Source organism: Microtus oregoni, unplaced genomic scaffold, assembly GCF_018167655.1.
Source record: "Microtus oregoni isolate MIOR12 unplaced genomic scaffold, Mior012 000002F_ref0000024, whole genome shotgun sequence".
NCBI classification, from domain to species: domain Eukaryota; kingdom Metazoa; phylum Chordata; class Mammalia; order Rodentia; family Cricetidae; genus Microtus; species Microtus oregoni.
Window position 1 is genome coordinate 9,447,122 of NW_024543061.1, and position 72,089 is coordinate 9,519,210.

General features: G+C 37.2%; 3 gene segments (V, D, J or C); 2 read left to right on the forward strand and 1 right to left on the reverse strand.

Annotated features, from left to right (window-relative positions):
* The first annotated feature begins 5,192 nt into the window (after window positions 1-5,192).
* On the forward strand, window positions 5,193-5,726 carry LOC121432974. The segment is given in 2 exon segments: window positions 5,193-5,280; window positions 5,404-5,726. Coding segments are annotated over 2 exon segments (372 nt in total).
* An 18,341-nt stretch (window positions 5,727-24,067) lies between these two features.
* Window positions 24,068-24,563, reverse strand: LOC121432983. The segment is given in 2 exon segments: window positions 24,068-24,387; window positions 24,508-24,563. Coding segments are annotated over 2 exon segments (369 nt in total).
* An 18,115-nt stretch (window positions 24,564-42,678) lies between these two features.
* LOC121432988 lies at window positions 42,679-43,213 on the forward strand. The segment is given in 2 exon segments: window positions 42,679-42,737; window positions 42,909-43,213. Coding segments are annotated over 2 exon segments (354 nt in total).
* Window positions 43,214-72,089: the final 28,876 nt, after the last annotated feature.

The window sequence follows — 72,089 nt, forward strand, 5'->3', positions numbered from 1 at the left end:
AAAACATATAGTTATCCTCTTGCCTATGGGAAGTAGACAAAATGACCGGGGAGAAAAGTGGGATCTTGGGAGTGTAGTGGGATGGGGGTAAGGGGAGATGAGGAGAGAAAAGTGAGAAGGGGAGGATGTGGGTAACTTGGGGAAACTGGATGATTGGGATAAAGGAAGGCTGGATAGGGGAGCACGGAAGCACAATTCTTAGCTAAGGTAGCCACCTTAGGGCTGGCAAGAGACTTGAATCTAGAGTGGCTCCCAGGAGCCCAAGGCAATGTCCCCAGTTTGTTCCTTGGGCAGGTGAGGATAGGGAACCTGAAATGACCCTATCCTATAGCAATACTGACGATTATCTTGCATATCACCATAGAACCTTCATCTGGTGATGGATGGAGATAGAGACGGAGACCCACACTGGAGCTCTGGACTGAGCTCCTAAGATCCCAATGAGGAGCTGAAGGAGGGAGAAGACAACCAAGGAAGTCAAGACTGTGAGGGGTGCACCCACCCAGTGAGACAGTGGGGCTGATCACCAAGGCCAGCTGGACTATGACTGAAAAAGCATGGGATAAAACCGGACTCTCTGAACATGGGAAACAATGAGGGCTGATAAGAAGCCAAGTACAATGGCATGGGGTTTTGTTCCTACTTCATGTTCTGGCTGTGTTGGAGCCTAGCCAGTTTGGATGTTCACCTTCCTAAACATGGACGGAAGGGGGAGGACTTTGGACTTTCCACAGGGCAGGGAACCCTTACTACTCTTTGGACTGGAGAGGGAGGGGGAGAGGAGTAGGGGAAGGGGGAGAAGGGTGGGAGGAGTGGGAGGGAAATGGGAGGCTGGGAGGAGGAGGAAACTTTTTTTTTCCTTTTTCTCAATAAAATAATAATAATAATAATAATAATAATAATAATAATAATAATAATAATAATAATAATAAACTTTGTGATAACGTTTGAATGTCAAATTCAACAGCCTGAACCCTTTCAGGTAACTTTCTAGTACCCTTTGATATGGAGTCAATTTTGTCTATTATAATATCCACTTGTTCAGATAACCTCTGATTTTCAATAATTTTAATCCTTTCAACTAGTTGTTCATTATTAGTCGATAAAGATTCTATCGTTCTTAGGAGTGCCATATTCTTCCTTAATGATAGAATATGGAAAAGAAAACTGAACCCTAGTAACAAGTAAATTAAGGTATTCCCATAATCATATAAAACTTATATGATATAATCCATTGTATTAGTAAACAAAGCAGTAAAATTTGCAATGGAAACAAAAACTGCCATATTACCTATTATGCAGCAGGTGGCGCTGTTGCCAAGACGAGACTAGAACTGCTGCAAAGGTGACGAAAACGGGGTCCTGTTTCAGTGTCCACCTTAGTTGTTGTTAAAAACTTGAAATGTGAGTTTCTCAGCAAAGTTAATGTAATTAAATCAATTCCATACACACAACCAGAAATCCAGAATCCAGAAGTAGAGAAGAGCAACCTGAAAGCCGCTTATTCCTCCACGTGACAGATTCACCCTGAAGGGGCTGCAGCTTTTGGCACTCTGGTTTGCGCCACTTAAGCTCTGTGCTTGCAAGGGAGATTTAAAACGACTCAGAAAAGAGCAAACCAGGCGGACATAGACTACACGGGCCTGTGGAGTTTAAATCCATGCAGGGAGGCAGGGCACAGGCCTGGCTGAGGAAGGGCTTGTGCCAAACCTAGCTAGCGGCAGGCAGCCTGTTGGTGGGGGAAGGAGGAGTCCTAAAACCAAACATTCAGGCGCCAGATGAAGGCATAAGTCACAAACAATCCCACACCAGTTTGGAATTATGATTAATAAAATCTTTATTTATTTAAAGGGGAAAACTTACAGATCACCATCCCAAACAACAGCCCTCTGCACAATCAGGAAAGGAGCCTAGCCAAGGGAAGCAGAGCCTGAAGCCAGATAGAGAGGAGAGGGAAGTGGCCACTTTTTAAAGGGAGAGAGACCACGCCCCAATGGGCTGGTATCTCAGCAGCTATTGGCTGAAGGAGTGGAAGGAGCTCCAGCAACAGAATCTTACAAGATATGAAAGGAAGAGTTATCATCGATAGTCTACAAATCTTTCTACAAAAAAGAAACAGACAGAATATTGCTCCATTCATCTTATAATGCACATTTGCACAGATACACAAACCACATGATGACTCAATCACAAAAAAAAGAATTATAGACCAGTTTCCCTCATGCACATAGATGCAAAAGTACTCAGTAACATACTTGCAATATGAATCAAAAAAATTAAAAAGGCCATCAACCATAATCAAGTAGGTTCATTCCAGAAGAGCAGGAATAGTTCAGCATTTGATAATCAGTCAATGTTATTTATTACATAAGTCAACTGAAAGATAAAATCTACATAATCCTCTCTTAGATGCAAAAAAGGCCTTTGAAAAAGTCAAACACCTTCTTCATAATAAAAGTCCTGGAGAAATTAGTGGTACAAGAGACATGCCTATGCATAATAAAATTAATTTACAACAATCCTGTGACCAGAAAAAAAAAATAATGTGGAGAGAAACTTGAAGAGATTCTACTAAAATTAGAAACAGTTCATGGTTGTTCACTTTCTCCATACTATTCAATATAGTGCTTGAAGTTTTAGCTAGGGCAATGAAACAGAATCTGAAAGGTGACCAATAAAGAAAGACCGATATCACACACTGAACCATATTAACTAAGCTACATGAAATAGCCTACAATTTGTTATTGCAGTATGGAATAGTTTCAAAATGGTTTGTTTTGCCACAATATTACTAAATATAACTTCAAATTTACATATGCTCAGGGTTTTCCAAAGAGCAGGTATATTATCTAATTCTTCACTAAATACTTGTTCCAATCTACATACTCTTATCTGCTACAACTCAAATGTATACTGAAATATGTGTTTCAAAAGTAATAAATTCTCTATTCCATTAACTTATGCAGCTATATTTAATAAATTGTCATCAGTATTTCCTAAGAGTTAGAAAAATTAGATTTTTTTTTCTGATAAAATCCAGATCTCATGTAGTGTTTATTGGAATTCCTTCTACCTACTCCCAAGAGCTTGGACCATAGAAGTGCACCATCATGCCCATTCATTTCTGGGGTTCTAAGTCAAGGTTCATTTATTCCAATAGACAACATTTCAATGATTAATCAGATTCTCAGCCCAATATTCTCCTAATGACTAGGAGCCAGAATTAGATTGTGTTCTGCATATATTTATATCTGATAACTTATGAATAATTCTTCTCAATATTGATGATTATCCACAGGATTAAGTACTCCAAGTTTGGCTCATTAATTTTTCTTAGAAAATTACAACTTACCAAGAACTATTGTCCAGTTGTTGCTGGATTCTACTTGGACAAAAACCCAAGCTTTTTCTCATTTTAACAGTCACTCCAAGCAATTGGAGACAAAAATATATGCCTATCCAATCAAGATCACAAATCTTTAAACAAGATTTAATAATAGTGTAATCATGTAATAGTGGGGACAAAAGAAACTTCTAGTTTTTGATAAACTTGGTTCCCAGCATTTTCTGTAGTCACTTTCCACTCCTATGAATATTACATTTCTCACCCGCAGTTACTCAGTGCAGACTAAAGATTCTGACAATTCCTGTGTTAAAGTTGCTGAAAAGCATGTTCTAGGGCTCTGACCCTAAATGATGATCTTCTGAGATAGGCAGGTAAGTATCACACCTGTTCCTTTTCCATTGGCATTCACTGTAATCCAGTCCAGAGCTGGTGCAGCAGCTGGACTGAAAAACACCATAACTGGATTGGAAAGTTCTGCTTGGCATCTTAAAGTATTTCAAAATTTGATAAAAAAAAGTCTATAGAAAAAATGTGTCAGTATGTCTGAGAGAAACCATTTTATCTAGTGCAACTAATATCTAGTTTGAAATCTCTAGCTTGGATAATTATAAAATATTAAAATTCTGGCAAGGGGCTGGAGAGATTGCCTGCTCTTCCAAAGGTCCTGAGTTCAATTCCCAACAACCACATGGTGGCTCACAACCATCTGCAATGGGGTCTGGTGCCCTCTTCTGGCCTGCAGGCATATACACAGACAGAACATTGTATACATAATAAATAAATAAATATTTTTTTAAAAGTCTGGCAAGGTTTAACATTTCACTGGCTATTGTAAAGGACCCTAGCAGAAACATATATGGATCTAATCTACATAGGTAACAGAAAAAAAAACAAGATTTTCTAAGTAAATTTGGGAGTGTGGAGATCATGAAAGAAGGTAGAAGGGTAGATAGGAGGAAGGAATGGGAGTATAGAAAAATATTCAGTTCAATAAAAACAATAAAAAAGAAACATTTCTTCTGTCCAATTTTTCAATCTTGATGACTGAGAATGGTATAAATGTATGCAAATTATGCATTTCTCTCTGTATGTTCTTTTTCTTCTTTGAAAGGACTGTCCAAAAGTTCGTTGTATTGAGACACTAAAACATATCACCATTATATTTGGTGTTGTGAATAAAACTGCTTGTGAACAAATTGAGTGTGAACTTCATATTTTCAAAGCCTCTTGTCACTGTTATATTAAGGACTAAGGAAGAGAATACACTTTTCCATTGTGAAATGTTCAGCCCTAAAAAAAATATATATGCAAAATTATGTGTTCTCAACAGATTGTATCAGGAATATATATGTATATCCAAATATACATATGAATGAATTAATAATTAATAATTTAAAAGAGAGTGGAAGGGATCTATGGGAGGTTTTTGGGGGAAGGGAGAAATGGTGAGAATAAATCCAGTTTTACAAAAAGCAGGAAAGAAAAAATCAATAAGCTCCTTGGCATCAATAACATCTACTGTTACCTGTGAAAGGACAATTTATGATTTACATACTATAAAATTGTACATTCCTTGCCACAGAGGAACAAATAGCAAGGAAATTCAACATTGACTATGACAAATCAGAATCAGATGCAACTCGTAGACTGGTGCAGTTCTTGTGTAAAGAGGAGCATATTCCATACAAATAAACCTGTGCTGCCTTTCTCTTTTGAGACATAAGAGGACACAGGTCTATAATGGGTCACTTGGCCAGTCATTTGGCTTTGCCTAGCCTTTGCTGATTTGCATGTGCTTAGAACATAGTCTATAGCTTCAAGGACTTCTTCATAATCAGGTCATATCCTGTGCTAGTCTCAACCTCACACAGGTGGCATTACAGACATGAGGGCCCCAACTCAGCTGCTGGGATTCCTAATGATCTGCCTTATAGGTAAGGATGGCAACACTGGAAATTTATTCATCTGACTATGGGCAATGTTGATTGGTCTCTGCGAATTTCTTCATCTATTAAAATTAACTGTGTGGAAATTTGCATTAAATTTTCCAATCTCAGGTGCCAGATGTGACATCCAATTGACCCAGTCTCCAGCCTCCTTGTCTGCATCTCTGGGAGAAAGTGTTACTATCACATGCCAAGCAAATGACTATATATATGGTGCTTTAGCATGGTATCAGCAGAAACCAGGGAAATCTCTTAAGTTCCTGATCTATGATGCAAGTAGGTTGGCAGATGGTGTACAATCAAGGTTCGTGGGCAGTGGAGATGCTAGAGACTATTCTCTCAAGATCAGCAGTGTGCAGTCTGAAGATGCTGCCACTTATTACTGTCTACAGAGTAAGAGTTCACCTCCCACAGTGAATCAAGTCATTACATAAACCATCCAGCAAAGCAGAAGTGATACTCCAGGCCAGGCTTCCCTAATTGCTCTTTCTGGTGTTTCCAGATGTTGAGAGTGTTTCTCTTTGCCAGGAGTTAAAAGCCAATGTGATGTTTTTATATAAAGATCAGAGAAAATGTTCTGTGTCTTAAATCTCTGTCCTGTTCCCCAAGGGCAAACATTAAAAATAAGACAATGCATCTAATGACTTATATAAAAAAATACCTTTTTCAGAGAGTAGATTTTTGAAAGATATGAGATTCATCAAACATGGTTGACAACACACATACACATACAAACACATGTAGCTATTCTAGTAAACTTATTATCTAACTACAGCTTCCAAAATCCTGAATCCCTAAAGTAAGATCAACTATTAATAGGAACATTTTCTCAGAATCTCCTTACCACCCAGAATCCACCTTCTACTTGATAATTTGATCATGTCATTTTCAGTATGGTGCAGAAAATCAATAATATGGATATTAATGTTTTCTCATGAACTCAACCATCACCTCTATCCATACACTCCTGCCTGAATATCTCAATAATTATGTAACAATCTTTAAACATTTAATCCCTTGGATGCTTAATTAATAATTTGTATAGAAATTTGTAGAAAGAAAATAATTTTTTGAGAAATATGTTTTCAGATGTTGTGATAATGAAGCATTGATATGTGATTGGTGCGTAGTGTTTTTGGTTTCAGTTCTAAGAGATTCCTTGTTTGTTTTTTGTCCACAGAAGGAAACTGAAGAATGTTCAAAACAGAAACAAAGCAGAGTAAGTCAATAAATAAAATCAAGGAATAAAACAGTAAATGAAGAAATTATGTCAAGTTAGGATAGTAATAACAAACACTTGTTTTGGGCATATTAAGATAAATTTGAGTTTTCCAACAAAAATTTGAGCTATTCATTTAAAAATAAAGCTAATAAACTTTATCTTTTTGGATTGTCTCTTTGTACCACTAATAACTCACATCATAATGTAATAATACAATTTTATAATACTGACTTTTAATAAATATGTCTAATTATTAATTGTACAGAAACAATTGCTTTATCTTTGTGATTCCTAAAATTTCTAAAAACTATTATTATATTTATATTATCACAGAAGTATTATACTTTTTAATATAAAGGAAGTTGTATAGCTGGAGTGGTGTCTGTGATTAAGGGTACCCGATGGTCATTCAAGAGAACGAGGTTCATTCCAAGCTTTCCCATGGTGGACCACAACTCCAGACTCAGGTCATCTGATGCCTTCTTCTGGCCTACCTGCAATCTTTTACTGGACATAATTTCTTGGGAAATATTAATTAGCACTCAAGGTCTCTCACTACTGCATTGTTGCCAGTGCATCCAGTCTGAGTTCTTGTTGGTAACTCACATCTCGCAGAAAGGTAGATTTACCGAACTTGTAGTTTTAACCTTCTGCCCTTCAAAACCAGATGCTTGAAACATATAAAACTTGTTACAGTTATTTTTTTTTTTTAGTTTTGACTTTGGATAGTTTTGAGAGGTTATAGTTAGGCATTGATTTCTATTTTCTGTGTGAATTTGAAATCCTTGTACTCACACAGAGTAATTGTCAATCACTCTAACTTCATCCATTGGCTGAACATGACCTCTGTTCTCATAAAAACCAGGTAGATATGAAGATTCATTAACCACTACAGAAATATCCATATCACCCCAACTTGCTGCTATGCTAATTGTTGGGTTGGGGATAAAAGCTCAATAATTATGATCCATTTCTTTTACCTGCACTTTTATCATAAAAAGCATAACAAGAAATAAATCATAGAATTTAGAGGTTTGTGAGTCATGTGAATTAGGACCTCTCCTGTCACTCTAATTCTTAAGCTGCCCCCAGTTATGAGGAATAGTTGTTTGCTGCAAAGGCCTCCTGTGTCTTGAAATTGGAAAAGACATCTCTACATCTGCAGCATCTGGGACATGTCTCTTGTTCATGCTGGGCTTTTATCAGTTCTGATGGGATTCACAATATAGTATCTCCTATATAAACCTAAGCATAATCCCAGCCCCATCATGATACCTCTCCCCTTCTTCATGCAGGTGTCATGACATCTTTGTAATATACAGATTGATATAAATCAACAGGTTTTTTCTTCTTTTTATGATCCAAAGCCTGTCTGCTCTTGCTGTCCCTGTTTTACTAACATTTAGAAAATTTAAGGTTAGTAAGGCATTATGCAGTATATCTTTGGTAGTTCTCATTTACCCCTTCTGTTTAGCAAGCATCTTTTTATGCATCTACAATCTTATTTCTTGATGTTAGATCTCTCAACAGTTGTTTGTCCTGTAAGATTACATGGTATCCCTGAAAGGTAGCTGATGTTGTAACACAGAAAAATACTTCATTTTTTCTGAAAAATATAAGCAGGGGCATTATCAGTCTTAATTTATGCTGGTATGCCATTTACAGCAATTATTTCTAATAAATGCTTAATTAAAGAATCTGTACTTTCAGAATTTAAGGCAAATGTCCAAAGAAAAAGAGAATATATATCAATGATATGATGAATGTAATTAAAATTTTCAAAGTCTACTAAAAGAAATACATAAATTTGTAGTATGGAGGGGTGGGCTGAATCCCACCACCTGGCTAGCTTAACCCCTGAAATAACCACACAGAAACTGTATTTATTTAAACACTGCCTGGCCCATTAATTCTAGCCTCTTATGGGCCAGCACTCACATCTTGATTTAACCCATTTCTAATAATCTGTGTATCACCACGAGGTCGTGACTTACCAGGAAAGATTCTAGCCAGCATCATTCTCAGGCAGGAGCTTCATGGCATGTGCGACACTGCCCTTCTTCCCAGCATTCAGTTTGGTCTACTCCACCTATCTAAGTTCTGCCTTATCAAAAGGCTAAGGCAGTTTCTTTATTAAACCAATGAAAGCAAGACATAGACAGAAGGACCGTCTACACCATCCATTATCAAATTTCTTCATATACCTGTAGGATTAGCAGGTAAAGGAGCTTGGCTATAAAAAGAACAAGCAGCACAGCTTTTACATAATTTTCTTAGCTTGTTGCCAAGTAATAGAGCTTTTATTTCTTTAAGCCCCTACTCTTTAAAAAAAAACTGTTTTTTTATTGATTTTTATTGAGCTTTACGTTTGTCTCTGCTCCCCTCCCTGCCTCTCCCCTCCTCTTCAACCCTCTCCCATGCTCCCAATTTAGTCAGGAGATCTTATTTTTTTCTACTACCCATGTAGATTAGATCTATGTATGTCTCTCTTAAGGTTCCTCATTGTTGTCTAGATTCTCTGAGATTGCGATTTGTGGGCTGTTTTTCTTTGTTTTATGTTTAAAACCTACCTATGAGTGAGTACATGTGACAATTGTCTTTCTGTATCTAGGTTACCTCACTCAAAATGATATTTTCTAGCTCCATCCATTTTCCTGCAAAATTCAAGATGTTATTATTTATTTCTGCTGTGTAGTACTCCATCGTGTAAATATACCACATTTTCCTTATCCATTCTTAAGCCAAACAGCATTTAGGTGTTTTTTTCCAGTTTCTTGTTATGACAAGCAGTGCTGCTATTAACATAGTTGAGCAAATTTCTTTGTGGCTCAATTGGATGTATACCCAAAAGTGCTATTACTGGGTTAAAGAAGGTTGTTTCCTAATTTTTTTGAGAAATTGGCATACTGACATTCAAAGCAACTGTACAAGCTTCCATTCCCACCAGTAATGCAAAATTGATCCCTTTGCCACACAACCCCTCTAGCATAAATTGTCATCAGTGTTTTTGATCTTGGCCATTCTTACAGGTGTAACATGGAATCTTATGGTTGTTTTGATTTGTCTTTCTCTGATGACTAAGGATGTTGAACATTTCCTTAAGTGTTCTTTAGCCATTTTAGATTCTTCTGTTGAGAGTTCTCTGTTTAGGATTGTACTCCTTTTTTTTATTTGATCATTTGCTCTTTTGATGTCTAATATCTTGAGTTCTTTGTATATTTTGGAGATCAGACTTCTGTCTCTTAACATGGTGATTTTAGCTTTTTTTATTTCTAAATCTGTTTGATCTGATGAAGAAGGAAGATAGCCATCTTTGGTGTCCTGTGTTTCCTCACTTTTACTGTCCGTTGAAATCTGCTGGTCTAGCCTGTCACAAGGGTACCATGTCCCACCCACTACTAATCCTGCACTTCCCACCTAGGCAAGTGATCTCCTGATCTCTTGCTTCTTCTCTATCCATCTCTGTTAGTTCCTCTTCTGAAAAGGTAATTATTTCCTCTCCCTCCCTGCTTCCCCCTTTGCTGCTATTTCTCTCTCTCTCTCTCTCTCTCTCTCTCTCTCTCTCTCTCCCTTTCTCTCTGTCTTCCCTCCACTCCATAATCCCCTTAACTACTAAATAAACTCAATGCCCAGAATCTCCCCACAGGCCACCCAGCAGGGGAAATACAAGGCCTTCGTAACCCACTGCCATCCCTTGTGGGACTGGCCTTGGGTCACCTGGAGTTATGATTGACAACACTGTACTCTGAAACACCATTTCCATCAACCTGTGAAAGAATATTATCCTCCGCTTAACAGTATTGACTCTCCATTTTGATGAGCTCTCCTCAAAGCTCTCATAACTTGCTTCCATACTTTCAGGTTCACTTGAATATGAGGAGTTGTATGAAACCAGTGACAATGCTATTTAATTAATACCAAAAGCTCTGTAAGCCATTTAACCTTCCAATTCACTCTATTTCCTTTTAACAAGAAATTTAATAACTGCATGTACCACTGTTCCTACGATGGGAAGTTTCCCATGATGCTGCTAATCCTGGAGTCGCCTTACTCCGAGGGTATTTTCTTCCAATTTTCAAAGTGTTCAATTTCTCTGTTCTCCTTCATTGGGCCTGTTCTCCTCATTCAAGCCACACCTTGGGCACCAAAATATCACAGATGCCATGTATGTGCATTCATGAGAGTCTATTGAAAGAATGAACTTAGTTTTCCACAGCTAAAGGGGCATTTATACTTGATGGACAGAAATGCTTTCCTTTGCCCAGAGCATTTTTATTTTTCTCCATATTTACAATTAGGACAGTTGATTTCCATATGCTCAAAAGAGCCTGAATGCAGCTTCCAAAAATACAATGCCAAGTGTAAATTCTTGATTGATCATATCACACAGTTTTCGGAGTTTCCCCAAAAGAGGGTTTGCATAGGCCATTCATATCCTTGGGAAACCATCAGACAAGATTATTTTAAGGCAGCACAAGATATCTGCAAAACAAGGAATAGATCATGGCTAGATGCTAACTCCAGAGCAGGGCCAGGTGTGGCCCAGTGGAGTTTAGGGCTAGTTGTTAACTCTCTGTAACCAGGCCAGCAGGAATTCTGCCAAAATTGACTTAAGAGCAATATGTACTGCACAGGGGCACACCACCTCAAAAAAAACTTTCCTACGTCTGAAAAAAAGAATTCTTTTTCCTATTTGTGTTATTACACCAATACAAGGAAAATAGTGTTTGGGGTTTATTTCTGGTTAGTGTTATACCTACTGTGGTGATTCCCCCCATAGGTGCATCTATTTGCATGCTTATGAAATGGCACCATTTGAAAGTATTAGGTGTGGCCTTGTTGGAAGAAGTGTGTTATTGCAGATAATTTTTGAGGATTCAAAAACCCAGGCCAGACCTGGCATCTCTATCCTTCTGCATCTTGCTGATCCAGCAGTAGAACTCTCAGCTATCATGTCTGCCTTTGTGCAACCATGCTCTCCAACATGAAGATAATGAACTTAACTTTAAGAAAGCTCATCTAGGTGATTTTCTTTATACAAGCTGTCATGGTCATGGTGTCTCCAATAGCAATAGAATAGAATAAAGAAACCTACAGATATTTTGTGGAAATCTGTGCAGTATTTACTAGTACTGTGCACTAATTGGGGAAACTCCAAGTTCTGGGGCAACAGAGTTACAACAGTCAATTCCCCATTGAGAAATTCATTGTCATGTCTTCAAAAAGCCCCATTGTCAATGTCTCTTTCCTTTCTTTGCTTTCCCATAGACATGTTAAATGAACAACCCTCCAAAGAGATATAAAGTAGGAAAAGGAGGAAAACATGTTCATCGACACATATGGGTATACATGAATAGAGAACAAGACTAGAAAAGCACCAATGGAGATACCACACATACCTAACAGGTAAGTTCTGGCTTCCAGGGAAGCACAGGAGAATCACCCAACCTTTGATTGAATATCTCTTCATAAATTGACCAAGACTTTGGACATTAAGAATTTAGATTCTAATATTAACAATTTATACAATTTCTCCCAATGAAAATTGGATATAATTATGTTTGTAAAAAATAAGTTTTATCGTAAATCCAATTTCTTAGTCATATTAAATGCCTTCTTAAATTTCATGAAGAAGGAGAATACCATGTCTTGGCTATGCAACTGAGGATTGGGGGATCTAATTTTTCTCTTTTGATGGCTGAAAAGAATAACACTCTTTTTGATAATGGTGTATGTTTTTTGTTAAGTGGAGTCACAAGGATGCCACAGGATGCCAAAGGTTCTAACCAGAGAATTCATCGTGTTTGAGATCGGTCTTTAAAACAGTATATAAGTTTAGGAAGTACTGAGTGCCCTGGAAAATCTGCTAGATTATAAAGAAACAATTACTTTTCCTCACTCCACTGACCTCCTTACACAAAACCACAGGAATCTCTAAGAGGTAGCAAACCTATAATTGGTATTATCTTTGAAAGATAATTTCTATCTAATTATATTAAAATCATAAGGATGCAGATAGACAGTTTTATAATTTGCAGGACCTAGATTTGATTCCCAGCATATGTATGAGTGCTGGCAAATCTTTATCACACCATTCCAGTTTATCTTAGACATTTCCTTCTTCTAACCATTTAGATATTGCACTCATATGGTATACCAACAAATATGCAGCCAAACACCAGTACACATGAAATAAAAATAAATAAGTATTAAATATTTAAAAAATCCTAGGTGACTAGTATCCTGACAAACTGATCCTTGAGGAGAGATTATTATCACAATGTAATTAAGTCTTACTAACCTCATGGTCATCAGATAGGGTGTCAACAATTGTATCATATGCATGGAGAGGAAGAAGTTTCCTCCATTAACTGTTTGTTCACTTCTCTCTTTGCTAGAAGGGATTGTCTTAGTTTTCTTTTCTCTATCTCTTTCTTTATCACTTTTACTCTTTCTTTCTTTGTTTCAGCAGGGGAGTCTTTATCTGGCTCACACTTCCTCACCATAGTCCAAAACTGAAGGAAGTCAAATGGGGAACTCAAGCAGAACTGGAACCTGAAGGCAGGAGCTAATGTAGTGACCATGGAGGGTTGACTTATTCAGTATGGCTTGGTCAGTTTGCTTTACTTTCTGTGTTTATATTTTTTATATGAATAGAATTTTCCTTCCCTTTATTCCTCTCAGTTTCTCTCCATCTCCTGTTTCTTCCAGATCTACTTCATTTCAATATCTCATTGGAAAAGAACACATTTCTAGAAGATGGCAATAAAATAAAATATAATAAAACAGACATATTGGAATTGGACAGGACAATCCAACAGAAAGACAAGAGTTCCAAGAGGACCACAAGAATCAGAGCTCCACTTGTTTACACATTGAAGAGTCACATAAAAGAATTAAACTGAAAAATATAGCACATATATAGAGGACCCTATGCAGACACAGGTAGGCCCTTTGCTTGCTGCTTCAGTCTCTGTGAAGTCGTATCAACTTTGTTCCCTTTTAGAGGATTTGTTCTCCTGGTGTTCTCCTTCCATTTTGTCTTTCCCCACACCTTCTGCCTTCTCTTCTATAGTGTTGCCTGATCTTAGGGGGAGAAATTTGATGGAGACATCCCATGTATAGCTGTATGTTCCCAGGTCTCTAATCATCTCTGAATAATGTCTAGCTGTTGTACTCACTATTTGTTTTCACCTACTGCAAAAGCAAGCCTCTCTGAAGATAGCTGAATAATGCAGCAATCTATGAGTAGAGCAGACAATCATTATGAGTCCTATTGAGTTTTCTACAAATGCAGAGATGTATTTCAGAAAGATAGATAATCTTCAACACTTCAAAGACCTACAAAATATGACATTCAAAAATGTCTTAAGAACTTAAACTTTTCTCAACAATGAGACATGTCTGTTTCTGACAGCATCAATTACTTCAGGGAGGATGATGGGCATTGAAGAAACTCATCATGGAATTTGTCTTTTGTGTGACAAAGCTAGCCAGTTAGGCAAGAAACTGTTGTTGCCTGGATGGCTTGATGAGTAGCTGTATCAAACTGTCTTACAGGACCCACAGGAGAGTGTCTGCCAAACTTTCCAAGATAAGACCGGACTGTCCTTCAGCATTCCTGCTTCATAGAGGAAACTGCCAGACATTCTGCACTACACAGAAGAAAGCAACTGACAAAATTTGCCAAACAAGGTAGAAAAGATCTTCAAATTTCCTGATTCATTAAAATGTATGCCAGGCACTATGTCCCTATAGACTGGAGATGGATTTCCCAAAGTTACCAAAGAATGTTGGGTGACTGTTCAGGCAGTGATATGTCTCTTGTCAATTCTAGAGCGTTGGAAGTTGCTTACAATACATTTCCTGCTTATTTGGGTAATATTATATCCTTCTGGGGTCTTCAATGGATTTGAAGAATAGAAGGATAGATAAAGTTATAGTTTTCTTTAGTTACAATAAAAGATAAATTAGATGCAAAACCTTAGACTTACAAAAATAAGATAGGTGATAAAGTGTTTTCTTTGATATTGCCTAATATACATAGACTAAATTTTGTAACTATAATTGTCGCTTGATAAACGTTTTCTTATTTGTAATTTTATTATGTTAAAGTTAAAACTTTCCTTTCTAATTAAACAGAAATGGGGAGATGATGTGCGATGCTCTTCTGTATACTGTGAATATGCGTTGTTTTTATTGGTTTTTGAATAAAACTGTTTTGGCCAGTGGCTTAGCAGAGTAAAGTTGGGCAGAAAGTCCAAATAGAGATAGAGAAAGAGAGTAGGTGGAGTCAAGGAGTTGTTTTGTAGCTACCACAGAAGCAAGACATGAGGTAACAAGCCAGGAGACACAGGGTAAAATATAAACTAATAGAAATAGTTAATTTATAGTTAGAACTAGCCAAAAAGAGGCCCGAGCTACTGACCAAAAAATGTAATTGATTTTAATCCTCTGAGTAATTATTTGGGAAAAAGTGGACACTGAGAAATTGGTCCAATGGGACTGGAGGGCAGATAAGAGAATTTCATTAACACATTCCTCTCCAAAGAAAATAATCATTCCATTCCAGCCTATGGTTTATTTGAATACTCCAACATAGACAAAAATACCCAAGAAGATAAAATAGAGTGGGAATATTCAACCCATCCTGTCTAAAACTGACATTGTGTAGCAAAAAAAGTATTCTTAAAATAACATTTTATGTAAAATATCCTATTTACTATCTTATACATGTGGAAGGTCTAACATTCATATTATTGTAATATGTATCATTGGTAAAGAATATGTGCATTGAAAATGTAAAATTATATAAATTAGATCTATCAGAAACCATCTTCTTTGTGGATAACAAACAAAAGCTCCCAGAATTATCTCTTGAGTAAATTTTATGTAGAGAATGATGCTCTATTGTTGTATATCTGTCCTTTACATCACATTGATCCTGAATAAAATCCTTTTCTGATTCACTATGTTTGCTGCTTTAATACCTTAAATATTACCCCCAAATCTGGGAAAGGAGAAGAATAGACAGGAAGCTGGAAAATGAATGAGATTAGTGGAAGTAAATGAACAAGGATCAGGGAAAAATTTATTTAGTGCTGCTTTAAATATGAAACAAACTAACAAACAAAAAAATTTGTTTGAACCTAGGGAAGAGATAAAAATGTAGTATTTTACCAATGAAATTATGGAAGTAGATTGAGCCAATGGGGTGCAGGGAAGCAAAAAATGGGACATTTAAGTTTTGCATTTTCAATCTATATGTGTATTTTCACCATTTTTATGGGCTGTTCGGATTTTATTTGGGATAAGTGTTTATTTGGATGAAGTCCTGTTTTTACACCATTTCTATGTCTTCCTCTTCCCGCCTTAATTATCTCCATGGTCTTTCTATCATATCCTCTTAAATTCTCGATGTCTTCTTCAATTATTATTGTTACATACTCACAACTCCCCACCCACACAGAAAAGAGAAATGAATGAGTAAGAGAGAGATACAGAAAGAAAGGTGAAAGAGACATTTATTTACAGCTCCTGCTGAGTCCATTTTACATTGCTCATATTCACATGTGTTTCGAGGTGACCACTTGGGATTGGATACTCTCTAAATGATTCATTTCTAGAAACAACTGATTTTCTTTTTATTAGCAGCCATTAAATATTTTCCTCATCTACACTTACCTGTCAACTGGTTTTACCACTTTGTTGTTTTGTTGTTGTTTCTTTTTTTTTTTGGAAAAGGGAAAGATAGAAAAATAGTTTGAGGAAGATGAATTTGATTGGTATTAGGTTTGAAAATGAGCAACTACAACACTAACAAAGGAATGAAAGATAACACTAAACATGTTTGGAAAAGCTGTAGGGAAAAATGCTATTTTAAGTTTGCTGTGTGTGTGCGTGTGTGTGTGTTTTAGGTGTATCCATGTGTTTCTCTCTGTGTGTGTTATTTGTTTCAGTATATTTATGTGATGTTTAGATGAAGTTCTGAAACTTACAGATCACAGTGCTTACCACAAAGTGTCATAGTTCATCTAGAAAAAAAAAATTAGAGCAGGACATGGGAGACCTTTTTTGAATCTGACAATTAAGAGAAAGAAAGAGATTCCCAGAATGTTGTAACATACTATCCTATGGTTCCATGAGAGGTAGGAAAAAAAAATGGAAAATAGTCACAAGGGTTAAGTATTGTATGTGAATAAGCATAAACTTCATTATATCTTTCCCACAACCCATCCTGTGTAATATGCTTTCCCAGAGACCTGAGGAAATGAGAGCCAGCCATGTGTCTTAACCCTTGTCAAAACACTTATATGAGATCTTGCCACATCTTCTGAGTGCTCTCTTCTCCACAACCAGGTCATATTTAGAATTCTACATTATGGTTTTGATAGAACCAATAACATTTTAAGGTACCATATATGACTGACAAAAAGGTAAAATCAAATAAAATGCCCTGTTTCATTGTAATAATTACTTGTCTTTTATTATTAATTACCAGCTAGGCTTCAAACAAGACTGCTAAGGGAATTAAAAGCTCTTTTCTGATGAAGTCTCAACATCTTGTATCTTTGTTGGAATTGACATAGTTGTCTACAAGCACAAGAATGGTTCATGTATGTATGTATGTATATATATATATATTCAGATATATATATGAATACTATCTAGTTCAAAATAAAATTGAAATCACAAAATTTCAGAAAAAAATGGTTACTTACAGTATTTAATATTAATTTAGGTCATATTATCTCAGAAGGAAAAATCTCACATTTTCTTTCTTAGGAAAATATGTATGTATGTAAAAAGTGTGCATATGTATATAGTGTCATATATAAACAAGAGAAAATAAATAATAAATTAGGTTATGAACTTGGTCTGAATCCAGGTAATGGGCCTGAACTATGAAATAATGTTTAAAGATAACTGTCTAGTACTAATTCCATTACATTTTTTTTTTAATTTTTGGTGGTAGAATTATCCTTACAAATATATTTAGTAGCTAATGTGTAATATCTTATGTAAGGCTCCACCGCTTCCATTCCTAATGGATGCTCTAACTATAGCTGTTAATTTAGATAGGCAGATTTAGCGAATGGCTTCACATTGGTCTGTAACTTTTTTTTGAAATTTTATTTATGATGAATTTTACTAAAAATATTCTTAACAAAATTGTTTTTCTGGACTTATATTAGGTAAATAATAACAGAATTGTCTAAATTGTGATTGCTATGATAACTGTAGATAATGTAAATTACTTTTGAAAGAGAACTTCCTAATAAACTGTGGATTCTTCATCTTTTGTTACAACATGAATAAGACATTCTTCCCTTAAGAGAAAAGAGAACAACATCTTCATTTTTCTATAGCCAATCTACTCATTAAATTTCCCCAAACTCCCACATACTTAATGCAATTGCTTATTTTCTATCTGTTTTTAAATGTTTCTCTTTTGTTGATCTGAATCTTGCAGAAGATATTTCAAATGTCACACATATCATATTATAAATATGCCACCAATAATCAAAATTCTGACAATTCCATGACAGTAATCACAGTTGGCTTTTTATTGCTAAAACTCAGGAATAATACCAGAGTTCCTGGGGAAGTCTAAGCACAGCATGGTTAGGTAGGTTATACCTACATGGTAGAAAGCTTTGATTTCATAACAGCACAAGGGAATCCGATCTTTTAAATAAAATGTTAAAAATATTAATTACTAACTTGTAAGTCAATTCATAGATGTTACTCAGGCTCCTATCACATGTATTGAAACAATCATTACATGGATTTATATATATATTGGCTTTTGTTTTCCTGGATGAATCACATCTGATACTTACCTAGAACTTCAGATGCACAAACTTCTCTTCTTAGAGAAACATGAGAGACAGTGCTATGTATTTGTAGTTGGGGCTGAGCTGTTGCAGATTTATGTCAGCTTCAATCTTCTCTTCTACCAAAACTGCCAGAGATTTTCAAAGCATGGCTATATATGAAAGAAACTGTCAGCAGATGGGGATATCAAGAATAACAGTTAAAGCAACCCACTCTGACTCTTCTATCCGGAGGATCTGATGTTATGACTTGAATCACTGTGGGAGGAGCATCATAGATTTCTGGACAATAACACATTGCAACATATTTAGGAATCAGACTGCTGATATTGAGGGTAAATTTTGTCGCAGAATTACTGCCACTGAATGCTTATTGGAGCCACTGTTACAAATGGGACACATCATTAATCAGGAACTTAGGAACTTTTCCTGGTTTCCTCAGATGCCAACCTAAATAAATGTTAATATCCTGATGTTTCTGGCATGCATGGTGATTCTCTCCTAGAGATGCCAAGAAAAAGAATGGAGACTGGACCATCAGGATGTCTCATCTAGCTCCTTAGATTGGGAAAGTAAAAGAAAATATAGACAAAGTAAATGTTATTCTTCAGGATTTTCCTTAAAGTTGAAGCAGGACTAACATAGAAGCCAGAGCATCAGCATCACCCAGGAATTAAGAGGAAATCCCCACACCTATGTTGTGTCTTAACTGTTACCAACACATGTACGGGATGCAAGAAGTACTCGTGCATAATACCATGAGAGCAATGGTATGGGCATATAATGTTTGTTTGAAGACTTCTTCTCCAAAAGATTATTCTTTGAATTAACACTGAATAAAGAGCAGAAGAAAGATTTGGAGCATCTAGAAACCATAAGAGTTAAATGTGTATAAATACTTTCTTTCCAGAGTTGCTTATTCTCTTGTTTTTTCATCGCAGCAATAAAAAACTTAAGATATTGCCACATTTTAAAGTATATATATGGAATAAACAAGGGCAAATATGAGGCAGTTAAGTAAATATAAATTAAGAAAATGTGTCTTCTCTGCACTCTATTATTTTTGATTTTTTAAAATTTTTATTGCTTTATAAAAAATACCATTCAAAATTTCCACTTCCTCTCCTCCTCCCATTACCCTCCCGCAACCCCACTCACCCTCCCTCCCCCCCAGTCCTAAGAGAGGGCAGAGTACCCTGCCCTGTGGGAAGTGCAAGGCCCTCCCCATCCATCCAGGCCTAGGAAGGTGTGCATCCAAACATACTAGGATCCCAAAAAGCCAGTACATGCACTAGAGACAAATCACAGTGCCATTATCAATGGCTTCTCAGTCAGCCCTCATTGTCAGCCACACTCAGAGAGTCCGGTCTGAACACATGCTCATTCAGAGCCATTCCAGCTGGCTTTGGTGAGCTCCCACTAGAACAGGCACACTGTCTCAGTGGGTGGACGAACCTCTCACGAACCTGACATCCTTGCTCATCTTCTCCTTCCTACTGCTCTTCAACTGGACCATGGGAGCTCAGTCCAGTGCTCAGATGTGGGTCTCTGTCTCTATACCCATCCATCGACAGATGAAGGTTCTATGGTGATATTCAAGATATTCATTAGTGTGACTATGGGATAAGGAGAGTACAGGGACCTCTCCTCTACTGCCCAAGGACCTCTCTTGGGACATCCCCATGGCCACCTGGGAACCCAACTAGAGCCAAGTCTCTTGCCAACCCTAAAATGGTTCCCGTAATATAGATATCTTCTTCCCTGTTCCCATATCTGTGCATCCTCCATCTCAACCGTTCCACTCCCCAAAGCTCTCCCAAATCCTCCCCTTCTCCCTTCTCTCTCCCCCTTTCCCGTTTCCCCCACTCCACCCCCACCCCCATGATCCCAACTTTTGCCTGGCAATCTTGTCTTCTATCAATTTCCAGGAGGATCTATGTATGTTTTTCTTTGGTGAGCACCCACTAGAACAGGCGTCCCTAGGATTGCGAAGTATAGGCTCAATGTCCTTTGTTTATGGCTCAGCATAGGATTTTCTGTTTCCATCCATTTTCATGCAAAATTCAAGATGTCATTGTTTTTTTTTTGTTTTGTTTTTTTTTTTTTTTTTTTACCGCTGAGTAATACTCTTATGTGTATATGTGCCACACTTTCTTTATCCATTTTTTCCATTGAGGGGCATCTAGGTTGTTTCCAGGTTCTGGCTATTACAAATAATGCTGCTATGAACATAGTTGAACAAATGCTTTAGTAGTTTGATTGGGCATCTCTTGGGTATATTCCCAAGAGTGGTATTGCTGGATCTTGAGGTAGGTTGACTCCCAACTGTCTGAGAAACCATCACATTGATTTCCAAAGTGGTTGCACAAGTTTGCATTCCCACCCACAATGAATGAGTGTTCCCCTTACTCTACATCCTCTCCAACAAAGGCTATCATTGGTGTTTTTGACTTTAGCCATTCTGACAGGTGTAGTATGGTATCTCAAAGTTGTTTTGATTTGCATTTCCCTGATCGCTAAGGAAGTTAAACATGAGCTTCAGTATCTTTTGGCCATTTGAACTTCTGTTGAGAATTTTCTGTTCAGTTCAGTACGCTATTTTTTAATTGGGTTATTTAGAATTTTAATGTCTAGTTATTTCAGTTCTTTATATATTTTGGAGATCAGACCTTTGTCTGATGTGGGGTTGGTGAAGATATTCTCCCATTCATTAGGATGCCTTTTTGTCTTAATGACAGTGTCTTTTGCTTTACAGAAACTTCTCAGTTTCAGGAAGTCCCATTTATTCATTGTTGCTCTTATTGTCTGTGCTATTGGGGTTATACGTATGATGTGGTCTCCTGGGCCCATGTATTGCAGGTTACTTCCTAATTTCTTTTCTGTCATGTTCAGTGCGGTCAGATTTATATTGAGTTCTTTAATCCATTTGGACTTGAGTTTTGTGCATGGTGATAGATATGGATTTATTTTCATTCTTCTAAATGTTGACATCCAGTTATGGCAGCAAAATTTGTTAAAGATGTTTTCTTTCTTCCATTGTCTAATTTTAGTTTCTTTGTAAAAAATCAGGTGTTCACAGTTTGTGGATTAATGTCCGAGTCTTCGATTCAATTTCATTGGTCAACGTCTCTATTTTTATGTCAATACCAAACTGTTTTCATTACTGTAGCTCTGTAAAAGTGTTTGAAGTCAGGGATGGTAATGCCTCCAGAAGTTCCTTTATTGTATAGAATTGTTTTGGCTATCCTGGGTTTTTTTGTTTTTCCATATAAAGTTGTTTATTGTTATCTCAAGATCTCTGAAGAATTTTGTTGGGATTTTGGTGGTGATCGCATTGAATCTATAGATTGCCTTTGGTAGAATTGCCATTTTTACTATGTTGATCCTAAAAATCCAATAACATGAAAGATCCTTCCATTTTCTAGTATCCTCTTCAATTTCTTTCTTCAAAGCCTTAAAGTTCTTGTCAAACAGATCTTTCAATTCCTTGTTCAGTGTTACACCAAAGTACTTTATGTGCTTTGTGGCTATTGTGAAAGGTGATGTTTCTCTGATCTTGCTCTCTGCTTCTTTATTCTTTGTGTATATGAAGGCTACTGGTAATTTGAGTTAATCTTGTAACCTGCTACATCACTGAAGGTATTTATTTTACTGTAGGAGTTCTTTGATAGAGGTTTTTTGGGGTTACTTATGTACACTATCATATCACCTGTAAAGAATGAAGTTTGACTTCTTCCTTTCCAATTTGAATCCCCTTGATCTCCTTATGCTGTCTTATTGTTGTTGCTAGAACTTCAAGTACTTTATTGAGGAGATATGGAGAGAGTAGAAGCCTTGTCTTGTTCCTGATTTTAGTGGAATCGGTTTGAGTTTCTCTCCATTTAATTTGATGTTTTCTGTCAGCTTGCTGTGTATAGTTTTTATTATATTTAGGTATGATCCCTAATCCCTCCAAGACCTTTATCATAAAGGGGTGTTAATTTTTTTTCAAATGCTTTTTCAGCATCTAATGAAATGATCATATGTTTTATTTTATTTCAGTTGATTTATATGATGGATTACATTGATAGATTTTTGTATGTTGAACCAGCCCTACATCTCTGCAATGAAGCCTACTTGATCATAATTGATGACTTTTTGACGTGTTCTTGGATTCCGTTTGCCAGTATTTTATTGAGAATTTTGGCATTGGTGTTCATGAGTGAGATTGGTCTGTAATTTTCTTTTTTGTTTGAGTCTTTGTGTGCCTATTCCTCTATAGTATCTTCAGCACCTGAGATTCTTTCTTCTATCTCTTGTATTCTGTTGTTTATATTTGTCTCTGTAGTTCCTATTCGTTTACCCAGGTTTTCCATATCCAGCCATCCCTCGGTTTGTGCTTTCTTTATTATCTACATTCCAGTCTTCAAGTCTTTAACTGTTTCCTTTACCTGTTTGATTGCTTTTTGTTTGGTTTCTTTGGTATCTTTGAGAGATTTATTAATTTCTTCTAATGTTTTGTTTGTCTTTTCTTCCATTTCTTTAAGGGAGTTTTTCACTTCCTGTCTAAGGGTCTCCATCATTTTCATAATGTTATATTTAAAGTCAATTTCTTCTGGGTTAAGGTGTGCTTTTGAAACTGGTTGTTCATTATCTTTTTTAAAGATTTACATTCTTATAAATTAAATAACACAATGCTGCTATATCAACTAGAGTCATCTGAGAATAAGGTAAGGATATGGTGGCCACACCTTTCAAACTTTTGAAGTTTCCTACCAATGACATTTTTCCACATCTTTAAACAACCAATCAAAAACAACTTGTGAATCAGCATTATTTTTTTCCATTAATCTTCACATCAATTTTGAATTGGGTTAACTGACTACCTACTGATTTTCATACTAAAATATTATAGACTCAGCATTGTTATCTATAACAGACACCACAGTCTCTTTCTAACCAGAATTACAAATCTCAACATTTTTAGATCCTTACCACCTGCTATCCGGAATATCTTTCTGTGTAGTTGTTTTGTTCTCCTCACTGAATTCTGGATCACTCAGTTACAAGTGCTCTAGGAGAGCAGGCACAGCAGCTTCTGCCTTGGGGAAGATGTACTCTGATGAAGCATCAGAAAATCCCCTATATCAATTTCTTTGAAACAGCAAACTTCTTACATTAGTTATTTCCGCAAAGCTGTGACAAATACCTAATATATGGAATGTGAGAAATGGCATGGTCCCTATGCTTCGAATTTACTAAGGAGATGGCCTTTTCTATTTCCCATGTAGATTATATCCATATATGTCTCTCTTAGGGTTCTCTTTGTTGTCGAGGTTCTCTGGGATTGTGAAATATAGGCTAATTTTTATTTGTTTCATGTATAAAAGTCACTTATGAATGAGTACATATTATATTTGTCATTCTGGTTCTGAGTAAGAACCTATAATTCTGATGACAATACTGTATATTAAAACAGTTCTGAGGGATCTCTATAGAGTTTTTTATTTAGTTTTATAACTCTCAACGTATTGATTTTTAACACATGATACTTTCTTTTGAAAATGTACAGATGGGACTAAAGAGGAAGAAAGACATTTGGGGAAAGGAAACTCTATAGGCAGCTGTACCTTAATGTCACTGTGACTTTCTCAGTCTGATTGTCTTTGCAAAAATATACTAGCAGATGGAAACAATAAGATAGACAGCTGGTGACTCTGCTACATCCTTCAGGGGTTTATGTCATGGCTTGTATCACTGTGGGAGGAGTATTCCAATACTGTTGACAGTAATAAGTAGCAACATCTTCAAGCTGCAGGCTGCTAATGGTGAGAGTAAAATCTGTCCCAGATCCACTGCCACTGAACCTTGAAGGAACCCCAGATTCCAAACTGGCTGCATCGTATATGAGGAGTTTAGGAGAGCTGCCTGGTTTTTGCTGATACCAGGCTAACCCATTACTAATGCTTTCACTTGCCCTGCAAGTAATGCTGACTCTGTCTCCTAGAGATGCAGACAAGGATGGAGACTGGGTCATCTGGATGTCACATATTATGCCTGTGAGTGGAAACATACAAATAATATTCTTGGTTAGTTATGATAGAAATGACTTCTGTGAAGTTCCAGCTGCACTGATTACAAAAAGATAAACAAATTATCATAGTTGTCATTCCTTACCTGGGATCCAGAGCAGCAGGAACACCAAAAGCTGAGAAGGAGGATTCATGTCTATGCTGTATCGTGTTATTGACTGAATCTTAGACAGGTTATGACCAAGCTTTTAAGAAGATGTGAGTGAACAAATGCAAATCACCAGGGCCTTGTCAGAGCTGAGCACAGATGCAGGGATGTTTTATCTTAGTAACTCAGCTGGTTGAGGAGCAGGTGTCCCAAGCTAGACCAAAATGTTTCAGATTTTACTAAACACTGTTTTTGTTAATGTTATAGTTTATTACAAAAAGTGTTTTGATAATTTTTCAGCAGGCCAAAAGAGATTAACACAAGTATAAAATCCTTTATTCACATCACTTCTATACTAAATTGTTCCATTTTAAATAATGTGCTTACTCCTGCTAGCTGCTGCCATATTCCTCCTGTATTTGGCTTGGTGGGATTGTTATGTTAAAGGATATCACTGTATCTAATACACTGTGATTATTTCATAAAATATCTCCTCTCCTCCTTGTACAATTTACTTGCAGATAATAACAAAGATGATTTTTATAAGAGCAATGATGCTTGTTTAAATCTATGTTTTGATTAAACTTTCTGGGTCATCCTAAAAGATAGGGGTTATTAGGACAGTTAGTGAAGATGATTAATGATATGTTTTAGGTTTTTCTGCCAATTGCTCCAATAAGTGAACTGATTATGCCAGCTCCTCTAGAAATATACCCAACAATCTAACTACTCAATGATTTTAACAGTTCATCTTTTCTTGTTTTTAAAGAACTTTCCCATTCTGGAAGTTCAGGTGAACATTCTAGTTAAAGGGAGTAGGTGTGGTAGGGAACAGAGCTATCTCCCAAGGTCTTTTCCTTACAAGTACCTAGAAAAGTTTCTAATAAGATCTTCCGACTACTGGGTTTACATTTGTTCATTAGAGTGTCTATGTCAGCTCAGCCCAGTGCAACTACATCCTGGACAATCTTCATGACTATATAAATCTAGGATAATGTGCATGTACAAAGAGTAAGAGCAATGTTACATTCCACAGAGCAGAAGTCTAAGACAGACCCATAGACTTGAGGTGAGAAGTCAGGGAATAACTCGAGAAAGCATTGCCCTGAAGAAACTTGCTATATACAGAAACAGTGGAAATTAAGACCCATCACCAGGGTGGGCAAAGAACGGAATAAGACAAATCATTATCTGAAAGAGAAGAAATACTTTTGGAATGCTGGGGCACACATCAAGTTAGAAAGTACTAGATTGTTTTGGGGCATTGTGACATTGGATAGAAACAAAAAGTGACAAAAACCAATCTAAAACTTTTACTTTCCTACCTATATTTCTCCCTAGAGCACCAATGAACTAAAACATAGTTAAAGCATGAAAGCAGATTAGCAACTCTGAAAAATAAGAGCTGCAACCCAAGCATTTAACTAATCCAGTGAAGTAAAAAGGAATCTAGGCACAGTATGACAGTTATATAGTCAGTAGCTGGACTAGCAGAGATCACTTTTGGGGAGCCTGGGTTACAGTCACAGCACAGTGACATGTGGGGTACAGAACATTGTCAGGGATCCCAGATATTTGGTACTAGATCATAACCAATGTAACAGCAGAACTGTGGCCAAGTATCAGAACAGGGTGTCCTTTCCAGGCAAGGAACAGCAAGGGCAGCAAGCAAGTGATAAAGGTGGTCTTCCTTAAAGAATTGACAATAAATTTTTTGAAGTATTTTATTAATTTTTATTGAGAAGTACATTTTTTATTAAAAGTTCCCACCTCCCCTCCTCCCACTTCCCTTCCCTCCCCCCACCCCCTCTCTCCCTCCCTCTCCAGTCCAAGGAACAGTCAGGGTTCCCTACCTTCTGGGAAGTCCAAGGTCCTCCCCACTCCCCCCCCCCCGGTCCAGAAAGGTGAGCATACAAACAGACTAGGCTCCCACAAAGCCAGTCCATGCAGTAGAATCAAAACCCAGTGCCATTGTCCTTGGCTTCTCAATCAGCCTCAACCATCAGCCACATTCAGAGATTCCAGTTAGATCACATGCCCCATCAGTCCCAGTCAAACTGGACTTGGTAATCTCCCATTAGATCAGTCCCATTGTCTCAGTGGGTGGACACACCCCTCGTTGTCCTGACTTCCCTGCTCATGTTTTCCCTCCTTCTGCTCCTCATTTGGATCTTAGGAGCTCAGTCCAGTGCTCCAATGTGGGTCTCTATCTCCATCCAATGCCAGATGAATGTTCTATGGTGATATGCTAGATATTCATCAGTGTGGCTATAGGATAAGGTCAGTTCAGGCACCCTCTCCTCTGCTGCCCAAGAAACAAGCTGGGGACATCTCCTTGGAAACCTGGAAACCCCTTTAGAGTCAAGTCTCTTGCCAACCCTAAAATGGCTCCCTTAATTAAGATATTTACTTCCCTGTTCCTACATCCATCCCTCCTCCATCCCAACCATCCCATTCCCTCAAGCTCTCCCCATCCTCCCCTTTTCCCTTCCCTCTCCCCATCTCCCTTTATCCCCACCCCACCCCCACTCCCATGCTCTCAACCCCTGTCCAGCAATCTAGTCTAATTTCAATATCCAGGAGGATAACTATATGTTTTTCTTTGGATTCACCTTCTTATTTAGCTTCTCTAGGATCACGAACTATAGGCTCAATGCCCTTTGTTTATGGCTAGAATCCACTTACGAGTGAGTACATACCATATTCATCTTTTGGGGTCTGGGTTATCTCACTCAGTAAAGTATTTTCTATTTCCATCCATTTGTGTAGTAGTATGAGTGGCAGGCTCTGTCCCCGGCACCCAGGCTCCCCCACGGCTAGCTTTACCCCAAAATAATTACACAGAAACTGTATTCTTTTAAACACCGCTTAGCCCATTATATCTAGCCTTTTCTCAGCTAACTCTTGCACCTGGACTAGCCCATTTCTTATAATCTATGTAGCCCACGAGCTGGCTTACCAGGAATGATCTTAATATGTGTCTGCCTGGAGTGAGAGAATCATGGTGACTCACTGACTCAGCTTCTTTCTCCCAGCATTCTGTTCTGTTTACTCCACCCACCTATGTTTTAACCTATGAGGGCCAAGCAGTTTCTTTATTGCTTAACCAATGAAATTAACAGATTGATATATGACACTCCCCCATCACATTTGCATGAAAAATTCAAGATGTCATTGTTTTTTACCACCAAGTAGGACTCTAAAGTGTGTATGTGCCACACCTTGTTTATCCATTCTTCTATTCTGATGTGCACCTAGATTGTTTCCAGGTTCTGGCTATTATAAATATACAAATATTCTTGAGCCATACATTTTTATAATATGTTTTTGATTGCTGGCTACATAATCTCATATGGCAATCACTAGTCATGGGGGAGCTATAAAACCAGGTCTTTCAACAAAAACACAGTTTCTCCACCTCTGATATCAGTATCAGATATCATTTTCAGTGGAAAATCATTGGGAATTACCTGAATGATCTTTTATCTTTCTGTACACAGTCTGCTTTTTAAAATAATTTAGACCTAATGTTTATTTTTTTAAAAAGTGATTTCCCAAGTTTGCAAACGCAGAATTTTGGATAGAGATCAGCCACCCCAGAAACCTAAATATAGATGCTATTGACTCCTTGAAGAGCTGATTCAGTCTGAATAAATGAATATTCTTTTCCCATGTGGTACCAACTGAGATTCTCAAATTCATTACAACTAAACAGGAAGATTAAAGTGGCCATCTCTTTTGTAGAAACTATAAGAATGGCAAATTGCACAAATATTTTAATTAAATATTTAGGTAGTAAAATCCATATATGAAATCATACAGAAAATTTTAATAAACACAGCATCACTAGTAAATGTAAATTAATGGAGGCTCAGGAAAATGCACAGTCTGCCAATTTGTGCTTCCTAAATTTCTTATTGACTTCCCATCTCAGTCCTTCTGAAAAAGACATACCACGTTCCTAGGATTTTCCTCGAAGTTGAGTAGGGTTTTTTCTGCAACATCTTGGTCTTCCCACTGTTTTTTTTTTCATCTTGAACTATCATCAAACAGTGGAGAAGCACATGACCACCTGTTCTGATAAGATGTAGATGAGTACCCACCACTTGGGTGTTCTGGAAGACTTAGGCTTATGGTCCTCATACTGCAGATCCTGCAAGATTGGTGACAAGCTTCCATTGAGTGTCCTTGTCTTATAATACATAAAAGGCATTTTTTTGTCTCAGAATGAGGATCCTAAACATGGCATTATTAACCAGATTTCATTTCTTTCTATTAAATTTGCATTATTTTAGTGTGTATGTTCATATTATGTGCATATGTTAGCATGTGTTATGGGTTACCCTAGATATGAAGAATGTATATTTGTGTGGAGCTGGTCATTAAACTTATTATCTGACTTGAGTAGCAGGCAGATTTCACATATGCTTCAGATATGATGTGATTTTCATTAGAAAGTTATTTGGATTTACTCTGAAATTACCTTTACCATAATATAAACAAATGCATTAATATATGTTTTTTCTACTATACAAATTTTCAAGAATCCATTTCTTTATGGCATTTGGAAGTTGAATGTTGAGACTAAAGACAGCCAGATTATGGGTTTCATCACAAGTTTTCTTCTAATCAATTGTGTTAGTTAACAAGAGATATAGTAATAATTTTTCAAAAAAAATTATTTAAAACAATAGCAAAACGTGGGATCTCACATTGGATGACAGAATGCTACAATCCATTCCATGAGCTGACCTTTATCCAGAGTTTTTAGTAAGGTCTCTTCCCTTTGCCATTTTCTGGTTATAGAGGCTGTAAATTCTGAGATTTAAGGGAAGAAAAGAGAGAATACAGATCAACCTATCTGACTTTTTTTTTTACCATAACCTTATTCTGACCTCCTTGAATCAAGTTCACCTGTAATGTCTGTCGTCAGAATCACCAACATCCACCAATTTTGGCTTTCATGGGGCTTACATACATTATTTCTTATTACTGTGGAAGCAGTAATCACACAATTCATAATAGAAAGATATAACATTTGTAGACTGGAGGATAACAATAGTGGGAGTGAAATTTGAGCCAGATCAACTTCCACTGAACCTCAAGGAGGCCTCAGTTTACAGACTGTGTGTCTTATAGACTGGAGTTTAGAAGCATTCTCTGATTTCTGCAGTTTAGGGTTCCAGGCGAAAAAAAATATTAATTCCATGACTGATCTGGCAAATGAATCTGATTGTTTCTCACAAAGATATTGACAAAAGGATGAGAAAACAGAATGCCATATCTCACACCTCAGATTGGAAGCATACAGCAAATATACAATGGGTACATTGTGTAATTTTCTTTTGCAAAATGGCTTCCCTGAAAATCCATTCATCTTTGATCACGATGGGCTAGACTAATGCAGTACCATCATCTTTTGTGAAAAGAAAAGTGACCAGAACCCCAGGAAATAAGGAGGGGTATTGATCTCTATCTGAATTTTGGTTTTGGTTCAATCTATGAAAAAGGCTGTGGGCCAATAAGCTGTGTTCTGATAATATACAAATTATCAAGACGGCTGTATACACTTTGACATGACTCTACAATTGTCTTAGCTTTGACTTCGTAGTTCAGTGCAGGCTCCCATGTTTCCAGGTTTTCAAGATAGACCAGTGCAGCACACATTTACTTACAGGGGCCTTCATATCTGTGGGCAAAAGAACAACATTAGCATAGGATCTTGTGGCAGTAAATTTTTTATCACTCCCTGTTCCTGTAGGTGCTTTTGTATTTCCACTACATTTCCCTGAAGGTCAGTAACTATATTTGTGAAATAGTATCAAACATCTGAAGGAAACTTATACTTCCTGCCATTGGTTACTTTAGGAATTTTTGAATTTTTTTAATTAAAGAAAAGTTTCTGTTTTTTCCTGCTATGGCTGAAGTGAATTGGAGAAGTAAAACAATACTTACATGGAAAAAGCAGTTCAGTCACCTCTAGCTAAGCCGTCTTTATTTTTGAATTTATCAATGCTTTTCCCAGTTAGTAAAACCAATATAAAAGAATTTCTCACTACCATCTTAATAATATAATTTTCCCTGTACTATTTTGTAGTAGCAACTATCCATACCTGGTGTTCATTATAATCCCCTATCTACTGCTCACGCTCTGTGTCTCTGGGTTACAAAAACAATTATATTTACTTGTTGGGAATTGCACACATGTATACCATGTGTTATGGACCTATCTATCTCCATTCCTATATGAAACCACCACCCTGAATGTCATAAAGCATAATCTCATTCATAATTTCTTGTCTTTTTGTTAGGTTCATTTATTTCTGTTTTTTAAGCATGTATGTGTAAGTGTCAGTTTTATGGTAGGTAGTTGTGAGTGGAGGTGCCCAGAGGAGCAAGAGGAGTCAATTCTCAAGAACTAATTATTCAGTGAGTTGTGAGCTACCCATTGTGGTGCTTAGAAAAACTTGAGTCTTCTGATAGAGCAGTGTGTGCTTTTTACCATTGAACTATCTCTCCCTTTGTTCCTATCATGAAATTGCCCCTTTTAAACACTTATAGCTTTCACTATCTAGTTATTGCTGCATAGAGGTGATCCTTTGGAATTTAAGTAACCCATCAGTGACTATACCTCTGAAGGTAAATGACTAATATTCCCCTAATTGCCATCAACCGCAATAGTTCCTTTTCAATCGGTTGGACCTTATAAGAGTCTTCTGTTATCCAACTCTTCACAAGTTTCAGAATATATCTCAAACTAGTATTCAGAAAGATGTTTAGGGACAAAATGGTGAGAATAACCATGAAATGCTTTCTTCATATAACGGTGTAAACGAATGCAAACAGATTGTAAAAATATATACAGCTTTAATGGAGAAATAGACTTACAGAACCAACGTTCCCGCGGAGACCAGGAAAGCAGAAGCAAGCTCTGCAAGCACTCTCGCCAGATTTATAGGTAAACATCAGCCCGAGGCAAACACGCCCCCTAAGGGGTGGGACTTATCCCTACATCTTCTGGACAATACATGGATGTTTCCTCATGAAAGCATAACAGCTGTATTTACATACAACCCTCCCCATGAGATCAAGACTGTCCAAGCTCTCTATCCCCTCTTAGTAAGGGCTGTTGTCTTCAGAAACAGAAGTCCTTTCATAACAAGTGTTCATACAACTTTGAATGCTATGTGCTCAGCTTTTGCTTCCTGTGCACCTGCCACCCCTCTTAGAGGTCCTATATTAAGGAAGATATTTGAAGACCTGTGAACAGATTGTGCCACATACTTGATTATCAATGGTGTCTCTTTCTGAGGTTTAGCTCTCTACTACTGATTTTATGCTTATAAATGAACATCTTTGTTAATGGAATAATTTTTTTTAATTATTTTATTGCGAAAAGAAGAAAAAAAACATAAACAAAAAACAAGTTTCCACCTCCTCCCAGCCTCCCATTTCCCTTCCCCTCCTCCCACCCTTCTCCCCCTCCTCCCACCCTTCTCCCCCTCCCCCCACTCCTCTCCCCCCCTCCCTCTCCAGTCCACAGAGCAGTCCGGGTTCCCTGCCCTGTGGCAAGTCCTAGGTCCTCCCCCCTCCGTCCATATCTAGGAAGGTGAACATCCAAACTGGCTAGGCTCCCACAAAGCCAGCACATTAAGTAGGATCAAAACCCCCTGCCATTGTCCTTGGTGTCTCATCAGCCCTCATTGTTCGCCATGTTCAGAGAGTCCGGTTTTATCCCATGCTTTTTCGGTCACAGTCCAGCTGGCCTTGGTGAGCTCCCCGTAGATCAGCTCCACTGTCTCAGTGGGTGGATGCACGCCTCGTGGTCCCGAATTCTTTGCTCATGTTCTCCCTTCTTCTGCTCCTCCTTGGGACCTTGGGAGCTCAGTCCAGTGCTCCAGTGTGGGTCTCTGTCTCTATCTCTATCCATCACCAGATGAAGATTCTATGATGATATGCAAGATATTCGTCAGTATTGCTCTAGGATAGGGTCATTTCAGGTTCCCAATCCTCAGCTGCCCAAGGAACTAACTGGGAACCTCATCTTGGGCACTAGGGAGCCCCTCTAGGGTCAAGTCTCTTGCCCACCCTAAACTGGCTCCCTTAACTAAGAATTGTGGTTCCGTGCTCCCCTATCCACCTTTCCTTTATCCCAATTCTCCTGTTTCCCAGGTCCCCCCTCCTTCCCTTCTACCTTTTCTCTCCCCATCTCCCTTTACCCCCATCCCACCCCATCCCCAAGATCCCATTTTCTCCCCGGAAATTTGGTCTACTTCCCTTAGCCAAGAGGACAACTATATGTTTTTCCTTGGGTTCACCTTCTTACTTAGCTTCTTTAGGTTCACCTCTTGTAGACCCCGTGGTTCTTATTTATGGCTAGAAACCAATTATGAGTGAGTACATCCCATATTCATCTTTTTGGGTCTGGGACACCTCACTCAGGATAGTGTTTTCTATTTCCATCCATTTGCAAGCAAAATTCGAGAAGTCATAGTGTTAATGGAATAATTTTAATGCAATTATTGTAAAGTGATATCAATCACTGTGATTCTAAATTAGTTAAAAAATCTATGTTTCATATTTTTAAGTAACTATTGTATTATATGATCAATCTCCATGTCAAATTGATAGTGTCTGTGGAGCCCTCAATTTGACCACTCTTTATGCACCCTGGTTGGTCTGGAGAAAAGATAAACCCGTCAGTTCAGATTTTATGAAGAGCCAACCAGAACTTGTTCCCTTGATGCCATCAGATTCAGGGATCCATTTTTAAGCCTATTAGCTCCTGGGCATTCCCCATCGCATGTAGTGTTTGTGATTACTTCAGAGACAGTGAATACTAGAAGAGCCTGTCCATAGAAATCTACAGAAAGAGACATGGCTAGTAGGTGTTGTCCTGTCATGGGCTCTGCTTTACTTTTTTTTTTTTTTTTTTTTTTTTTTTGGTTTTTCGAGACAGGGTTTCTCTGTGGCTTTGGTCTGCTTTACTTTTTATAGGACTTTCTACATCACTGAAATGGTTTCTTACAGGAATAGATGCACACTACTTGGCAAACAGATGCTCCAGTGCTGTGTGTAGGGCTATAACTCTTTGACAGATTTACTGCCTCTTCCCAGCTGATAAATTCACATTGGTCCTATATGTCAAGCACATTGCTCTTCTTTTTCTCTGCATTCAGTCCAGTTTTCCCCACCCACATAAGTTCTGCCTTATCAACATGTCAAGGCAGGTTTTTTTTTTTATTCATTAATGGCAATCACAGCACACAAAAGAGATTCCCACATTATTTTGTCAGTCTCTAGGTTCAGTACTCAAGATGCTTACTTTCCAGCTTCTCTACGTTTGATCCAAAACTATTTCTTGAACTCATCCATTATCCAAACTCTCTCTTTTCATGATTGCCTTCCACTCAGGCTTTCTGCATTTTTACTGTGGGCCTTTATTTCATACCTGAATTCTTTCTTTCATCATTAATCTCTACTTGACAATCACTGTCTTACATATTACTTTTTCCCACATGCTGTGTTCGGAAAAGTAGCCCATGGCACCATTTTCTTCTGCCATTAGCCATTCTTGCTTATTAAGCATAATCCATCATGGTCATACCACGCTTTAAATTTAAATCACATAGTTATGTTTTCATTCTAATCATTCTAGGACCCATGCTCCTCTTGGACACATGATCATTATATTTCTTGTGGGTCTACCACATGAGGTATATCAAACCATCTACAATTTTAAATATTAGCATGCAGCATTTAGGTTATCTTTCTTTTTGCTGACTAGTACTTGATAAAGTGCAGAATGCCTGAAATTTTGATAACACCCAGGCTATCCATCTCAATTTTGAGAACACTTAAAGCAAGACTTTATATGAAAAATACATTCATTCTACATAACTTTCATGATTCTGGAGTCTATAAATAATAAAAATTATTGTGAATAAAGAACTGATAGGAACAAACAAAAAACAGAGAAGAGAGGGGACCATCTTTAGAAATCCTAAGCTTACTATATAACGGTTTATTTCCTTATCCTTTACACCTAACAATTAATTGTACATTAGTTCTCTGGTGAAAATAAGTTTCTCTCACATTTTCTTTTTGTTGTTATTCTTGTTGTTGATGCTATTTTGATTTTTGGTTTTGTCTAAATTCATAATGTGTCCCACCTCATCTAACCTTCACACAAATAATGAAAGACAGTTTTGGTCAAAGTCCAACCTGCTCACAAGGCAGTAATAATCAACAAGAATCAAATATATCAGCAGCCCACATTATGCTTTAAACCACTGACTTATGATTTGTTTTATTTTATTTTCAGTTTATGTGTATGACTATTTTGACTGTGTGTGCTAGTGCACCAAGTGCATGTCTGAGGCCAGTGGAAGTCAGACGAGGGTTTCAGATCTCTGGAACTAGAATTATAGGTAGTAGTCAGCCGCCTTTGGGTACTAGAAACCACTTCAGTTACTATGCAAAAGAAGCAATGACCTTTAACTACCCAACCATATTTCCAGCTCAATATTTTTTGGTATTCAAAAACCTCATATGATTTATTCTTATATTCCATATAGATTCTTTTTAAAATTATACATATGAAAAGGATAACATATTTTGTATTTATTCAATTTTCATGTTACTAAAAATATAACTGTTTCTTTGGATATTTTTTAACCATTCTTAGTCTCTCAGAGCAGTGAGAGGAAAAAGAACAGAAAACTTCACTTACAGGTCAGAGAAAGAACAAGCATAGGTTCTTCTGACACCTTTAAGCAGCAGTTTCAAGAGTGGCAGATCAGGATCCCATTTGCCCATAGTCAATAATATAGCTGACTCCAGTGGAGGTACTGGTCTCATCCAGCTCCCCAGCTTCTGAAGAATTATTTGAGAGCCTTTCAGGGACACACAGTTAAAACCAACAACAACAACAACAACACAATATAGTGTCCTATGGTCCAATTCACTTTCTTTTACTGAATATATCCTCTTGGCTACTGATCTTTTTTGTATATTTCAAGGGAGCATGGAGTTTTCAACAACTGTTCAATCTTCAGTTCACTGAGTCTTTTTTCTGCTCATTTGTTCTATGGTAATACAGTTTGTAGCAAAATGAGCTGGGTGGGTTATTACAACCAGAAAAAATAGACATTACTAGTCACACGAATATATTTGTTATACTGACTCATTAAAGAGATTTTTTTTTATATGTTAGGGTGGGGAAGGTTTCTTTAACCTGGAATTTTTCCCTTTTTTCTTCTGTTTAAAACTATTTTCAATCACTCTATTACATGTTACTTAGTTATTTAATATGAAATTTTATTGCTATGCATAAAATAAAATATGCTTTTAAAGATATAGGAAGAGAAGGAAATAAAAAGAATGTGCATGTTTAAGGTATTTAAGCCTCATAAAACATTCAAGTGTATGAATGTCTATGTAGTAGAGACAGGGTCTCTGCCTATGATAATGCTTAGGGTCCATACTGGACAGAAAATAGGAGGAGCTATATGAGTAATCTTGCAAACATCAGGCCCATATGTATATAGCCAAAGAAGAGCTACGAATGAACCTCTATATTCTTACATGGGAAACAGGGATCAGGTCAATCATGAATACAATAATGTTGCAGATCAGTCATGAATACAGTTACATCTACTACATAGAGATGACAATTTAGTGTTTGTAGGTTGTACTCTTTATATATCAAAACTGTGTATGTTTTCTTGTTTCTTTGTGGTATCTCTTCTAATTCATAAGAAAAAGACTGTGGAAATGGAACAAAAAAGAAGACACTCTGACACCAACATTATTGCCAGGTATCCATAAAGTGGAGCCAATGATGGATCTTTCAGGTCTTTTAGGTCTAAGGCTATGACATAATGCAAAGTTCTTGTATTATTTGGAGCTATACTGAGGAAAACATTGCAGAAACTGATACTCAAAACAATGCACTATTCACAGGTCACTGGGCAAACACTTTCCTACTCCTAGAGAAAAACACATTTTTGCCAGAAAAATATGTGCTTTGGTTCTGAGACTTTCAGAAACATAAATAAATATTGAATTACTGAGTCAAATCAACCCTGACGGATGCCAGACACCACACAATTGGAATGTGTTGGAAAAACAGCTCACTCTCCTGTGACTTCTTATTATACAGGTCACAGACTATAATAATCAATCTGTCAGGACATAAGATAGCCATGATGGTTCCAGTTCAGCTTTTGGGACTGCTGATGCTCTGGCTTCCAGGTAAGAACGACAACATAATATTCTTAGCTTTGTATCTGGTATTTCAGAAAAGTTCTAATTTAATGTTATAAACTGTGTGTTTGATGTATATTTCTAATCTCAGACATGAGATGTGACATCAATATGACCAAGACACCATCAACCTTGTCCGCACCAGTGGGAGACAGAGTCACCCTCAACTGCAAGGCTAATCAGAGCATTAGTCATTGTTTAGCCTGGTATCAGCAAAAACTGGGAGAAGCTCTTAAACTCCTGATGTATTCTGCAAGCAGATTACATTTTGGAATCCCATCAAGGTTCAGGCACAGGAAGAGGGCACAGATTTCACTCTCAGCATCAGCAGCCTGCAGCCGAATATTTTGTCATTTATTACTGTCAATAATATAACAGCTTTTCCACAATGATACAAGTTACAACATAAATGACCCATTAACTCAGAAATTAGAGACAAAATTTTCTAATGCTGTTCTTCCTGGTTCCTCCAACTGTTGACAGAATGTTTCATATATATGTGAGCTGTGAAAGACTCTGAAAGATTTTGGCAGAAGAGGCCCAGGAGACTGCTTTATACCACAAACTTTTCTCATATACCTCAGCAGCAAAGAAGATAATTGAGTCACTTGAGATTTCATAAACTATAGAGGTCATTGTGCCTAAGCCATATAATTGACAGCCTAAGGTCTATTTGTATAGCAAAAATAAAGTATTATTGTAGATGTTTCAAACACAGGTTGGATTAAAAAGGGTAATTGCAGTATACAGTAGAGCTATTGATTGTTTATGAGGAGGTGGAAAGTGGTCATAAGGGGGGTTGATACTTAAGACAGAGAACAGTATGGTGTTTATTTAGAAACCAGATCTCAACTGATCATGAATAATGGTCTAAGCATGTGGTCCCAAGCATTTTTTTTTAATAACACAGTGTTATTGTTCTGTTTCTCCCATCTGCTTGTAACTTTACTCTGCTTCTTTTGTAGTTCTCATTTTATCGATGTGCATGTAAGTGGTAAAGGATTTAACAACTTATCTTATATATCTTACAGGTAGATCCCTAATTGATTAGTTATATGAGTAACTACAGATGATAAAACAGTTATTTGTCAAGTTGAGTATAGAAGTCTCAAGCAGTATTTTGATAGAGATAATCATTAGAAATAGAAAATAAAAGACTGGGGAGATTTATCAGTGCACATTAATGCATATTAATACAAGAATTGGGACTTGATATCAAATTTCTAAGACCTATACATAGGCCTGTAACATTGTTGTTGTGTGCCCAATATGAATGTAGTTTACTGGCTATATGTGGCCCTGGATCCTGAATCAAGAGAGAATTTGTCTCAAGAGAACAAGGTAGAGAGTGATAGATTTAAAAAAAAAAACAACCTGACATTCTCCTATTATCTCTGTGCATGGACTGATGAAGACACACTCATGTACACTTTCACATATACATACACACATATTCAAAAGAAAGGAAAGAAAAAATAATACTATTGCTTGGAGGTTGTCTTCCCTATCAATGCCAGTATTTTGACTACCAACATCTTATGTAGTCTTTTGCAGAGGACACCTGCAGTCATGACTTTTACATTTGTTCTGTCCTATTTCCATTATATTTTCTCACCCCTGGTTTTGGAGGTTTCTTTAGATGTCTCACTTTGACCTAAGCTCCCAGTTTCTTTTTTTTTTTACCATCATTCTGATTATTTATGTGTTTCTCTATTCACTTCTGTTCAATAAAAATGAGGCTTACTGATAAAAGTAGACAAGAAACAAATAAAATCAACTACCTGGAATGTTGTATATTTACATGTACATATTCCTTTCCATTTTTAGGGAGTCTTCCAGTTTTATAAAATGCTATCATATTAAAATATAAAATGTATGTTTTAATCAATTGCAATCTGTCATTAGAAATATATTTGATCCATACTAACCTGATTTCTTCATACATCATGTCTTGTGTCCTATGTCCAAAGTATATATTTTGTTTATTAATATTGTCTTACTATCAAAATCTCTTTGGAATGTAATAGCAATATCAATGTGTTGTATTACTTTGAAGGTCTCTATTTTCAAATCATGTTACATAGAAGACAAATCTGTCAGGAGCATATATCACAGAATGTCAGAATGTGATGATCTGTGGACCTTCTGGCAACTTCCTTTTAAAGCATATCAGGAACTCATTCTTCCTACTCTTAGTATCATTTGAGCAAGGAGAAACATAAAGTACAGAGTTAAGACCACTTGCTATTTTATAACTCATTGGCGTATCTATTCCAAGTAAGACCATTTCTTCCAGTCTTAGAATTTCAACTTTATTCTTAGTTTTTTGTCTATGGTGCATTTCCTTCAAACTTTCCCACCTCTATGTTTGTCAGTACATTGGTGTCATCACTGTGCAAATCTTTTTTAGGCAGCTGCTATTAGGCCTCATGTACGTAGACCCCCAGATGTTTCTAGAAAGCACATCCCAAAACAAACTGTCTGTTCATATGACTTTTATATTACCATTTTGTCTATTTCAATTATCCCTGAGCCATATGTGCAGACATTTTATTGCAGATGTGTCAGTTGGGACTGAACACTACATGATCTCCTGATCTGCATTTTGATAAGTAATTTCTGTAATGGTCTGTATGTGTTACAAATTAAGTTGCGTATTATATAAGGAACACTATATGGAGTAAAGACATTGTGTTTATAGACTTGGGAATATGACAAAAAATAGGAGATGTATCTGAGAAAGAGAAAGTAAAGTACATGCAGTATTTGGAAGAGGTAAAAGAACTGGCAAAGTCATGTGAATATATTATAACTTAAAAGGATGAAAGAATTATTTTACTTTTTTTTTTTTTTTTTTGGTTTTTCGAGACAGGGTTTCTCTGTGGTTTTGGAGCCTGTCCTGGAACTAGCTCTTGTAGACCAGGCTGGTCTCGAACTCACAGAGATCCGCCTGCCTCTGCCTCCCGAGTGCTGGGATTAAAGGCGTGCGCCACCACCGCCCGGCGAAAGAATTATTTTAAAAATCCAAACTAATTCTTACATCTGATTCAAGATAAAAATAATAAGAAAAATTATCACTAAAATAATTAAAGAGATTCATTTTTAAATGAAAAAAATTCATATTGATTGTAGATAATTTGTCTCTCATCTGGGAATCCAAATATAGCAACTCTGGTAGATGAGACATCTATAAAGAACATGGTCAGTTGGAGATGAAATGATGCCAACAGTCAGCAGAGACCGCTTTCAATTTTTCTTCAAATGACAGTAGTGCACCTAGAAGCAAACAGTAAACCCAACAGAATGGAAGTTTCCCTCTTAATCCTTGATACTTAGAATTGAGTGTCACTGAAAGCCAGGATGACATATGGTTTAACCAGATGATACAAAGTGCTGTACCTCTTTAGAGTCATCTATGTATCTATCCTGGAATAACATAGAATGAAGATGCTATGAAAACTACTACAATTCAAATTCCATTTTCTATAAACGTCATCAACCTTCAATCAACAACACTCTGTGTCTTGTTTTCCTCCGTGGAATTTCATGGGTCTGCACTTAACGTGGTGTTTTATTAAGTGTTTCATCTGAGTAACGTTTTCCACCATAAGGGGCCTAAACACTGCATTTTCAACAGAAACTTTTAATTCACATTATAAGTATTTGCCTTTCACTACATTGTGGTGTGGTGTAACCCACCCAGCAGGTCCAGTTATTCCAGGGTCTGAAGGGGCACTACCTGAAAGAACATGGGTGAGAAAGGGAAAGAAGACCAAGCAAGCAAAACAGAATTCTGTTCTCAATTTGTCAAGGTCTTCCTTTATTGAAGCAAGCTTTAGTCTTAAATACTCCTCAGTGAGGAACTCAGGCAGGGGGAACTGGGGAAGGGTGAAGGGAGAAGGCAGAAGGGGGAAGGGGTTTGGCAGCTAGGCATGGCAGCTAAGGAGGACAGTTACAAGGTCAGTGGCTAAAACACCTGCTGTTAGTGACAAGCAGCAAGCGAGGAAGATATTCTGTGGTTTTTTCCAGAGCTTGAGTCTCCAAGGTTAGCACATATTGTTTTGGTTAACTTTAAGTTTTCTTTTTTTAAAAAAAAATATTTATTTATTAAGGATTTCTGCCTCCTCTCTGCAACCGCTTCCCATTTCCCTCCCCCTCCCCCGATCAAGTCCCCCTCCCTTGTCTGCTAGAAGAGCAATCAGGGTTCCCTGACCTGTGGAAGCCCAAGGACCGCCCACCTCTATCCAGGTCTAGTAAGGTGAGCATCCAAACTGCCTAGGCTCCCCCAAAGCCAAGGCCAGCTGGCCTAGGTCTGAAAAAGCATGGGATAAATCTGGACTAGCTGAACATAGCGGACAATGAGGAATACTGAGAACTCAAGAACAATCGCAGTGGGTTTTTGATCCTACTGCACGTACTGGCTTTGGGGGAGCCTAACTTCAAGTTTTCTGTCTCAAAGTTTTTACTTCAAGGCCCTGTGAGATGTGAGAAAGGAGAAGCCTGAAATGGCTCCTGGCAGTGTGGCAACAGAATTTTTCCCTTTACATTGAGCCATGACATCTTAAACTCACACGAAGTTACTTGATCAAAAAAAGAAACAGCAACATCCCTAGGGTATCATTCTTTTAAAACTGTGTAATATATTTTAAATTGTAATATTAAGGAATTATATTAAAATGTTAAGTACTTTGTTGCTATAATTAAGTCCTATAATTTAATCTGGTTGTAACCTCACTATCAGAAAGGGACTACAGAATATGTAAGAATATGAACTTATTGAGCACAAAAGAACACAAGCCCTTTAAAATATTTTCCAGTTGTGTTCAACAATTACTCACTAGTGTATTATATTTCATGATGCCATGGACTATATGGATGTGTGTGACTTTGTGCACATTATTCTTCCTTATGTCTCTAACTAATTAGAGGAAATAACAATTCCATTCTTTAGTTTTCAACAAAAGATTTTCTTCAAAGTTCACTAGTATTCAGTATTGATCACTGTTAATGCTCCTTTACTACTCCATTGCAAAATGGACGATACACAACAATGAACACTCTCTTTATTTTGGACATATTACCAGAACAGAGCACTACTAACTCATTTTCTATCCAGATATCACCATCCTTAGAAGTAAAATAACTGTCACACTAAAAAATGAGAAGTCTCGAAGTTCTTGATCCACGTGGCTCCCAGAAAGATCTCCATGGCTTTGCTTACATTCTATAGAGTTCTCATGACACTGATCATAGACACAATTAGTCCAGTGAACCTGGATATCCAGCAAGTCCAGGGTCTTCAGAAGAGATGAAAAAGCCTCTACCAGGGCTACCATCTAGAAACTGTCTTTCCTGGTTTAGCATGATCCTTTTTCTCTGTCAATTTGTTGTATTCATAATATCAGATCTGTTTGAAGGGAAATGAGTTAAGATCGGATGTGTGAACAAGGTCTCAGCTGAGGAGCTTCAAGGAAAATAGAGAAGTGTATAATTTGTCTAAATGATCTCTGAGCACATTTAAACAATCATCCTCAATACCTCATTATCATGGGGAAAATATGCCTAGAACTGCTAACTAGCACTTTCCTAGCTTAGAGGACCAAATTAAGTGAAACTTCACAGAAACACTCTGGCAATACTCATAATCAGAACTCTCTACCACAAGAAAGGAAAAAAATACAGAAATATGCTTCCTTTTCAATGTACCCATAGATAAGCATACACAATTTTGAATTACACAGGATTACTTTAAATATAGGACTACATTCATGTAAAGCCAAGAACTGCCTAGGCCATATCTTGTTATTTGCATATATCAACCTCAGAAACCACAAATGTCTTACAGCTGCTTTAAAGTAATGTGCTTTTCTGAAGACTAGCAATCAGCCTAAGATTGAGAGTGGAAAAGACAATGGATTTTTGGGTGAAGATTTTCAGCTTCATGCTGATCACTGTCACAGGTAAGACAGGCTCTAGTTCAGAACGCAGCATTATTTTCCCTGGAGAAGTTTAAGTCTAAGATAAACTACTTGTCATTTTGTTTTTTCTAAATGTTGGATAGCGTCAAATAATTTGTGTATCTCTATGCCTACTAAGCTCTATCTCTCTTTTCTTCTTTTTCCTGATAATAGCATCCTGGGCACAAGTTGTGCTCACCCAGTCTCCAGAATCCATGGCTGCATCTCAAGGGGAGAAGGTCACCATCTCCTGCCTCTCAAGTGTAAGCACCAGTTACTTGCACTGGTACCAACAGAAGCCAAAAGCTTCTCCTAAACTCCTGATTTATGAAGTAACCAACCTGGCTTCTGGAGTTCCAGCTCGCTTTAGTGGCAGTAGGTCTGGGAGTTCTTACTCTCTCACAATCAGCAGCGTAGAGGCTGAAGATGCTGCCACTTACTACTGTCAGCAGGGAACTAGTTTCCCACTCACACAGTGATACAGACAGGAACAAAAACCCTTTATCTGTGTTCATCTGCTTCCTCCTAGAGATGAAATATGTTCATGGATTTTAATGATGTGTGGCAGAATCTCTCAGATTTTCTTCAATGGAGTTTTTTTTATATATATCATATGTATGTGCATCCACAAATGCGCACGCAAGCTCACACGTGCGCACACACACACACACACCTTTTTTTTATTTTTAACATTTTTTATGTTGAAACTTTTCATGCAAATATGGTAGAAACAGTATCAATCATACACTCAGGGATGAATAAATCTCAACTGTACTTTAAACTCAAACCTTTGCAGCACTGGTTTAGAAAAAGTTGGTTGACAGACCTATCAGGCAGTCTGCTAGACATGTGAACCAGGTGTACTTTCCACTTCATTATCAACCATCCTGTGAAAATATACATATTTAAGCCAGGTCTCCAAGCTGCATGAATTACAATAGGCTGTCAGTTTGATAATCCCAAAGTAAACAGCAATTGGAAACTCCCAGAAGTTGTAGTGAAGTTCATCTCTCTGACTCCATCTTAACTCTTGACCATGATCAAAATTAGAGACACATTATAGGGACTGCTTAGTTTTCTACCTTAAGAAAGACAGTGTTAATTAGCACTCTCCCTGAAACTTTATGGTGTCCAGTGTGATGTGAACTTATGTGAGCCCAAGGAACAAAAGAGAACTTTCAGACTAGAAATTCCAGTGTCCTATAGATAATTAATTAGTACCAATTTTTCATTTATCCCAAGTCTCCATAATACATATTAGGGGTGTGAGATCCTTCTGTTTCTCACAAGTTTCAAAAGTTCCAAGGTCTAGCTGCTATTTATCTGAACTTATCTCCTCTGCATAGTTCAGACTCCTTAGAGAAGCACCTATTTTAATCAAAATCAAGAATAAACAAATCAAGGGCAAAGACTGGAGTGACTCATTAAAATAATGGATTGTATTCTTGCTATTGTAATGCAAAGAAATCACTGTAAGACTGTGCTACTTAGTCTTGTCTGCTCTACTTACATATCAAATAAACAATTGACATGCCCACAAAGAGGAAGTTAAAGCTAATAACTCTGAAAGAAGGAACTAGATTCTTTAAAAGGAAGAAAAAAATCAGACTTCGAAAGAGTTCTCAAAACACTACATAAAACAAATTAGATGAAATTATTCTGATTGCATGTAATCTCAATATCCCAGGATTGTTCTTTAATAAAAAATGTCATTTCTTTAGTGTGTTTCTCTGTGTGTGTGTGTGTGTGTCTATGTGTGTGTATGTGCATACTAAAAGGACATTTTGGTAGTTGATTTCATGAGTTCTAGTAATCAAACTCTGGTTATCATGTTTGGTAGCAAATGCATTGACCATGTGAGACATGACATACACAGGTAATGTTATTTTGCGATAGAATATTTATTGGCAAAATATTGTTTACTTTGTGGTAATTAACTTTTATATTCATATTCTAAGGAAAACAATTCTCCCTGTTTCATCTTGTTGCATTGAAGGCCATTAGGTTTCACTGCAAATGACAAGGTTTTGTTTTACTCACTTTCTATTCTGCTCTTGTTTGTCCTTATACTCATGAATGTCTTTACTCTAACTCAAAGACCCCATTCAACTATCTGAAACCCCTTTGACAATAATACTACTAGGATAAATTTTCAGTCCTTCTTCATAATAGCCTGGAAAGGCTGCCCATTCTCTTTTCAAGTGCTGACCAGGAAACACTCCAGCATAAAATTTAGGTTTGCAGTAATATCTTGGCATACTCTTGCCTCACAGATCATGAAAGTATCCATTTTCAGAAATGAAGCTTTTCACAGGGGAGACCAACTGCCCCCTGCTATAGACATCATGGACTATAGCTACTTTATTACAATCAAAAGAAACACTTATGTCATTTCACTTTTAAGATTAGACTTTAAAGGCACTCCATAGTATTTTATACATAGCTATACCATCTATGGGATTTACATATTGTTCTGCTCCCTAGGGAGGACCTCTTTCTGTAAGTCCAGGACAAAAGTAACCAGTCTTCTTCCTACCTTGACTACACGGGACTCTTCATAATGAATTCCAAGAATGAGGTTTCCTGCTTAGCTCTTGGAGCTGATTTTTCTATGGATTACTGATATGGAGAGAAACTATGATGAAGAAGAATGTAGAGGAATGGGCTTTCCTGGGGCCTTGCTGATTCAAATGCATGTTCTTTCCACATATGAGACTATTAGGTCTTGTTCTTCAGGAATGGGCCTGTGAAGTTTAGAGGGAGAAAGGAAGAGAAACCATGCACTTGTGTCAACTCTGACAAGTACCAAAATGGACAGTCTAAGTAATTTCTATCTAAGGAGGCTCCAAGTTCTCTTTACATATGTCTTTCATGTTGAACATTTTAGATTATGAAAGAGAGTCATGAATAGGATAAGTATGAAATAAATAATGAAGAAAACTTATTTTAAAGTATCATTAAGTTTGTACGTGACCTTTTCTCTCTGTTATTTAAGGGGCCACTAGGAATATGTGATCACTGAGTCTTCACTCTCCATTCCTGTCACTCTTGAACAATCAGCTTTCTTCTCCTGCAGGTGTAGCAAGAGTCTGTGACACAGTGACTGGAATGCTGACTTGCAATGATTTCCACACAGGTGAGCCAAGTTTCCACAGCTCCTGATCTATTTGGTTTCTAAACAATTGAATAGAATCCCAGACATTCCACAATTGTGGGAAAGGAACAAATTTCACACTAAAAATGAGTATAACAAAGTCTGAGAATATGGATAGGTGTTTATTACTGTCAGAAATACATAGAGTATTCTCCCACAGTCATACAATCTTAAACAAAACTTCCCTTCTGGGAGTGTCAATGCAGCCTCATTAATTCCCTGTTTTGAGTTCAGCATGATATAACTTGTGTAGAAAGGTGAATATATTCTTAAGAGCCACTTTTCCCCTCTGAGTTTCACCTATTACAATAGTAAGCCTCAAATAAATGGGTTTTTCCCCACAAAATTCTTACTCATGAGTGGCACAAACTCCTCTACAGCCAGGAGATTTCAGAGGGAAATAGAGGTTGGAAAAAATACAGCAAACTATGTCAATTGTAGGTAAATCCACATCTTGAACAGCAATGTTTATATGTACATATCTCTGCATTAAATATTTACTCTCATTCCAGGACTACAGAAGACTCATGTAGAACTTTGCATATATTTGTTACTTTGCAATGTGACAACCTTGAATTAAGGGTTGTTTTTTAGAATTTTTTTATTATTGAAAAAAATTTCTGCCTCCTCACCGCCTCCCATTTCCCTCCCCCTCCCCCTACTCCTCTCCCCTTTCCCCACTCCTTTCCCCCTCCCTCTCCAGTCCCAAGAGCAGTCAGGGTTCCCTGCCCTATGGGAAGTCCAAGTTCCTTCCCCCTCCATCCAGGTCTATGAAGGTGAACAACCAAACAGGCTAGGCTCCCACAAAGCCAGTACATGCAGTAGGATCAAAACAGAGTGCCATTGTCCTTGGCTTCTCATCAGCCCTCATTGTCCACCATGTTCAGAGAGTCCGATTTTATCCCATGCTTTTTCAGTCACAGTCCAGCTGGCCTTGGTGAGCTCCCAATAGATCAGCCCCACCGTCTCAATGGGTGGGTGAACTCCTCGCCATCCTGACTTCCTTGCTCATGTTCTCCCTCCTTCTGCTCCTCATTGGGACCTTGGGAGCTTAGTCCGGTGCTCCAATTTGGGTCTCTGTCTCTATCTCCATCCATCACCAGATGAAGTATCTATGGTGATATGCAAAATATTCATCAGTATGCTTATAGGATAGGGCCATTTCAGGTTCCCTCTCCTCAGCTGCCCAAGGAACTAGCTGGGGACATCTCCCTGGACACCCGGGAGCCTCTCTAGAGTCAAGTCTCTTGCCAACCCTAAGATGGCTCCCTTAATTAAGATATATACTTCCCTGCTCCCACATCCACCCTTCCTTGATCTCAAACCATCCCATACCCCATGCTCTCCCCATCCTCCCCTTCTCACTTTTCTCTCCCAATTTCCCCTTACCCCCATCCCACCCCACCCCAAATTAACGTGTGCAACCACTTTGGAAATCCGTGTGGTGGTTTCTCAGGAAATTTGAGATCAACCTACCCCAAGACCCAGGAATACCACTCTTGGGAATATATCCAAGAGGTGTCCTATCATATTACAAAAGCATTTGTTCAACTATGTTCATAGCAGCATTATCTGTAATAGCCAGAACCTGGAAACAACCTAGATGCCCTTCAATGGAAGAATGGATGAAGAAAGTCTGGAATATATACATATTAGAGTACCACTCAGCGGTAAAAAAACAGTGACACTTGAATTTTGCATGCAAATGGATGGAAATAGAAAACACTATCCTGAGTGAGGTAATCCAGACCCAAAAAGATGAACATTGGATGTACTCACTCATGATTGGTTTCTAGCCATAAACAAAAGACATTGAGCCTATAATTTGTGATCCTAGAGAAGCTAAATAAGAAGGTGAACCCAAAGAAAAATATATACTTATCCTCCTGGATATTATCATTAAATTTTATACTTTAATTTTTCTAAATATCCAAATATACAAACTGATTTTTAAACTATAAAACAGAAGGAAATTATGCTATTTACATGAAACTGTGTGCATCAGAAGATAGTCATACTAATTAAATTAAATGGACATTGGAGGTCATCATAGATAAAAAAAAAAAAAACTCGACTAGTATGTCCATGTATGAAAATTTGGGAAAATACCTCTTAATGCTGTTGATCTCTTAGTGACAAATTTTATACTTCCTTGTGTTCCTTAGACCTGAGTGTTTTTATAGAGTTAGATTTAAAATATCTCATATAAAGACTGCTTCTAAGATTTGTTGATAATACTCACGAATACTTATTTTTGGAGCAACAAATATCAGAAAACCTTCCTAGTTCTTGTCCATGATTTTATGAATAAAATACATTAAATACTAGTAGGAGAGTCAATGTATGTTTTGTACTTCTGCATATTAAAAAGGGATCCAATCAGTTATGCCATATATTTTTCAAAGATTGTCAATAACTGGGTGTGACTTTGTCTTAGAAAGCCAGGTCCTGTGTTCCCAAAGACACATCACTAATCCAGAATTTAACATTCCTTTACTTTTTGTCCAGTGTTGAAAAGTCCAAGATACTTTACATCATCTTTCTCAAAAAGCTGCTCCTTAGTTAATACTTAGCTTTTTTAAAAAACAGGACCACATGTTTGTAAATTGCATATTTTTATCTAGGGAGAACCATCTATGCAAGATAGATTAAAGCTCAGTAGTAGTCTTGGCTTGACTATCAATAGTTCTTTAGTTCAAATACTAAAATTGAGGCATGCTCTTTTGTTCCTGCGACTGCTGATATTCTGGATGACAGATAAGAAAATCAAAGAGACAACAGAAGAAGATAAACTATTTTGTCACAGTGAAGAGCTACTTATTGGTTTATTGTTTATTAGTAGGTCTTAGTCTCAACCTAAATTCATATCAGTTGTTATTGTGACTCTCAATTCACAAATTTCAAACAATGAAGACCTGACCAAGACCTTATCCTTACTTAACAAATATATTCTTGCTTGGTTAATGGGGCAAGTGAAATGCCACTTATTCAAAACTTAAGTCAGCTGAATTGTCATCTCCTTATTTAGGACCTGAGAAATAGGTCTTACTATATTCTAGGTGTGAACTCTAAGTCCCAGTGGTCAGTGGTGATATATGAAAGATACATGATTTGGTTGGTTTTTATTTTTTGGCAATTTGTAAGAAGATAAAGACATATTGGCCTCCAGAACCCTGAAAATTTTCTCCAATAATTCAGGTAAATTGATGTCCCATTTTTGTAACACTCTCTAGAAGATGTAAGTATAAAGTATGTGAACACTAGTAGTTTAATTCCTTAAATTTAAGTTGCATAGTAACATAGTGGGGTGTATTAGCTTATATTTTGAGAAACAACAGGAACTTCCTCATAAATTTGCACTAGGAAAGAGAAAGGTGGAGAGCTGTGTTTTCAGACAACTGCCACTTTATCAAAGAATTACATTAGATTGTTTACCCTGATCAACCCAAAGAAGCATAATGATATCTATCACTACCAACGCTGCATCAGGTGACTAACAGAGGTAGAGACACAGTAAACTCAGAGAATGGACTTGGCACATGGTCTACTCTTCTGACACTGTGTTTAACACCAAATAATTTAGGATCATTTACATAGGCTACTATGTCAAAGAAGGACTTGTAGATGAACTATTTAAATACTGCTGTCAGACATTTATCCTGTGCCAATATCTACTCCAAATGCTTTGTTTATTTATCTTTGTAATTGACCCATTTATTGAAGATGTCAGGACAATTGGACATATATTTACCATTTTTTCTATATCTCTGAAAAGAGAGCAATATGTTGATGATGATTGTGTGCAGTTGTGTCCGCAACAGTGTTATTATTGGTGAGTAAACACCTTTTCATATGTTTGCCAAATAAAGCCTTCTGTCCTTCATTTACTGCTTTCAGATAAATTTATTTCTTTATTGTGCGTTACCATGCTTAAGTGAACATTCCTGCCATGGTACAAAGGTTACAGAGAACAAATTGATTTAATTGATGTTGTAGATTGAGGAATTCAGACTTAGTTGTTAGGCATGTGACTTTACCACCTGAGCCATGCTGATGGCCTTATCATAGGAAATTATCGATTATTTTGACTAACTTGGCATACATGTACAATGAACATGGGCAATAATATATTTATTATCAATACATTATGTAAATTGTTACAGGAAATTTTTATATTTATTTTCTTAGGGAGATGATTTCTCCCTTTCATCCTTTCTTAGATTGTGCCATTAGGTTTAACTGTAAAGTGTAAGGATTTGTTACATTTACTTTTATTTGTCTTGCTTGCCCTCACAGAATTTAATTTTCCTAAATATCCTTCAAAGGTTCTTCTTCAACTATCTCACATCCCCAACATTATTAAGTAACACCCTTGAACATTAGTACTACTGGGTGAGATGTTAAATCCTTCTCCAGAAGAGCCTGAAGGAATACAAAAAAAATTGCCCACCCTCTTCTCAAGGGCTCTCCAGAGCACACACCAGCATGAATTTAAGGTTTGTGGTGCTATCTAGGCATGCCTGGGCTTTGTAGATCATGAATATTTCTGTTTACAGGCATGCAGTCTTCACAGTGGAGTCTAACTGCCCACTGCTATAGGTAGAATGGACTCTATGCATTTTATTACAAACATAGGAGACACTTTATGTCGCTTCCCTTTTCAGAGTGGAATTTTCCATCCCCTTGATACTTTTCGAACAGCTGTGCCAGCCATGTGATATGCATATTGCTCCCTAGGGTGAACCATTCCTCTCAAGTCTAAGACAAAAGCTAACCCTTGACTACTCAGGACATTTTATATCTAGTTCTAAGAATGAGGTGCACTGCTCAGCTGCTAGAGCAAATTGTGTCATGAATCCCTGTTAAGAGTAAAACAATGAAGAACAGTAGTGTGCAGAGTTGGGTATTTTGAGGGCTAGGCTGATGCATATGTTCTGTTCATGTATGAGATTGCCAGTCTTGTTCTCCATGAATGTGCTTGAGAGGCTTAGAGGGTACAGGGAGAACTCATTCTCTCATGGCAGCTCTAATAATTACCAAAGGGGATGTTCCAGATAATTTCTAGAGAACATCCATCTTCTCTTTACATATATATTTTTATGATGAACATTTTTAGAATATGAATGAAAGTCATGAACACAATATGTAGGAAATAAATAAATAAAGTAAAAATCTTTGGAAAATAGCATTCTGCTTGTGTGTTAACTTTCATTTCTCTTATTTCAGGACACAGTGGTGATATTGTGATGATCAAGGCTTCATTCTCTGTACCTGGCACTCTTAGAGAATGATAGTCTGTCTTCTGCATGTCTAATAAAAGGTTCCTATATTGCGATAAGAACAGTTACTTGAATTATCTCCTACAGAAACCAGGTCAGTCTCTTCATCTTCTGGTCTACATGGTTTTCAAATGATTTTCTGAAGTCCCAGACAGGTTCATTGGCAGTAGTTCAGTGACAGACTTTATAGTCAAGGTCACTAGAGCAAAGATTTAGGATGTGGGTTTTTATTTATGTTGGCCCAATGATACAGTGCTGAAGAAAATACTCCCATCTTGGGAAGTCCCTGCTACCACATGTATTCCTTATCTGGAGAAATTCTCTAACTTTGTATGAAAACCAAGACACAAACACAAAAATCAGATGTAATACTTAGAATAGTCTAAAGCTGAGACCTTAGAATATGGTGAGAGTGGGGTACTATTTTCTACTTTACTTTCCACCCATCTCCTCTGACATTTTGGAATAAGTAACATGAAAAGGAAAACAGTTGAAACATGGAGTGGGAAATGGTGAGCCTCATAAGACCCAGGTGTGAGGCACAGTGTAGCTTCTTAAGCCTTACTGAGTTTGGTGAGGCCTAGTGTAACTTACTGAGCCTAGTTTGAGTTTGGAGACCTGTCTTTGGCCTTGACTTCCACTTATGAGTGACTCTGAACATCCCAACCTAGATATACCTCTGCTCAGCCATGAGTAGTGTAACATAATATTTTTGGTCCTTGTTTCTTTCTCCACCTCAACCCACCCCAAGCTTCTCCACCCCCATCATAACCCTATATTTGTTCCTGCCTGATAACATTAAGTGAGATCCTGCCTTGACATACTCCAAACTCAGTGTGCGTGTTTCTCCCTGTAGGCAGGAAAGAGGTCTAGGTCATTCAACATTCACCATCCAACTCAACCCCAGGGAGAGTCCAGTGGGTCTGGTGCTTGTCTCTCCCCCCACCACCTTCTGCCAGGGAACTCAGCAAGGAAAAGCAGCACTGAATGAAAATGAGCTTTTCATCATTAATGGATGATTTTTATCATCAACTGTAGTCACATAATAAAGTTTGAAGCTAAACTGTGTTCCCCAAACTTATTATTTAAAGTTCTTATTTCTGTTTTTTTTTTAATTTATTTATTTATTAAGGATTTCTGCCTCCTCCCCGCCACCGCCTCCCAATTCCCTCCCCCTCCCACGAACAAGTCCCTCTCCCTCATCAGCTCGAAGAGCAATCAGGGTTCCCTGACCTGTGGGAAGCCCAAGGACCGCCCACCTCTATCCAGGTCTAGTAAGGTGAGCATTCAAACTGCCTAGGCTCCCCTTCTTTACTGAAATAATTTTTGCTGTTTGGCTGGTACATTGTCAGTATGTCTGCAGCAGAAAACATTTGATACTGCTAAGATAGTTTCTGCCTCCTTCTCCTCAACCCTTCTTTTAATATATTTCCTTCTCCAGTATAGCAGGAAAGGAACAAACAGGGAGACTTCCACCCTTAAGGAAGTGACCTAGGGGCACTACTCACTTTTGTTCTTCTGATCCAGTGAGGTAAATGTACATGAAAATTCAAAACTATGCATTAGATTAGTGTCACAGTGTCAGTCATACCATGGGATGAAGATAGGAAACCTCAAGAATCCTAAAGATGAAGATTTAATATAAAACAAAAGTCTGGAATAGTGAGAATACATGGGAAAATATATCTTGTGTGATTGTCTTTGCAGAGAGTGAATAGGAGAGTGAACATAAATGTTAAGAGAGACTAAACATCCTGGTTTCCTCCCTTTGGCATGAGAATAGCTCTGATTTTTGCCATGATGGCATCACACTCCTGAAATGAATTAAAATAAATAATAGATAGACAATAGATGATAGATAGAAAGATAGATGATAGATAGATGATAGATAGATAGATAGATAGATAGATGATATATAGAAGATAGATAGATAGATAGATACATACATACATACATACATACATACATACAACTGGAGATGACCAGTCAAAATAAAAGGGTCAAATTACCAGTAATAAGAGAATAGCAGCATAACTGTGGTTGTAAAGGCAAAAGAGAAAATAAACAGAGTTCAAAAATAGGAAGAGACAGGAAGCTAAGAATTTGAGGTATGGATATCTGAGTGATCAAGGAAATCTGAAGAGGTAATTAAAATCAAAATCAAGAGAATCTAAATCAAATAATAAACAAGACACACTTTTACTGAATGCAAATAATGGAAATTTGACTTAGAAATATTATAAGATAAAGGAGGAACCAAGTTGAAGGAAAATATCAACATAGAAAGTGTAGATTTTATATATCCAAGAAAGAAATCAAAGGAGAAACAAATACTGAGGTTTGAGAACAGAGGAAAACACCCTATGGAGTCAGCTACACTGGAGCCTTAGAAGATTCTGCGTAGTTCCCTTGACAGGCAAACTCTTTTAAAGTGAGACATTGGTGCAATCATATTATTTAATAATGGATCGCAAGGAATTGGAACTTCCAAAGAAAGACAATGCTGGGGGAAGAAAAAGAGTGAATACCTATTCCCAGACAGAGAAAGAAGAAAGTTCATATGATTACAAAAAATTACCAGGTGATTAAGCAAAGGACATAAAAGTTATGGGTTAATTGTGGTAAGGACTAACCTTGACTGGGATTCTTCAGTTTTTGCTTACCTCTCGTCCTCTATACATTATCCTTCTGTGAGCATTTGTGTCTGTGTGTCACTACACTTTTTTATTGTTAGGTCAAATGCAGGCTCCCCAAAATGGCAATGCTGCTGACAATATTCTGAATGATGGAATAGGAAAATGCCACACAGTGCTCTGACCAGGCAAACAGAAAATTGTTCTCAGATAAACAGAAACCTAAACTCAGTATTCCTCAGAAATCTTGTGAACTTGGTTTCAGCTACCTTGGTCAGGGACATCTAACTCGCAATTAACCAAAACTAAAAGTCAACAGCAATACGAAATCCAGAAAGCCCACAAACCCATGGAAATTACACAATGTTCACCTGAATCATCAATAGGTAAAGGAAGAAATAAAGAGAGAAATTAAAGACTTCCTAAAATTGAATGAAAATGACCACACAACAAACCAAAATTTATGGGACACAATGAAAGCAGTGTTAAGAGGAAAGTTCATAGTACTAAATGCCTACATAAAAAAGCTGGAAAAATCCTACACTACTGAACTGACAGAATATTTGAAAATGTTGGAACAAAAAAAAAAAGCAAACACATCCAAGAGAATTAGATGGCAGTTAATCATGCTTGTAGCTTTATATTAATTGGTTTTACAATATGACAGTATTTTACAAAGCACGAAAATCTTACAGTACACTTTTAAAAAAAAAGTACTTTTAGAGCTGATTCTATTTTAATTCTTTAGTATTCTTTTTAAGAATCATGTGTGTGAGTCATATTACGTGTACTATGTGTACTACTATGTGTACCCAATGCCTGAAAAAGCCAGAAGACGATGTCATATTTTTGGGAACAGAAGGACCAGGCAGTTGTATGTTTCCCAGTCTAGATGCTGAAAACTTAACCAGCTCTCTGCAGGAGCAGGAGCAACAGCAGGATCTTCTTCAGAGTTAAACAGTTATCTTAACCCACAAGGATACTTCTTTGTAGAAGACATCACAACAGAGTTCCAACTTCTGTTTATTTTGCAATCAAAACCATTAATATAAAGTGTCGGTATGAGTTTCTTGAGAGCATAATGGTGGTCATCAAAGCAGGTTCCCAAGGTAGGAAGAATGAAGAATATTTGTCAAAGTTAATTTATTACATGTAGACATCAGGAAACAGAAAGTATCTGCATAGCTACTGCGCAGTGTGTTAACTATTGACAGTTATTTCTTATATTTGATCTCAGTAATTTAGAAGGTTAGACATTTTTTACCACTGAGAACTAAGAATAGATCAACAGAAATTATGTAACCAATAAAAAGAACAGTACCTCAGAAATGATAAATTTATGTACATAATATCAACTCCGTCATTGAAAAAGAACAAAATACAAGAGTGAAAAGAGGGGAAATTGGTGCAAGTGAAATCATTTTCATTTCAAATATAGCACAGAGGTAAGTCATACAAAAAACTCAAGGGTAAGTCTTTCAGATTCCCAAGCCATATCAGAAATTGTGACCAGAATCACAGGGGAGAAACAAAAAAAAAAGAGTTTGAAAATGGTTGAAGCAAATGAGATAGAATAGGGGGAAAATGATTTAGTACAACTTACATGACAGATAACTGAAGAAGAAGCAATCTCTTGTGGCAGGTTACAAAGAACAGTCCAGTGGGAGGATGATAGAAATAACAATGACTGGAGATGGAGAAGGAGAGAGGCCTTTGGAGCTTTGAGTCCTTTGACTTTTGAGGTCAACTGGATTATTTAGACCCTGTTAAAAATAAAAGAGGAAAAGAAAGCAGAGAAAGTCAAGAACTGGTAAGAGACCCAATTCAATAAGATTTAACTGCTCCAAACATAAAGGTACTTACCAGGTAAGTAGAACTGTGAGGATCTATGAATCAAATGGAAAAATCTAAAGTATATGGAATAAGTATTATAAGAAGTAAGCAGAGACATATGCAGTAATACAAAAGTATTAAAGAATTTCAGAATTTTCATTAGAAGTATATAGAAATGAACAATAATGAAAAGTGGGACATCATTAATTCTTTAACACTGAAGATCATTTAGATTGGTTCTCCTTCACACAAATATCATCAAACTGTCCACATTCAAAAAATAACACACTTTTTTCTCAAAAGCAATGCAATATTTCTAAGATGCAATATATTTCATTTACAAAAAGAAAGTCCTAAAATGTTTGAAAGTCTGAAAACACTCATATTATCTTCTTGTCATTTTTATCTGAAGGTCAGGGATTTTGTGAATAGGTGGGTGCACATGTGTGGTTGTGCCTGCAAGTATTGAAGTCACAGATAAACCCTGACTAATGATCATCAGAACAATTTAGCTAATTTTGTTTTGTCTTACATTTAGAGACAGGGACTTTCACTTGCCTGGAGCTTGCTGAGTAAGCTAGATGGACTCTCTAGAGAGATCCCTGGATTGACCTGTCTCTGCCTTTCCCAGGGCTGGGATCACAGTCACTTGCCATAGTTCTTTGAAAAATTTGACATGTATTCTTGGAATAAAACTCGAGTCTTCAAGTTGAATGGCCAGTAATTTATGACTTGAGCTTCTCAAATTTCATCTTTGATGAAAGTGGAATGTACCTCTAAATCTTAACAAAAGGAGGCCTGAAAAACTCATAAATAAGACAGAAAGATATACAGATTTATTATTAAATGGGACAGAAGAAAATATTAGAAAGGAAACTGTAAAATATTGTAATACAGAAGAATATGCAAACACAAAACATTAAAACCAAATGGGATGCAGACAAAAACAAATGACTGCTATAAAATTTATATTAATATAGTGCAAAGTTTTTAGGTGAGATTCAGATTTGGAGACCCTCCTTCTAGAAAAACAGACCTTCAACTTGATAAAAACCTGAGATACTACCCTCATTGCAAGATTTCCTCCCTCATAAGAGACCAATCTAAGGGAAAAGGTCATGGCAGAAAAGTCTACTTGTAGTAGTACAATTAGAGAACAAATTAAGCAGAACTAAAATCTTATCAAGTGTCCACAAAATGGAACAGGATTCCACTCATTTCAATAATGTTGGGTGTAAATGTGATGGGACCTGATTATTACAGCAGTGATTATGAGATAGACCCTTTGCAACAATTATCAGCCTGGCTACCTTAATGAAGATAATAAATACAGAGGGTAAATCAATAGTGCACCAAAAAGTTAATACTAGTCACACATAATGATATGAAATTTAATTGAATTATGAATTAAAAGCTCTAGTTGGGGTGGGGTGGGATAAGGGTAAGGGGAAATGGTGAGAGAAAAGTGAGAAGGGGAGGATGGGGAGAGCTTGGGGAAATGGGATGGTTGGGATAAAGGAAGCTTGAATATGGGAGCAGGGAAGTATATATCTTAATTAAGGGAGCCATTTTAGGGTTGGCAAGAGACTTGACTCTAGAGGGGTTCCCAGGTGTCCAGGGAGATGTCCCCAGCTAGTTCCTTGGGCAGCAAATGAGGAACAGAAGGAGGGAGAACATGAGCAAGGAAGTCAGAATCACGAGGGGTGCACCCACCCACTGAGACAGTGGGGCTGATCTATTGGGAGCTCATCAAGGCCACCTGAACTGGGAATAAAAAAGCATGGGATAAAACCGGACTCTCTGAGCCATGGCAGACAATAAGGGCTAATGGGAATCCAAAGACAATGGCACTCTGTTTTGACCCTACTGCATGTACTGGCTTTGCGGGAACCTAGCCTGTTTGGATGCTCACCTTCGTAGACCTGTATGGAGTGGAGAGGACCTTGGACTTCCCACAGGGAAGGGAACCTTGACTGCTCTTTGGAATGGAGTGGGAGGGAGAGGGAAATGGGAGGCAGGGAGGAGGCAGAAATTTTTTCAATTGAAAAAAAGAAACAATGCCTTAAAGTTCTTGTCAAATAGATCTTTCACTTCCTTGGTTAGATTTACTCCAAGATATTTTATGCTGTTTGTGGCTATCGTGAATGGTGAAGCTTCTCTGATTTCCCTCTCTGCTTCCATATCCTTTGCGTATAAAGGGCGACTGATTTTTTGGAGTTGGTCTTGTATCCTGCCACATTACCAAAGCTGTTTATCAGCTGTAAAAGTCCATTGGTGGAGTTTTGGGGGTTGCTTATGTACACTATCATATCATCTGCAAATAAGGAAAGTTTAACTTCTTCCTTTCCAATTCGAATCCCCTTGATCCCATTATGTTGTCTTATTGCTATTGCTAGAATTTCAAGCACTATATTGAAGAGGTATGGTGAGAGTGGACATCCTTGTCGTGTTCCTGAGTTTAGCGGGATGGCTTTGAGTTTCTCTCCATTTAAATTGATGTTAGCTGTCGGCTTGCTGTATATAGCTTTTATTATATTTAGGTATGACCCTTGTATCCCTAATCTCTCCAATATTTTTATCATAAATGGATGTTGAATTGTGTCAAATGCTTTTTCAGCATCTAATGAAATGATCATATGGTTTTTTTCTTTCAGTTTATTTATATGCTGAATTACATTGATAGATTTTCGTATGTTGAACCAGACCTGCCTCTCTGGGATGAAGCCTACTTGATCATAATGGATAATTTTTCGGATGTGTTCTTGGATTCGTTTTGCCAGTATTTTGTTGAGGATTTTTGCGTCGATGTTCATGAGTGAGATTGGCCTATAATTCTCTTTCCTGGTTGAGTCTTTGTGTGGTTTTGGTATCAGAGTAACTGTAGCTTCATAAAAGGAATTTGGTAATCACCCTTCTGTTTCTATATTGTGGAATACATTAAGGAGTATAGGTATTAGCTCTTCTTGGAAGTTCTGGTAGAATTCCACATTGAAACCATCTGGTCCTGGGCTTTTTTTAATCTTGTGCAACCACTGTGGAAATCAGTGTTTCAGTCTCAGGAAATTCGGGATCAACCTACCCCTGGACCCAGCAATACCACTCTTGGGAATATACCCAAAAGATGCCCTATCATATGACAAAAGCTATATGTTCATAGCAGTATTATTTGTAATAGCCAGATCCTGGAAACAGCCTAGATGCCCTTCAATGGAAGAATGGATGAAGAAAGTATGGAATATATACACATTAGAGTACTACGCTACGGTAAAAAACAATGACTTCTCGAATTTTGCATGCAAATGGATGGAAATAGAAAACACTATCCTGAGTGAGGTATCCCAGACCCAAAAAGATGAACATGGGATGTACTCACTCATAATTGGTTTCTAGACATAAATAAGGGTCACAGAGTCTACAATTGGTGAACCTAAAGAAACTAAATAAGAAGGTGAACCCAAGGAAAAACATATAGTTATCCTCTTGGCTATGGGAAGTAGACAAAATTGCCAGGGATGAAAATTGGGATCTTGGGTATGGGGTGGGATGGGGGTAAGGGGAGATGGGGAGAGAAAAGTTAGAAGGGAAGGAGGGGGGAGACTAGGGGAAACAGGAGGATTGGGATAAAGGAAGGTTGGACAGGGGAGCACAGAGCCACAATTCTTAGTTAAGGGAGCCACTTTAGGGTTGGCAAGAGACTTGACCCTAGAGTGGCTCCCAGGAGCCCGTGGTGATGTCCCAAGTTAGTCCCTTGGGAGGCTGAGGATAGGCAACCTGAAATGACCCTATCCTATAGCAATACTGATGAATATCTTGCATACCACCACAGAACCTTCATCTGGTGATGGATGGAGATAGAAACAGAGACCCACACTGGAGCACTGGACTGAGAACCCAAGGTCCCAATGAGGAGCAGTAGGAGGGAGAACATGAGCAATGAAGTCGGGACCACGTGGGGTGCACCCACCCACTGAGACACTGGGGCTGATCTATTGAGAGCTCACCAAGGCCAGCTGTACTGGGACTGAAAAAGCATGGGATAAAACGGGACTCTCTGAACATGGCGAACAATGAGGGCTGATGAGAAGCCAAGGACAATGGCACGGGGTTTTGACCCTACTTCATGTTCTGGCTTTGTGGGAGCCTAGCCAGTTTGGTTGTTCACCTTCCTAGACATGGACAGAGGGGGCGGACCTTGGACTTTCCACAGGGCAGGGAACCTTGAGTGCTCTATGGACTGGAGAGGGAGGGGGATAGGAGTTTGGGGGAGGGGGAGAATGATGGGAGGAGTGGGAGGGAAATTGGAAGCTGGGAGGAGGCAGATACTTTTCCTTTTCTCAATAAAAAAAAAGAAACAAACAAAATAAAACAAAAAAAGAAAAAAAACAAAGCAGTGTAAATTTGAAATGTCTTGGAATTACATCCATTCACATTAACATGTATGTTTTGTTGTCCAAATAATTACTATAATTAAACAATCATTTGAGAACTCCTGGGTGTATCTTCTAACATTCCTAGGAAACAGAACCTCACACTAAACTCTATTGCTAACTGGAAGCAAGATTCCGGCAGCACAGATGATGATGAGGAGGAGGAGGTGATGATGATGATAATAATACCATTCATGCTGTGAGTGCTAGACTTTTCTATCTGTGGGGCAAATAAGGAAGCATATACTTTCTGATGGTAAACTTTCTTTTTTACTTCATCTAAAACCATCTCTTTCTGACAATCTCTCTGTCTCCATCAGTTCCATTCTTTAATACAAATATATGTTTCTCTTTACTTACATACATCTCTTTCCAGCACAGCTTCAATATCTATACACCATTATATCTACTTTTGCATACCTCCACATCGCTATCTACACATGTCTCTCTTCTATATGCTTTTTCATACACACACATTTACTCAACTACTGCTCCATCTTTTAAATACTCTCTTTGCACATAACCTCCTGAAAAGCTACATCTCACTCTCCACACAACTCTCTTTACTCATATCTCTCCCCTACACACTCTTCTCACACGTGCATACACACATCTCTCTTCTACATCTTTTCTGTAAAGCTACACAAGGTCTATCTTCTACACAGCTACTCATCCTCTCTCTCAACTTTCTCTGCAAGCACATAACTTACACACATAGTTCTACACAACTCTTTGCATAGCTTTCTCTAAATGGCTCTTTCTGCACATACCTCCTTTAGCCATCATACTCTAGACAATAATGAATTAGATATATAGGATCTGTCCCATTCTAATAACACATGATAAGTCAGACTGTTTCTCTCAGGCTAAAGAGCTTGCAGTGACTGGGCAAAGTGAGTAAAACATACACATAACTTGCAGTGGTTAGGATTTCCCAAGAAGAGAGTTACATTGAAATTCAGGATTTAAAAAATAAACAGTTGGTTTATGATTGAGGTTAGGAATATATGCAGAAAGTCAATTGCTGTAGAGAGTTTAAGTCTTAATATTATCAGCCTGACTTTGGTTCAACAGATACCTGGGAACTTGTCCATATATATATGTATGTATATGTATGTATATGTGTGTATGGGAAAATGTGTATGCGATAAATATACAATATATATGCATACGTATGTATGCATAAATCTAGAGGCAAATATTTTGAATATGTTCTGAACTATAAAATCAGCAAAACCTGTAAAATGCTGTCTTTGGAACTGAGATTATTATCATTTTCCTATGTCAGTTTCAGTTAAAAAATTATCCTAGTATTTTTTTCTTTTCATCAAAATTGTACAGATTAAGCAGAAATCAGCTTCCTGATCATTCACAGCTTTGGGTGTGCCCAAATGATGGAATATATTCATGAGATAAACACACAAACTGTGGAAAAATTACCTATAGCTGTTTTTAGGGAAGCAATGGCGTGGAACATGAGAAAATTAAAAATAGAATCAACCAGTCCATAGTCTGTGGTACCATAAGCCTTGCTTAATGAGATTCCCCCATTAGAGAATTATTCTTCTGGTGTGTTAACACCTGAACTATCAATTTGTCATCTACTGTATATTTTTGTGGACTCTGGTAAAGTCATCACTACCAGAGGTTTTGCAACAAAATCCCTGATATTCTGGCTTTTGCAATCATTCATCTCTTCTGTCATCTCTGATCCTTTGGTGTGGGATTTGTATAGTAGATGTAACACTTGGGTCTGGGCTTTAAAACTTTGAATTTTAATTGATTGTGATTTTCTGTTATGGTCTACCTTTGTTGTAAAGGGAATTGTTCTTGATGCAGGGTAAGAATCACAAGCAGCTAAAGAATGCTCATTATGGGAGAAATACAATTTCCTAGGGAATAATATGGCAATTGGTTTTGCAATAATAAATGTTTGTCCTGAAAAATATAAACACAAGTAATATTATAAAGACAGTGCAGATTGCATTTATGCACTTAGGGATATATGTCAATATTAGGAAACAAGCACAAGTATGCACACATGCATTTATATGACAATAGAAGGAAAAAAGGCGATGGATTTAATAAAGAACAAGAAGTTTTACAGAAGGTGTTGGAGAGAAGAAAGGGAAGGGAGAAATAATGAAATTATATTATAATTTGACAATGACAGAGAAAGACCTGAAGATGGCAGAAAAGCCCCACAAAATGAGGAAAGGCTATGTTAGGTTTCTGAGAAAGGGAAAGTGTCATTGTTAAGTGCTCTCCTGTTAGCTTTGTGATATGGCATAGGGTCTGGAGTCTGGACAGAGCCACATGGAAGGGCATTTAAGCTATTGCCACTGAACCTCAATGGGACATCATCTGCCACACTCTTTGAAGCATAGATCAGGATCTTTTTAGATTTTCCTGTTTTCTGCTGATGCCATGCTAAATGATTGTAAATGTCCTGACATGCTTGGCACATGATGGTGACACTGTCTCCCAGAGATGCAGACAGGAATTCTGGAGACTGGGTCATCTGGATTTCATATCAGGCACCTGAGGTTGGAAAATTGAAAACAAATTTACACACAATTAATTACATTAAGAGAGCTTTCGTTGAGACCAGGCATGATCAACCATACTAAGCTGTATACATTTCCAATGATGTCTTCCTTACCTGTAAGCCAGAGCAGCAACAACCTCAGGAGTTATGTGACTGACCTCATGTCTGTGTTGTGACCTGTGTGAGGCTGACTTAAACACAATGTTTGACCAGTCTATGAAGAAGTCCTCAGGACAGTGGGCTGTTCTCTAGGCACATGCAAATCAGCAATGGCTGGATACAGTCACAAGACTGGCCAAGTGATTAATTACAGGCTTGTGGTCCTCTTATGTCTCAGGTCAGAGATGTAGTCTATGTTTATTTGTAAGGAATATACTCCCCTTTAGACAAGAAGGAAGAGCACTAATCTATGAACTGCACTTTCCTTTGATTCCTGTTATGTCTAATGTAGAATTTCTTTTTTATGTTTCCTTCATTGACAGGAACTGTCAGATATGGTACAATTCTTGAGCTTATATAAATCTTTACAGGGTCCTTTGATAGGTAGCTGTAGATGTCATTGTGGTCAGGCAGCTACTTCTTTTTTCAATTTATTTGCAAGATTCTATTTTAATTAAGGCACTTTTTCTTCCTACCTGAATTTCAAATCCTCTCATATACCCCATTACACTTTCCTTCAATCCATGGTATATTTTTTATTACTTCATGATTTTATGCATATATGTGTTTGAGTATACATAAATTAACCTTAAAACAAATTGTGAAGTTCATATAGTGTTACATGTATGTATATTTTCTGGGAAAATTCTTTGCTCTTGTATACTCTTCTTTGGGGAGGAGTACCTCTCCTGCTCCCACAGTGACTTGGTTCTCTGTAACTTTTGCAGATAATTGAAGTCTCATGGGCTTTCCCCCATCCAGTTTGGTGTATCTTTTGATGTCCTCCCTCTTCAGTTCATATTTGGTTATATGCTAGTAGGATTTTACATTTGTATCCACTGATATTACTAGGAGACAAAAAAATCTCAAGCAAAACCCCTTTTCTTATGGCCCTTAATATATGTTCACTCTATTTTCAATATCTTCCCTGAATCTTGGGAATTGGAGTGCTATGTAGATGTATATCCATTGGGCCTGGACTCCATAACTCATCATGCAGTCTCTCTCCCAATGATTACCAAAAGAGCAATACAATTCTACCAGAAGACATAATTTATAAGGAAGGAAAGGATCTCATGTAACTAACATATCTTTTCAAATAAACAAATTTATCTTTCTTTCTTTATGGCTAATGATCTACATAATACCTATATTTATCAAGAACAGAGAAGGTAATGGAATTTCTCCCTTTCTATCTGTGCATATGAATTTCTTCCCTAGATTCAGTTGGAAATAAATAAACACCCAATGTTCCTGTGAGGCTTCTGATTACTGTACATGAATTCAGTCCCCTCTTAATACAAGTTATAATAATAAAGAAATGTGACCTTTCTCTCAGAGATGATCATTCATTGTCATTGAATGTACATGCTCCCTAAAGTTAAAAATACTATGATCTCTGTATCTTCCAGATACTAAAAGGACATGTCCCTTAGTTTAGTTATAGGACAAAAAGATATAATCTGTGTGGTAAGAGAAGCATGTAAAAAAGTAAAGTTAGAAGCCACACATGGAGATTTAGAACCATAATGCAACTCAGAGTATACAAACTCATTGGAAGTAATTATATGATGGCCTAAGTTTTCCTGAGGGAATTAAATGATTGGGTTTTGTGTGTGCAAACACCATCCTGGATGAGACAGAGATCAGGGAGAATAAGAATACTACCCACTAGTGCCGCATAATATGATAGATACAGGAGAGTTGTTAGAAAGAAGAGGTGGGTGGACATATTTAGAAATTTATTAGTGTAAAATTCAATGGCTAGTGTGACCTTAAATTATGTTATAATAGAGTCATTGAAGAGAATGCAATAGACATAAAAAGTGTTCAAATGCCCTAATTTCTGTACATTAATAATGATGTATTTCATGTACTGACACCATAAGCATATGTTTTTATTAGTGAAAAAAGTCTTGCTCACAAGTATTAAGAGTTTATAAAAATGTTAATTTATTTCACATTTGATAGCAACTGCCTTGAAAAAATACATTTCATATTCAAATGTTTTCCATTTATGTACTATTCCATACATTATTGAAAATTATAATTAAGTTTTTAAGGTTTGATTTTATTGTAAGTGACTGGTGTGACTGTATGTGGTGTGACCATATTTGTGGCTGAACCCAAGATGAGTTTGTCAGTTTCACCCCTGGAACTGGTGTGGTTTCAAGCTACTGTGTGGAAGTTGATATAGAAACTGCATGCTCTACAAGAAATGGTCTGAACTGGTGAGCCACCTAAAATCCAGCCCCTGAATATTTTAACTCTTGGTGGTTTATGTCCACCCATAAAATTTCATTTATAATATTTCCACCTTCAATGGTGTGAGTCCCTATCACTCACACCAACGACATACTGATTTTCACATTCTCTGATACTTTACAAAGTCAAAGAAGATTCACATGGACAATGATTATATGGAGTGCATTTGTTTTCTGCAGATAGGCAGAAGTGAGTTCATTGTTACCCAGGTACCAGATAAGGAAAGTGCCTGGTTGAAGACAGTCTTTGTGTATTCTGCACCAGCCTCACAACAGTGGAATTAAACAAAATGAGGCACAATTAATAAAAGTCAGAGGGAGAAATTGGGATTTGACCTTAAGATCTGGAAAGCAAAGCAGCAAGCCACTGGCTCTTTCCTTGACTTCAGTCTGAATGGGAAATCCTGCCTCTGAAATCTCAGAATCAGACTGTGTCTGAGAGTTGTCTTGTTCCATCTTATATTCCCCTCTAGGGCTGGGATTAAAGGTGTGCACCACTGAGATTAAAGGCACACACCACCCATTTTCTATGGCATCTAGTGTGGTTACTGGAATTAAAGGTGCATTTCTTTGTGGCTACTGGAAATAAAGGTGTGTATTACAATAACCTGGTCTGTTCGGCTGACCAGTGGGACCATTTTTACTCTCATATTTTCAGTCAGTCATTATTTATTAAAATACAATTGAAATGCCACTAAAACAAAATACTTTCTTAATCTCCAGAAAGTAAAGCTTCATTTACAACATGTTGGTTTTCCTGTTGGACTGACAATTCCTGGATCTTTTAGCTGGCTATCTCTATTTTAGTTCCTTCACTAAGATTTATTCACAGAACATTCTGCAGTTATTATTAACACAAAATATGCTCTTTTTAGTCACCCTAAATCACTCATCCTTCACAGTACTTTTGAAGCCCATTTTCCATTATCTTAAATCAAATAACATTACATTCCAACTAAAATCCTATTCTTAGAGTGATCATTAAACCTCCATAATATCTATAAAGTGTGCTCTATAGAACTGTACAAAATGATAGGACTACTCACAAAAAACACATTTTCAACAAAAGGGCTTGCCTCACTTTAATATAGTAGACTAGTGCCCTTGAGTGTGGTATATGGACTTACTCCTGATGAGCACATTTAGTGTAAAAACAGTACAAGATCTCAGATCTTTCCCAAAAGTGCTAAAGGAGGCTTTGAGGTAAGAAGTTCACACTAACATTGATTCACATCCAATTTCTTCTTGGTCTTAAATGTAGGATTGCTGTGGTCTAGTGTCTCAAAATATCATTTTCATACCATTAGCAATATACAAGACTGACCCATACAGAAAATAAAAATGAGATGTCTCACTAATCAATGTAATACTGCTCCTTGCCAGTCTTTCACTTTTAAAATGGCTATGAGACCATGCTGGAGACATTGATGTCCGATTCATTAAACAAAATATTTCCTCTCAGACTTACTTTTGTGATTTCTTCATGTGTCCTTTATGTTTTCAACTTTGGATACTTTTTAGGATGCTAGCTAGAACCCCCCATTAAGGCTGTAAGAATATGCAATACAGCATCTGCATCAGCTCTGAACTGAAGATACTATTAAGGAAATAGACTCATTGGTCAAAGAAACAATTAAATCCAACAAATTCTTAGCACAAAACATGAAGGGTCTTGAGGACCCTGTGAAAAGACCAAATATAAGAATAATAGGGATAGAAGAAAAAGAAAAATTCCAGATCAAAGGCATACAAAATATATTCAACAAAATTATAGAAGAAAACTTTCCCAACCTAAAGAAGGATATAACTATGAAGGTATAAGCAGCTTAAAGAACACCAAATAGACTACAAAAAAAATCTACTCACCACATAAAAATCAAAAGAAGGGATTTGATATGATTGCAATAACAGCTCACATTGTATTTCATCTCTTAATTTTGAAACATAACTAAATTCCTTCCTCTTTTATGTGTACACAGCTTTTAGCTTTCTATCTGTGAGGAGACTCAAGTTTTTCTTCTTCAGTTGATATCCACTTTTTAGTGTCTCTGTTTATAAGAACACATACATGTAGGTAGCCACAGAGGACAAAAATCAGTGTTGAATTCCCTGGAGTTGAATTGCAGGTAATAATTAGCAGCTCCACATAAGTGCTAGTTACTTAACTCAGGTCCTCGGGAAGAGCATCAAGAAATTCTAACTGCTGGTGCATCTATCAAGTCCATGAGATAATTTTTCTGTCAAAACATCACATTAAAATCTTTTCACTGTATGAGCTGGAGAGATGTTTTGATCACCAGGTCCCAAATAATTACAGTGAGATATTTTTCATCAAGTGTGAAATCTTCATATTAGTTTAGGTTTGTTCCAAACTAACTCATAAAGCTTAAGTTAACCTGTTTATATTAGTCTCTATTGTTTTGTGGTTCATTACCTTTCTCCCATATTGTACATATAAATTTCTCTGTATTTTGCTGGTGAAACCCTTCCTCTCACTTTCTTTTCCAGCTTAACTTTTTCTGTCCAAAAGTCATATCTATCCTTGGCTGTTTATTCATCTCTTCATTAAACCCATCAGAAGGTGTCTTAGAGAGGGTAAGAAGGACAGCAATATTTCTTCACACAGTGTCATTAAACATCTTACAAGAGTATTTCAGCAAGTAAAAGTGCCTGCCACAAAGCTACCAATTTGAGATTTTCCAAGACCAACATGGTCCCAATTTGGTCTCTGTAATTTTAATTTTTGTCTCTGTAATTTAATGGAAAGAAATTTACTACACAATTTCACTCGTGCCTGCACAATACACACTACTAAACTAATATATGTAAAAAGCTGGCCTGGATCTGAAAAAGCCTGGGATAAAACCGGACTCACTGAACATAGCGGACAATGAGGACTACAGACAACTCAAGAACAACGGCAATGGTTTTTTGGTCCTACTGCACGTACTGGCTTTGTGGGAGCCTAGGCAGTTTAGATGTTCACCTTACTAGACCTGAATGGAGGTGGGTGGTCCTTGGACTTCCCACAGGGCAGGGAACCCTGATGGCTCTTTGGGCTGATGAGGGAGGGGGACTTGATTGGGGGAGAGAGAGGGAAATGGGAGGCGGTGGCGGGGAAGAGACGGAAATCTTTAATAAATAAATAAATTTTAAAAAAAAGAAAGACAGCATTGAAAAACTATTCATCTGAGTGTGGTCAGTCCTTCATTGACTCTGTGAAAGTCTTCTTAACATAACTAATTGTGTAAGAATTTTTTTTTCAATTTCCAAACTCAGGTGCCAGATGCAACATTCAGATGACCTAGTCTCCAGCCTCCCGTTCTGCATCTCTGGGAGACACTGTCACCATGACATGCCAGGCCAGTGAAAACACTTACAGTAGTTTAACATGGTATCAGCAGAAACCTCCCAAGCTCCTGATCTATGGTGCAAACGGATTGGAAGATGGGGTCCCAACGAGGTTCAGTGGCAGTGGATCTGGCACACAGTTTTCTCTCAAGATCAGCAACCTGCAATCTGAAAATGCTACAACATATTACTGTCAAAAGGGTCTCAGTTTCCCTCCCACTGTGATTCAAGACATGACATAAACCCACCCAGGGAAACAGAAGTGAAACCCAGGCTGCCCAAGTTGTTTCTTCTTGGGTCTCCAGTTTCTCAGACTGCTTTTTATTTTCTGAGTTATTAATGTCAATGTTATATTTTGTGCAGGGATCAGAAGAATTTTTATATGATATAAATCTCTATCCTCTTTTCAAACATAAGAACTAAAATTGCAGGTGTTCTTTTCATTACCTCCATGAAATAAAGAAAAAGAAAATATTTTCCTGAGTAACAGAGATATGTGAACACCTAAAATTCATGCAATAGAAGTTAACATACACACAGACACACACACATGGGGCAAGTAGGTGTATGGGTAGCTTAGCACACATGGTCCCCACTGGGTATAATTTACGAGCACATTTCTTTTCAAATAAAACAGTTATCAACTAGAATTATGATTTTAAAAGTTTCATTTGCAACACTCTGAACAAAGAAAGAAGTTCATTCTAACCATGGCTTCATAGGAGCCTCTAGAATGGCCAAGTACATCTAGAAAGAGAGAACAATGCAAGAATAGTTAACCGATCTATCCCACAACTGACTTTGTGTAGTAAGGATAAAATTTGAAAATAAAATTTATGCCCTTGCAATGCTGAAGCATACATGGGCAAGCTGTATGTGGTGGTTTTGTTGAACCTGTCTATATTGGGTTTCATGGTGTAATTTGATCAGGACAACTGACCAGGGCTCTTTATCAAGACTGCACCAGATCTCATTACATTTAGTTGTTAGTTATGGTATGGTTGCTGGGAATTGAACTCAGGACCTTGAGAACAGCAGGCCATACTCTAAACTGCTGACCTCTTTCCATTTTATGAAAAATGTCTTATATACTGTCCTTTTAATATGCATGGTATACATATATATTATTGCAATCAAATGCATTAGGGGAAGAAGACATTAACACTGAACAAAACAATTCAATAGAAACAGACAACCACATACATCAGGCTTTTCAGCAACCAATACCACCTTCTTCTGGATAAATTATCTATTGAGCAAATTTTATAATGGCTTTGCTGCCCTATATCAGTGTTTCTCTCTTGTAATTTATTTTGATTATGAATAGAATCCATTCCTGCTTTACTATATGCTTGCTTTTTTCTTTCTTTGAATAAGACACTAAGAACCTAAGAGCCACAGGTAAAGACCACATGAAACCTGAGTGAGGGTAGTGAGAAGAAGTAAACAAGGATCAAGGTAAAACAGTATTTGCTGCTTCCTGAATTTTGAAATTTGAAATGAACAAGTCTTCTATTTGTGCTTGGGAGGATTCGAAGTGGTGGTATGTTGACAATGAGATAATACAATTATATTGAGTCTGTGAGGTAGAGAGAAAAGAGAGCATGAGTCAGCAAACTGTAGCTTTTGAATCCAGATGTTCCCTTCCTTCATGGTTCTGAGATATGGAGGCCTTTTTTGGACTATATAAATATATAGTTCAGTATTTTCATCATTTCCTAGCTCTTCCCACTTCAAGATCTCTCGTGTCTTCGCATAATTTCCTTCAAAATTCAGCAGATGGCAGTTGACTTCTTGGTGTCAATCAACCATGATGCAAATCCATGATGGGGAAATTTTGGAAAGGAAAGAACTTGAGACCCCAGAATTCAGAATGGCTTTTCCTTGTGCTATGCATTTACATGTTTGATGCTGCTATCTTTCTCTTATGTCTCACAAAGTGTGAATGGGAGTGAAGAGATTCTTACTCCCTGTAATATAGTATGTTTATTTCTCAGAAACACCCCATTCCTAGGAATTTTTACTGCCCATTAACATGAAGATGATTATCTCCTAAGCTGCACTGTTTAATTGATAATAATAATGATAGTTTATATAGAGTTTTGATGAATAAAAATAAATACAAGTATATGATACACAGATAATGCCCATGAATTTCACCTCTGGAGCTGCTTTGATTACAGCTCAGTTAATAGTTAAGAAAAACAATTTAGTCCCTGGAACAAGGCTTGCACTATTTCCTTCATCTTAATGCTGAAAGATGAAGTCACAGATTTTATTGTGCATCACCAACTAAAACAAGGCCTTAAAATAACTTCAAGTTAGAACAGATGTTTTGATGATAGCTTTGAAATGTAAATCCCCCGAAAACACTCTAAATGTACCTAAGGTCACAAATTCAAAAAAGTCCAATTGTTTTTAGCTCATATCTAGGGTTGGTTAATGATCAAAGGTAATGATTAATCACTTATATCATTTTTGTACTCATCTCCTGAAATACAAAGAAAACTTATTTGAGTGGGTAAGGACCCTAAGGACTTAAAGTCAAGCTGCCCATTTATTTTTTATTCATAAAAATTTAGATTTGTGATTCTTTTATTATTACATTTAAGATTATCCTTCACAATAACTAATAGAGTGACTGACTGGTCCTTTCTTTGTAACCACAACATGCATCCTGTCAAAAAAAATACCTAGCTTGCATACTGTTAGTCTATTAGAAATTGCTTTGGTATGAATGTATATGGGTTTTTGGGATAGTTTATTTTCACCTGTAAAAGTAATATAATTAATCATGTTAAGGAAATGAAAACAATGCCTTTTTTACTTGCATTCATTGTATTCATCTACTTGAAAATCAGTATGTAATAACATCATAATTTTTATGTTGCCTGAAAGATTCTGCTTGAATATATAAAATGTGATGAAAAAAATATAGCATTAAAATGAGTTAGCAGGAAAACATCAAGATCATTACTGGGGAGACAGGCAACATTTATCCCTAACATTGAAGCTTAAACTCTATGGTATTACATTCCTAAACAACATCATTTTAAACACCAAGCCAGCTACATCATCTACAGTCACAAGCAGGTGACTTGAACAGGAGAATTTGGGGAAGAGGAAAGGCTCAGTCTACACTCATCACCCAAATCCATGATGAGAATGCTTCACTGATAAATGTTACAAAGCCATGTGGCCGAAACAGACAAGAATTATGGGTTAATGTAAGATGAAAGAGTTAATGAGAAGCCTAAGCTAACAGGCCAACCAGTTTATAATTAGTCTAAGCATCTGTGTGTTTCTTAGGGACTGAATGGCTGTGAGACTAGATGGGACAGAAACCATAGACAACAAATTGGCACACCAATGCGGGTAACTGCATCACATAAAAACCTGAGAGAACTTGAAAAGGATATCTAGACACACAACAAATACAGAGATTAACAGAACTTCTTGATCTGTTTGCTAGAAGCAAACAGTGGCTTGATTCCTTTAAAAGAAGTCTTTCTGATTCAGCAGTAACAGAAAAAAAAAAAAAAAAAAAAAAAAAAACCATGGTTTTGAAACAGTAGCTTCCTGGGCTGTGCTGCTAACACAAGCTCTGACTGTTTCTGGAGGTCCAACATCAGAATGTTTAAACGGGGTTTGTGAGCAGAGTGGTACAACTTGTTCAATGGCAACACAGACATGTTGTGACCAGACCC